The 71,100-nt window shown below is 51.2% G+C and overlaps 2 protein-coding genes and 2 pseudogenes across 4 annotated transcripts; all 4 read left to right on the top strand.

The window, feature by feature from the left end:
- Positions 1 to 12,514: 12,514 nt before the first annotated feature.
- On the top strand, positions 12,515 to 13,447 carry LOC308052543 (olfactory receptor 14A16-like; the record flags this gene model as incomplete). The annotated part of the gene is made up of 1 exon (XM_080364619.1): positions 12,515 to 13,447. One exon carries the CDS (start codon positions 12,515 to 12,517, stop codon positions 13,445 to 13,447), a length of 933 nt encoding a protein of 310 aa, XP_080220745.1.
- Positions 13,448 to 26,576: 13,129 nt separating this feature from the next.
- Positions 26,577 to 27,512, top strand: LOC308052544 (olfactory receptor 14C36-like; annotated as a pseudogene). Its single transcript has one exon. The product of its transcript is annotated as an olfactory receptor 14C36-like (transcript).
- A 13,924-nt stretch (positions 27,513 to 41,436) lies between these two features.
- LOC308052604 (olfactory receptor 14J1-like) lies at positions 41,437 to 42,771 on the top strand (annotated as a pseudogene). The gene has a single exon. The product of its transcript is annotated as an olfactory receptor 14J1-like (transcript).
- Positions 42,772 to 63,680: 20,909 nt separating this feature from the next.
- On the top strand, positions 63,681 to 65,000 carry LOC308052594 (olfactory receptor 14J1-like; the record flags this gene model as incomplete). The annotated part of the gene is made up of 1 exon (XM_080364656.1): positions 63,681 to 65,000. One exon carries the CDS (start codon positions 63,681 to 63,683, stop codon positions 64,620 to 64,622), a length of 942 nt encoding a protein of 313 aa, XP_080220782.1. The 3' UTR covers positions 64,623 to 65,000.
- Between the last annotated feature and the right edge of the window lie 6,100 nt (positions 65,001 to 71,100).

Consider the following 71,100-nt stretch of genomic DNA (forward strand, 5'->3'; position numbering starts at 1 on the left):
CCTTCCAGTTCAATTGTATCTGCCCCATTGTCCCAGCATCGGAGCAACCAGGTTAAAATATTCTCGCCTTCACGACGACTAAAGTCTTTTTGCAGATCTCTCAGCTCACCTGGAGAAAAGGACCGAGTGGTGGTCACTTCATCTCCTCCCTGTCCTGATGGTGCCCCTTGGGTTGATGTTGGCCCTGTGCCATCATCTGCTGCACGGGTAGTCTTTCTAGTGACTTTCTTACAACCAGCAACTGATGCTGATATGGGTTTACCATCATTTGATTCATTTCCAGAGTCTGAATGACTGTCACAGTGATCACTATGGTTACAGCAGCAACAGTGCCCAGTGTGTGAAGAAGGGGGGGCTGCCTTTAAGGCTGCAGAATTAGTGTTATCAGAAGTGACCTTGGCACTCTGCAGAGGAGCTGTACCTTCAGCATGCGAAGGCGCCGTGGCGGGGGCAGCAGCTGCAACGGCAGCTTTCCCTGTTTTGCTCTTTCTCGAGCGGCCAGGAGTGCTTTTTGCTAAAGCTTCCGAAGACGCACCGCAAATCTCAGGACAATAAAGAGACGCAAACCTCCTGTTGAACGCCATTTCTCTTAACAGAAGCACAAACTGACACACATTCAGCAAACCAGATAACACCATCACAGTTCTATCAAAACTCCAAGGATATTCAAAGCTCTCTAAAACATTTGCGAACTGTCCTAGCGAAAAAACTAAAGTATTGTTAGTCAGCCTTTCTAAAGGTTCGCTTGACCAATTAGCAAACACAGAGCTGTACTGCTCTTTAATCTCTCCTGGAGGCTTTTCAAGGTAAAGCAGAAGCGAGTAGAAATTCATTAGCGGCTGCAGTATAATGAAATAAATCAGTGACAAACCACATAGTATCATCATGAGCATTGTCCAGTTCCTTGTTGTTATATAATGAATACTTCGATTTAAAAAGAAAGCCCAACACAGATATGGAATCAGTGAGCACAATGCAGAAAATAACTGATACAACTTAAGCCATAACATCTTTAAATCAGTGTAATTCACTTTGCCTTAATACCACTAAATAATATCCGAAGCAAACAGACGCGCGAATATCACAACTCTATGAGTTGGCACCGTGCCAAGAAAATTGAAAGGTACGTCAGAGCCGTAGAAAAGCCAAAAAATCTCCAAATTTACCCCTTTCTCGAGCCCCACGTTGGGCGCCAATTATCTATCGAGGGTTAAGATTGCGGGGTGACAATAAAACCCTGGCAGATGTATTGTTAACCCCCTCTTCCCCCCCACTCCCCCCTTTTGCCCCTCCCTCTCCCCCCTTCCACTCAGGACAGGTGATCGGGAGAGAAAAAGAAGGACAGAGAGAAGAGAGTTAAAAAAATTAAAGATGTTTTACTAATGCTACTAATAAGAATAGAGAAAATAATACAAAATATACAAAACCAATCTTGAAAGTCTCAGCAACTGCAGAGCCGGCACCCAAAGTCCTGGATTAGACTCCACAGCCAACCAGAGCTGGATTCAGTCTCTCACTAGGCCTCAGTTCACAGGGACGACTAGCAAGGTCCTCTCCTAATGTCGGCCATAGGGAAAAGGGAAAGAAAGGAAAAGAAGGGCCGAGATCCTCGTGATCTCCCATTTTATATGAAGTATTCACGTGAATGGAATGTTATACACAGTTGGTCAGTTGTTCCTCGTCGCCCCTCTCGCGAGATGTCCATCCGTGCTTATCAATAAGTTTGCATTCCATTGCTAGGTTTTACCAAAACATGTGTCTGGTTCTCCAGGAAAATGCAGTTAATATGAAGGCTTTAGCTGACAGGCAAAATTCACTGAAAGAGAAACTTGTTTTTTAACAAAACCAGGACAGTATTTTAAGGACCCAAAGGGGTATAGGTGGGCATTTGGTATAGCAGCTGTGGACACTGAGAAAATTGAACAGCTGTCTAATTTGCCTGGTCTTTCAGATGATCCTTCTGTTGTAGGACTGCTGATGGTTGACGATCAGCACGTGCCAACTGCTAGCACAACAGTGCATCGCCGGCAATATCGCACCAATCGAGACTCTTTGATTCCTATCCAGAAGTTGATCCGTCAATTGGAAAGCCAAGGTGTGATCAGTAAGACTCGCTCACCTTTTAACAGCCCAATCTGGCCAGTGCGTAAGTCTAGTGATGAGTGGAGACTAACTGTGGACTATTGTGGCCTGAATGAAGTTACGCCACCACTGAGTGCTGCTGTGCCTGACATGCTAGAACTGCAATTTGAACTGGAGTCAAAGGCAGCTAAGTGGTATGCTACAATTGACATTGCTAATGCATTTTTCTCTATTCCTGTAGCAGCAGAGTGCAGGCCGCAGTTTGCTTTCACCTGGAGAGGCATCCAGTACACGTGGAATCGCTTGCCCCAGGGGTGGAAACACAGTCCTACCATCTGCCATGGACTGATCCAGACCACGCTGGAGCAAGGTAAAGCTCCAGAACACTTGCAGTATATTGATGACATCATCGTATGGGGCGACACAGCAAAAGAAGTCTTCGAGAAAGGTGAGAGAATAATTCAGATTCTTTTGGATGCTGGGTTTGCCATAAAACGAAGCAAGGTCAAGGGACCTGCACGAGAGATCCAGTTTTTAGGAATAAAATGGCAAGATGGCCGTCGTCAGATCCCAATGGATGTGATCAACAAAATTGCTGCAATGTCTCCACCTACTAATAAAAAGGAGACACAGACTTTCTTGGGCGTTGTAGGTTTTTGGAGAATGCATATTCCTGACTACAGCCAGATTGTGAGCCCTCTCTATCGAGTGACTCGTAAAAAGAACCAGTTTGAGTGGGGCCCTGAACAACGACAAGCTTTTGAACAAATCAAGTGTGAGATAACTCATGCGGTGGCCCTTGGACCAGTTCGGACGGGACTAGATGTTAAAAATGTGCTCTACACCGCAGCCGGAGATAATGGACTTACCTGGAGCCTCTGGCAGAAAGCACCAGGAGAAACCCGAGGTCGACCCTTAGGTTTTTGGAGTCGAGGATACAAAGGATCTGAGGCTAACTATACTCCAACTGAAAAAGAGATACTAGCAGCATATGAAGGAGTTCGAGCTGCTTCAGAAGTGATTGGTACTGAAGCACAGCTCCTCCTAGCACCTCGCCTGCCGGTGCTGAGCTGGATGTTCAAAGGGACGGTTCCCTCTCCACATCATGCAACCGAAGTTATGTGAAGTAAATGGATTGCATTGATCACGCAACGAGCTCGAATTGGAAGTCCCAATCGCCCAGGGATCTTAGAAGTGATTACAGATTGGCCAGAAAGCAAAGACTTTGGGATGTCTCCAGATGAGGAGGAAGTAAAACGTGCAGAAGAAGCACCACCGTATAATACTCTTTCAGAGACTGATAAGCAGTATGCACTGTTCACAGATGGATCCTGTCGTCTTGTAGGAAAACATCGAAGGTGGAAAGCTGCTGTGTGGAGTCCCACACGACAAGTTACAGAAGCCACTGAAGGACAAGGTGAATCTAGTCAATTTGCAGAAGTGAAAGCCATCCAGCTGGCTTTGGACATTGATGAATGAGAAAAGTGGCCAATACTTTATCTCTATACTGACTCATGGATGGTAGCAAATGCCTTGTGGGGGTGGCTACAGCAATGGAAGAAAAGCAACTGGCAGCGCAGAGGTAAACTCATTTGGGCTGCCACACTGTGGCAAGACATTGCTGCTCGGCTAGAGAGCCTGCCTGTGAAAGTTCGTCATGTAGATGCTCATGTGCCTAAAAGTCGAGCCACCGAGGAACATCTAAACAACCAACAAGCGGATCAAGCTGCTAAGATTAAAGTAGCTGAGGTGGACTTGGACTGGCAACATAAAGGTGAACTTTTCCTAGCTCGGTGGGCCCATGATGCTTCAGGGCATCAAGGTAGAGATGCAACATATAAATGGGCTCGTGATCGAGGGGTGGATTTAACTATGGACACTATTTCACAGGTTATTCATGAATGTGAAACTTGCGCCGAAATCAAATAAGCGAAACGGTTAAAGCCTGTATGGTATGGGGGGCGATGGTTAAAGTATAAGTATGGAGAAGCTTGGCAGATTGATTATATTACACTTCCACAAACACGTCAAGGTAAGCGTTATGTACTTACAATGGTGGAAGCAACCACTGGATGGTTGGAAGCATATGCTGTACCTCATGCTACAGCCCGAAATACTATCTTGGGCCTTGAAAAGCAAGTCCTTTGGCGACATGGTACGCCAGAAAGAATTGAATCAGACAATGGTACTCATTTCAAACACAGATAGACAATTGGGCCAAAGAACATGGTATTGAGTGGGTATATCATATTCCATATCATGCACCAGCCTCTGGGAAAATTGAAAGGTACAATGGTTTGCTAAAAACTACACTAAAGGCACTTGGTGGTGGAACCTTTAAAAACTGGGATTCACATTTAGCAAAAGCCACTTGGTTGGTCAACACCAGGGGATCAACAAATCGAGCCGGGCCTGCCCAATCAGAAATTCTACGGACTGTAGAAGGAGATAAAGTCCCTGTAGTACACATAAAAAACATGTTAGGAAAGGCAGTCTGGGTTACTCCTGCCTCAGGCAAAGGCAAGCCCATTCGTGGGATTGTTTTTGCCCAGGGACCTGGCAGCACCTGGTGGGTGATGCTTAAGGATGGAGAAGTTCGGTGTGTACCTCAAGGGGACTTGAGTTTAGGTGAAAATATTCAATACTGAACTGCATGAATTGTCGTACTAACAGTATTAAATAAGTGTCTTTCAGGTCAAGACAGTGATGATGAAACCAGAGCTAGCCTTCTTCGAGTGGCGCCTGACAACTTCTTTGAAGTTGATGTCTTTAACCCACAAACAGTGGTCATGAAATGCACTTGTACCATTTTTCCTGCCCTGGGAGACTGTTGTGACAAAATGAACTTAATGAACTTTTCAAAGGATGGTCCACTGATTAAAATTAATTACTCCTGGGTATATATGTACATATGTGTGTATATATATAGTAGTAGTGATTAATTAGATTGTATTGATAGATTGTATTGATAAGGTTTAAGTATTCAGTGAATGGCATATTATAAGGGGTGGAATGTCCTGGTTTTGTTAAAAACAAGTTTCTCTTTCAGTGAATTTTGCCTGTCAGCTAAAGCCTTCATAGTAACTGCATTTTCCTGGAGAACCAGACACATGTTTTGGTAAAACCTAGCAATGGAATGCAAACTTATTGATAAGCACGGATGGACATCTCGCGAGAAGGGCGACGAGAAACAACTGACCAACTGTGTATAACATTCCATTCACGTGAATACTTCATATAAAATGGGAGATCACGAGGATCTCGGCCCTTTTCCTTTCTCTTCTGCTTATGGCCGACATCAGGAGAGGACCTTGCTAGTCGTCCCTGCGAACTGAGGCCTAGTGAGAGACTGAATCCAGCTCTGGTTGGCTGTGGAGTCTAATCCAGGACTTTGGGTGCCGGCTCTGCAGTTGCTGGGACTTTCAAGATTGGTTTTGTATATTTTGTATTATTTTCTCTATTCTTATTAGTAGCATTAGTAAAACATCTTTAATTTTTTCCAACTCTCTTCTCTCTGTCCTTCTTTTTTTTTTCCTCCCAATCGCCTCTCCTGAGTGGAAGAGGGGAGAGGGAGGGGCAAAAGGGGGAAGTGGGGGGAGAGGGGGTTAACAATACATCTGCCAGGGTTTTATTGTCACCCCGCAATCTTAACCCTCGACACTGGGGTAAAAGGCTGTTGAGCAGAGACAGTTGCAGAGATTTGGGTCACAGGGGTTTGCAGCAATCCTGTCAAACTCTGAGCAGGATGAGCTTTGGAGCCCAGGAAAAATGGAGATGCTCTGAAGGATGTTTGTGAACAGTGGTGCTGTCACTAGTAATAGTAACAGTGAATTCCTTATTCTCACTGATGATCATGATAAACTAAACCTCTTTAATTTCATTCCTTACAGTCATTCTTGCATTTCAAAACATCTACTACACCTCAGTAGTTGTGTCTTGAAAAAATTTCTTAGAACAATGATTTTCTCTCACTTCTGTTTTGTTTTAATCATTTAAAGAGTAGACCTCTTGGACAGAATTAGCCTCAAATTGTGCTTCTTTCATTATTTTTCTACCTTTTAATTATTTCTGATGTGGTGTGATGTGGAGGTTGCATAGGACAACAGTTTATTTTTGAGACAAAGAAGGCCAAGGAACAGATCCCAGGTCAGTGCAAAGGCCCAAAGGAAGCCAGAATCTGTATGTGTGTGCACTGACACACACTGTCACCTGCATTTCCAGTCTCTGCACTCCCAACAGTGCAGCAGAGTCTGGAGTTCTGAGCTCCCCCATCTGCCCTGTGTGACATGTGTAAAATGGAACTACCCCAGTCCAATGGCTGGTTTTGATTCTCTTCACAGCCTGAAGCACCACATGCGTCAGGAGACAAGCCAGGATATCCAACCAGGACTCACATACCCTTCATGTAGGTTTTAGGTGTTCCCTGGCATCTCAGCAGACATGTCACGCTGATATCTGGGTGCAAGGAACTGGTCAAGTGCCTCGTCTCCATTTCTGTAATGATGGATTTGTGTCTGGCTGATGTGCAGACTCTGTACATGGATGCTGACACCTCTTGAACAACCTGCTCTGAAAGGGTTAACAACATGGGCTGTTCTTTGTGGAGAGGCATTAGGACAAGAAAAAATAAGATTTTGGCTCAGGGTAAAAGAAAAAGGATGGAAAAGATGTGGTCAGGACTGTTTGGGGGCACTTGTAAAGCAGCCCTGAACCTCATGTGAATTACTTCTGTGGTCTGGGAGAACCTGAGAGTTCTCTCTAATTTGAAAAAATGAAGGGGATGAAAGGACAGCATCATTCAGGCTCCAAGGGACCTCAGGAGGCATCCTGACCAACCTCCTGCTCACAGCAGGGTCAGACCAGATTGCTCAGGGCTTTATCCAGACACATGTTGGTCACTTTCTGGGACAGAGTGGGTGCGCACTCCTGGGAAACAGCTTCCAGTGCTGGACTGTCCTCAGGACTGGAACGTTTCTCCCTTTCTACAGCACCTTTCCAAGCCCAACCATCCAGATTGCTTTTACCCATCTACTTGCACACTGACACAGACCATAATATCCTACCTTGGGCACAAGAATATTGTGGGGGATGATGCTGAATGCCTTGCTGACCTCCAGGTAACAGACCACCACTGCTCTGCCCACATCAACCTTGTCCTTTCCTCACAGAAAGCAAAGGGGAATAACCTGCCCTGGGCAAACCCCGTCACCTTCTCTTCCAGACACCCAGCAATGGGGTCCCAGTGGCCATGCTCTGGGGCACAGCCCTTATTTCCCCTGTTCACCCATGGGCCATTTTGAAAAGTGCACACACTGTGTGAGAGCTGCCAGTGGTCAGGGAGTCCCCCCAGTCTCCATGAGCTTTCCAAGATGGTGGAGAGTGGCCTCACTGTGACATGGTCCTGCTGTCCCAGCTCCTGGGATGCTGCCCCTGCTGTCCCATAGACTGGAGAGGATTGTGTTAGTTCCAGTGACCCCTGACTTGATCCCCATCCACTGCTGCTTGTTCTGACTCCAGTCACAGAGGCCTGGGAGACCTTGCTGGACAAGAGGGAGAACAAGAGGACATAGGGATTCTCACCTCTTTCTTTTATTAAGTTCATCAGTGGCCAGACAATGAGTTTGTCTCTCCTTTAACTGTTCCTGCAGTAGTAACAGCTCATTATGGGCCCTTGAATTGCCTTACAGGTCTGGACTGAGGTTTGATCTGGACTGTTGCTGTGCTTGGCGGCTGCTGTCGTTGAGACCAGATGAACTCACTCCTGCCACCCTGCCTGGCAGTTCATTCCATCCGTGTCACAGCTCTGTCTGCAGCACTGACAGCTCCAGCTCTGCCAGTCAGGTCCCATCCCTGCACCCAAGATGTCCCATCTCCAGCCCTCTTGGGCTACCAAGGTCAAGATGTCCCATCCCTGGACCCCGTGAGGCCACCAAGACCCAGGATCTCTCAACTCTGGACCCCTTAAACCACCAAGACCTTAAACATCCCATTCCTGGACACTTCGGGCCACCCAGACTTATAATGCCCCAACTCTGGATCCAAGATGTCCCATTTGCAGCCATCTCAGGCCACCAAGACTTAAATGTCCCAACCCTTGGATCCCTTAGACCACCCCGGCCAAGATGTGCTATCCCTGAACCCCTTAGGCCACCAAGACCTATAATGTCCCATCTCTGGACCCCTAGGGCTACCGCAAGCCAGGCTGCCCCATATCAGACCTCTAATGTCCTATCCGTGGAAACTTTGGGCCACTCAGATCAAGATGTCCCATCTCTGCTCCCAAGATGTCCCATCCCTGGACACTTTGGGCCAACAAGATGTAGGATTTCCCACCTCTGGAAACTTTGGGCCACCAATACCTAAAATATTCTATCCCTGGACCCCTTAGACCACCAAGACTTAAGAGGTCATTAGGGGCAGTCACATGGCTTCACCAAGGGGAAGTCATGCTTGACCAACCTCATTGACTTTTATGAAGACATACATGATGACAAAACAGTGGATGTGGTCTACCTTGACTTCAGTAAAGCCTTTGACACAGTGTCCCACAGCATCCTTGCTGCTAAAATGAGGAACTGTGGACTGGATGAGCGGGTAGTGAGGTGACTGCGAACTGGTGAAGGGAAGAAGCCAGAGGGTGGTGGTCAATGGGGCAGAGTCCAGTTGGAGGCCTGTATCTAGTGCAGTGCCTCAGGGGGCAGTGCTGGGGCCAGTACTATTCAATAAATTCATCAGAGACTTGGATGAGGAAATAGAGTGACTGTCAGCAAGTTTGCTGAACACAACAAGCTGGGAGGAGTGACTGACACTGGAAGCTGTGCTGCCATCAGAGACCTGGACAGGCTGGAGAGCTGGGCGGGGAAAATGTAATGAAATAGAACAAGGGCAAGTGTAGAGTCTTGATCTGGGAAGGAACAACCCCAGGTTCCAGTGTGAGCTGGGGAATGAGCTGTTAGGGAGCAGCGTAGGGGAAAGGTACCTGGGGGTCCTGAGGACAGCAGGGTGATCATGAGCCAGCACTGGGCCCTTGTGGCCAGGAAGGCCAATGGTACCTGGGGTGGGTTAGAAGGGGGTGGTCGGTAGGTCAGAGAGGTTCTCCTGCCCCTCTGCTCTGCACTGGGGAGACCACACATGGAATATTGTGTCCAGTTGTGGCCCCTCAGTTCCAGCAGGACAGGGAACTGCTGGAGAGAGTCCAGCGTAGGGCAACAAAGATGATGGAGTGGAGCATCTCCCGTGTAAGGAAAGGCTGAGGGAGCTGGAGATCTTTATTTTGGAGGAGACTGAGGGTTAACCGCATTAATGTTTATCAATATGTAAATGGTGACTGTCACAAGGATGGAGCCAGGCTCTTCTGACAACCAATGATAGGACAAGGGGTAATAGGTTCAAATTGGAACTCAAGAGGTTCCACTTAAATTTGAGAAGAAACATCTTCTCAGTAAGGGTGCCAGAGCCTGGCCCAGGCTGCCCAGGGAGGTTGTGGAGTCTCCTTCTCTGCAGACATTCCAACCCGCCTGGACACCTTCCTGTGTAACCTCATCTGGGTGTTCCTTCTCTGGCGGGGAATTATAATGGATGAACTTTCGAGGTCCCTTCCAATCCCTGACATTCTCGGATTCTATGATTCTGTTATGGGGCCCTTGAATTGCCTTACAGGTCCAGACTGAGTTCTGATCTGGACTGTTGCTGTGCTTGAAGGCTGCTGTCCTTGCAGACCAGATGAACTCACTCCTGCCACCCTGCCTGGCAGTTCATTCCATCCGTGTCACAGCTCTGTCTGCAGCACTGACAGCTCCAGCTCCCCAGTCAGGTCCCTGGCTGAGGACATGGCCTCACATCTGGGCTGAGCCACTCCAGCTGTGGCACCAGCCCAGCTCTGACTTGCCACAAGAAACCTGGTACCAAGTGTCCAAGAATCCATGTGTGCAAAGGCTTTGCTGCACAGCACAGACATGACATGGCCAGAGACTGATGAATGTCTCTCTAGACCTAGGAGTGTAAAACCAGGACAAAATGCCTAAGTTAATTCACCTGAAGATATTCCTCCCCCGGCTTGGAGGAATTAGATCCTTTGCTGTAACATTCCTGGTGTTCTGTCTAACGATGGGACAAGAAAAGTTGATTCTCATACCGATTTTTTTTTTTTTTTTAATGAAAAATAAAATGCTGGAAAGAAGTGTCTCTAAAGAGGAGAGAGAAAGAATCAACATCACTAATTACTTCAACTTCGAAGTTGTGCCACTGGAGCCCCAGGGACACCTGGAGGAGCCCAGAGGGGACAGAGAAAGGGACATCATGGGCTGCTCCTGTGCTGCTGAGCTGGGCTGGGCTCCTGGGACACAGGGAGCTCATGGCAGCGGCAGCGCTGCAGAGAGACAGCTCTGCCCAGGAGCAGCTCCTCTGCACACGCAGCAGGGCTGAGGGCTCTGCCTGTAGATGCTGACAGGAGAGCAGCCAGGCATAGAGAGATTAAAAGCAATGTGGGGTGGTTGGTTGCTGAGGATTCAATGAGTCTAATCTTCGCAGTGCTAACATGGTAAGTCTCTGGCTGTAGGACAATGCAGCTGCATTTCCTGGAGGAATCTCCTAAAGATGATACATCCCACAATTTACAGGATCTGTCAGGTCTCTCTCACAGTATCTCTGTTGTAGAGGAGAAGAACACGCTCCAGAGCAGGGCTTCCCTGCTGCACTGTCAGAGGGACAGGGAATGACGACAACTTCTGCTGAGGGTGACTGCAGGGGGAGCACCCAGGGGTGCCCAGGGCTGTCCTGCAGAGCAGGGTCCCTGCACCCCAGAAGATGTGGTGGAAGGAGCAAACCCTATCGGGCAGGAAAGGTCCTTCTGCTGTTGAGGGGGTGCAGTGTAGGTCAGGGCTCCTCACAGCTCCTGATCACCCCCAGAATATTTACAACAAGAGTTTTCAAGGAGAAAAACAAGAGGAGTATTTAAAAGATAAGGATCTTCCCTGAGTCTTTGTTTTCAGTCTCCTACTCTTGGGAATGGGTGGGGATAAATGGAAAAGGAGTTCTTATTTTTAAACAAATGTTTGAGAACTGCAACTGTGTGATCAGTAGGTCTTCAAGAGAATCCTGTCATGCCTTCAGCCACTCCTCTGCTTATGCAGGAACAGCATCACCTTTGCTGGACACCTTCCACTTAATCCTACCTGTCCTGTTTTCCAGCCTGCAGATAGGAAGATGCCCCCAGGCAGTGCCCTGTGAGCAGGCAGGACCTGTAGGGCCAGGGGGAGGGCACAGAGGGTGGGATGGTCTGTGAGCACTGACAGGAAACAGACATGGACAGGGAAACACCTCCCAGGGGAGAATCTCCAGGCAGCAGGGAAATTATCAGAAATGAGAGGAAACCAAATCTGGAATTGTTATGGGAGGGAGAGCAGAGAAAAGTCCCTGTGACCCCCTGCAGGTCAGATCCCTCCTGTGAGCAGCCCCCTGGCCTCCTGTCCCACCCAGCAAAGCCTCTGCCCTCAGGGCCGGGGGCTCCAAGGAATGAAGCAGCTCCTGTGCAGCCAGAGCTCCAGTTCCTCTGCAGAGCACAGGGGCTGAGAGCAGCTGCCCGGCACTGTTGGTGTCTGGGAGGTGGCTGCACAGCTGGGGAAGGAGGACGCTGTCTGAGTGCCCGGCTGCCTCTGCCCTGGCCTCTCTCACCCCCACCCTCACCGCATTTTCCTTCTTGCTCCCCTGCTCTGGGTCACTGCTGTTGGCATCTTGTTCTTGCTGTTAGGCTCTCTGGGGATGGCAGTTTCAGCTGCAGAGTCACAGCCTGATCTTGTGGGTCCTTTCCTGCAGGTGTGTCCATGGGCACACGTGTCCCAGCTTTGCTCTGACCTGTGGGCTTGTGGGCAATGCAGTGTGTGGGGCTGGGGAATGAGCTGAGTCTCCCTGAATCAAATCACATTATTAGGACATTTTGCTATGTCTTTGAGGTTTCCTTCCAAGAGGTGAGCTCCCCACCAGGATGCAAACCTGTGCAATAGTACCTTAGTGTTATCTAAGGAACACAGAAACACAGAGATGTTACATAATTGAAAATGCTTTTTGGTTTGTGAAGTTAGCCGTGCCTGTCTTGGGCTACCTGTGGGGTGCCGAGACCTTAGGAAAGGGTGAGTTGTTGAGGCTCCACATGTCAATGTTGAACCCCAGTTCTGTCCCCTGCCCATGCCCCCTGCTGCAGAGCAGGGCTGACTCCTCGGCAGCCAGCGGGCACATTCCCTGCTCCTCACGGCACCTCCAGCCAGCACCACCCAGGGCTCAGACACGGGGCTGGAGGAAGGTCTGGAAAAGGACAAGGGGTTTGGAGCAGGGGAGCGTGTATGAGAAATGGCTTTTATTTTGCTCAGAGAAGTCACTGATAAATTGTCCCTGTCTTTTCCTCCTATGAGAGGTTTCCCATGAGCATCACCAGGAAATGTCCAACAGCAGCTCCATCACCCAGTTCCTCCTCCTGCCGTTCACAGACACACGGGAGCTGCAGCTCTTGCACTTCTGGCTCTTCCTGGGCATCTACCTGGCTGCCCTCCTGGGCAACGGCCTCATCATCACCACCATAGCCTGGGACCAGCACCTGCACACCCCCATGTACTTCTTCGTGCTCAACCTTGCCCTCCTTGACCTGGGCTCCATCTCCACCATTGTCCCCAAGTCCATGGCCAATTCTGTCTGGGACAGCAGGGCCATCTCATACTCAGGATGTGCTACACAGATCTTTTCATTTGCCTTCTTTGTAGCAGCAGAGTATTGTCTCCTCACAGTCATGTCGTATGACCGCTACGTTGCCATCTGCAAACCCCTGCACTACGGGACCCTCCTGGGCAGCAGAGCTTGTGTCCACATGGCAGCAGCTGCCTGTGCGTCAGGGTTTCTCAATGCTCTGCTGCACACGGCCAATACATTTTCACTGCCCCTGTGCAAGGGCAATGCCCTGGGCCAGTTCTTCTGTGAAATCCCCCAGATCCTCAAGCTCTCCTGCTCACACTCTTACCTCAGGGAACATGCGCTTCTTGTGGCTACTGTATTTTTTGACCTCTGTTGTTTTGTGTTCATTGTGGTGTCCTATGTGCAGATCTTGAGGGCCGTGCTGAGGATCCCCTCTGAGCAGGGACGGCAGAAAGCCTTTTCCACCTGCCTCCCTCACCTGGCCGTAGTCTCTTTGTTTGTCAGCACTGCCATGTTTGCCTACCTGAAGCCCCCCTCCATCTCCTCCCCATGGCTGGACCTAGTGGTGTCTGTTCTGCACTCGGTGGTGCCTCCAGCAGTGAACCCCCTCATCTACAGCATGAGGAACCAGGAGCTCAAGGATGCCCTGTGCAAACTCATATCTTATTATTTTGTAAAGCAATAAACCACCCATCTGCTTCTACATAGGCATTTTAATGTAGCTAATTACAGGTCCAGCCTGTCATCTGGATTTTTTGTTGTTATTGGTTGTGTTCTTATTGTGATAATGTTGTCATCCCCTTTCTAAGACACTCTTGGCTTTTCTTTTATAACTGTTGGCTTTGCAAAGGAGGAGCCTTGCTCTCCTTCTCTCTAAACAAAATAAAAGGCTCTTTAGTGACTTGTTTATCACTATATCCTTCCTGCAAGCACATTTTTAGAGCTCCAGGGATGGTTCCCGTGTTCATGGGAGGAGGGTAAAAGAGTCCATCATGGCACCCCTGCCAGGGAGCAGCAGCGCTTGTTCTCCCAGAGCTGTTCTGGTTCCACTCCACACTCTCCTTCCCATCCCTGGTGTTGGTGCAAGGCCTGAGTGCTCTGGCAGCTTGGCCACCGTCCTGCTCTGTGTCAGTGCTGTGACCACAGGCAGGGACAGGCAATGGGCACTGCTGTGACACAGCTGGCCTCACAACAGCCTTTCCAGATAGAAAGATGATCTCCTATGGGCAGAGCTGGAAGGTTCAAGTCTTCATCTTCTTACAAAGTTTTTCTCAATAACGTGTCCAAGAAAGTAACCCTCAGATTAAACACCATTGTAGAACTGAACAGTGTGTGTGTGTAGGGCTGGCACACAGCAGTGTCCTCTCACAGCCAGGCTCCTGCCAGAGACCTGCAGGACCAGCAGAGCAGGGCTGGGCTGTGCCCCTGTGCACTGGACACCCCGTGGAAGGAGCCCCAGGTCAATGACCATGGACTGGCCCCTCACAATGACCATTTCCAGCACTGGCCTTTCCCCCACAGAGGTTGTTCTTCCCTCCACAGAGGGACACTGAATGAGTAGTTCAGCAGTCCATGTTTGCTTTATACAGGTGTTGAGGTTTGGATTGAGGGATGGCAACCGTGGCAGACGTGGGTGTTAGCCCCCTGTCCTCCGCCTTCCTTCTTCAGTCCCTTCTTCGCCCCCCATCCCACTCAGGACAGGTGATTGGGAAATAAAGGAGGGCAGAGAGAAGAGAGTTGGAAAAATTAAAAATGTTTTACTAATGCTACCAATAAAAATAGAGAAAATAATACAAAATATATAAAACCAATCTTGAAAGTCCCAGCAACTGCTCATGCAGATGAGGGGCCGGCACCCGAAGTTCTGGACTGGACTCTGCAGCCAACTAGAGCTGGATTCAGTCTGTCACTGGCCTCAGTTTTGAGGGAATACTGGCAAGGTCCTCTCCTACTGGCGGCCAGAAGGAAAAGGGATGAGATCCTCATGATCTCCCACTTTTATATGAAGTATTCACGTGAATGGGATGCTATCCTCTGTTGGTCAGTTTCTGGTCACCTGTTTTCTCATTGCCCCTCTCGCAAGATGTACATCTGTCCTTATCAGTGACCTCACATTCCATTGCTAGGTTTAGCAAAACATGTGTCTGACTTACCAGAAAAATGCAGCTAATATGAAGCTTTAGCTGACAGGCAAATTCACTAAAAGAGAAACTTGTTTTTAACTGAACCAGGACAACAGATGAGAAGTGAGCATGTGCATCATGTACGTGAGGTGACATGAACACAAGTGAGCACAAACATCATCAGCTATTCCTTGCGGTTCCATGAAGGCCTGAGGCACAGACAAGGTCTTGAGGTCACTTCGTGTTGGGAGGAACATCCCATAGGAAATCACCTTAATGCAGCAGTTGTACTTCCTTGAACTGAGGTCCCTGTGTCCATTCCTCATGACGTGGGACATGGGTGACACACCACAGGGCTGAGGTGTCTCCTGTCCTTTTGGAGTGGCAACAGGAGGCCAGTGTCTCTGTGTAAAAGGGACAGACTCTGTCTCTGAACATCCCTGGGTGCATAAGGAGCCCATGAGGCCAGCTCAGATGTGGACACCTCATAGAACCTGACATTTCTGTGTGTGACTCCGGGAACAAACCCCACTGCCCAATGAGATTCTTCTCGGCTGCCTCAGGATCATTGCATGTGCTCCAGTCTGCTACCTCACCATTGCCTGTTATTCTGGATTGTGACCTCATAAGAACCAGGGTAATCAGAGAGGTTTTGGGGTCTTTGGAAAAAGCAGATATCAAAACCATGTTCAAGAAAGGCCGGAACAAGTATTGGGAGAATTGCACGTTGGTCAACCTGCCTCTGTCCCTGGGAAGGGGATTGGACACATTCTCCTCTAGAGTGGGATTTCAGCTCTTTTGAGGGTGATGAAAAGGTGGGTCGAGGCCACGAACAACCTCCCCTGGTTCACCCGGCCTTGAGCAGGATAGTGAGACAAGATGAGTGAGACAAGGGCTCTCTTCAGGCAAGGTTAAGAAGTGGGATTGGTGTCTACAGTCTGCAGAGAAAGAAGGGAAGGGGTAGGACTGTGTAGAGCACGCTTCAGTCTTGGTCAGGTCCGGGGCGCTAAGGAGGGGAATGAATGGGTGTGGGATTATGAGGTCAGTTGTGTCTCAGAAACCAATAATTGAGTCAGAAATGCATGGCTGTGACAGGTTGTCATGTCCATCCCACTGAGAACATGACAGGACAGCAGCAGGAACATGGTTGTGTCTGTCAGAGAAGCTGAAAGAACAGCAGTCATGGGATTTAGAAGATCATGGTGAGGTTAGTTGCCTTCTGGCAGGTAAAAGACCACAAGAAGCATAATGGATTGGGTTCCCTGCTTGAAGAACAATTTTTGAAATGGTTGAGTTTTCCTTAGTCGCAGAAAAAAACAAAAGAGATAAAAAATAACTCACAACGTGCAACTTGGATGATGGAGACTGGATATCAGGAGTAAGAAATGTCACTGGAAGGGCAGTGCTGTGGGGCAAGAGGTGACCCAGAGGGAGCTGGATCAGCCCATGGTTTGTGTTCCAAAGAGCAGCTGGTGAGGGTGCAGACACAGCAGTGAAGGTGCAGAAATGCTGGGCTGAGAGCAGGTGGGAAGCGAGATGGGTGTCTGCAGCCTGCAGGGAAAGAGGGGCAGGGGCAGCACCGTGTAGAACAGCCTGTGGTGGAGATGGTAAAGGGCGCTGTAAGGCTGGAAGGGACCCACAGAACCCACGTCTGTGTCCCCTTGGCCAGGGCAGTTGTCTCTGCCACTGACCCCAGGAGCAGACATGTTGTCCTCATGGCAGTGGGGCCTCGCTGCCTCCTTGCAGCCCCATGGGGAAGCTGGAAGTTGTTGTCCCAGTGTTGTCCTTCCCTGGGCCTTGCACACCCACATCCCACGGTCCCAGGAAGAGCCCTGAGCCGTGTGTGAGGGACAGGATCCCCCTTCCCATTGCCTGGAGCTCATGGCTTCTTCTTTCTGCTTCAGAAAGCAAACCAAGGGGTTTCTGAGCATCAGAGCTGAAGAAAAGACTCAAAGGAGACCTCATGGTGGCTACAGCTTCCTCACAAGGGGAGAAGGAAGGGAAGGTACTGATCTGTTCTCTGTGGTGATCAACGACAATACCCAAGGGAATGGAAGAAGGGTGTGCCAGGGGAGGTTTAGGTTGGACATTCAGAAAAGGTTCTTCCCCTAGAGGTGCTGGACACTGAACAGGCTCCCCAGAGAGGTGTCACGGCCCCAACCTGACAGTGTTCAAGAAGAGACTGGACAACGTCCTCAGACACACGGAGTGACCTGTGGGGTGTCCTGTGCAGGGACAGGACTTGGACTCCTTGTGGGTACTTCCAACTCAGGACGTTCTATGATTCTATGAAACACTAGGTCATAAGTCCATGTTTTCATTGTGCAGATGAGTTGTAAACATACATATCATGTGCATGTCCATTGTGTGCATGTGGTGAGATGAACCCAAGTGAGCACAAATGCCATTCAGCTTTTCTTTGGGGTGCCATAAAGGTCAGTGGGACAGAGATGGTGTTCAGGGGTCTCTTCCAACCTGCGTTATTGTAGGATTCCATGAATCTTTTCCTTGGAGATATAAAATGCCCCAGAGTAAATACAGCAGCTCCTCTGAGGAACGTTTCTCCACTCAAACCTTGATAGGAAATCTATCAGATACATTTGATGAAAGCAGCTCAGTTTGATCTGCTCACACACTGGACCACAAGGAGGGTGATTGTGGGTACGATGTCGTGTGGTCACTTGTGTCTCAGGAACTCATAGTCCAGTAGGAACCAATGGGTATGGAGGGCACTGTGAGGTCACTTCTGCCTCTGCAGGGGATTGGCCAACAGCAGGAACATGGCTGGCAAAGGACTGTGAGGTCACACACACAGACGAGCAATGGGGCCCAATCAGCATGGCTTGGTGAAAGGCAGGTCCTGCTTGACCAGCCTGATCTCCTTCTGTGACAAGGTGACCGCTGAGCAGATGAGGGAAAGTCTGTCGTGGGGAGTGAATGCGCCACACGGGCTGTGGGTGTTGTGTCCTTAGACTGCAGTGAAGCCTTTGACACCGTGTCCCACAGCATCTCCTGGAGAAGCTGCAGCTCGTGTCCTGGATGGTGTATGTGCGATGGAGGGCTGGACCAAAGGAATTGTGGTGAACAGAGCCAAATCCAGTTGGTGTCTGGTCACAAGTGGTGTCCCCAGGGCTCAGTATTTGACTCAGTTCTATTTAAGCTTTATCAGTGATGTGGATGGGGGGATCGAATGCACCCTCATTAAGTTTGCAGATGACACCAAGTTGGGTGGGAATGTTAATCTGCTGGAGGGTGGGAAGGTCATGCAGAGGGATTTGGACCCGCTGGATCATTGGGCTGAGGCCATTTGTATGAGGTTTGACCAGACCAAGTGCCGGGTCCTGCTCTTGGTTCACAACAACCCCAGGCTCAGGGAAGAGTGGCTGGAAAATTGCCTGGTGGAAAGAGATCAGGGGGTGTTGATCGACAGCAGCTGAACATGAGCCTGTGTGTGCCCAGGTGGCCAAAAGGGCCACCAGCATCCTGGCTTGTATCAGGAATGGTGTGGCCAGCAGGAGTAGCGTGATTCTGCCACTGTTCTCAGCGCTGATGAGGTCGCACCTTGAATCCTGTGTTGAGGTTTGGGCCCTTCATCATAAGAAGGACATGGAGGCACTAGAGAGAGTGCAGAGGAGGTGACGAATCTGCTCAGTGCCTGGAGCACAAGTGTGATGAGGAGCGGCTGAGGGAACTGGTGGGTTCAGCTGGAGAACAAGAGGCTGAGGGGAGACCTTCTCACTGTCCACAACTCCCTGAAAGGAGGTTGAACATGGAAGAGAAGAAATGGCCTCAAATTGTGCCAGGGGAGGTTCAGATTGGATATTAGGAAAAAATTCTTCCTGGAAAGGGTTGTCAGGCATTGGAACAGGCAGCTCAGGGCAGTGGTGGAGTCACCATTCCTGCAGGGGATGTTTAAGATGTTTAGACGAGGTGCTTAGGGACATGGTTTAGTTCTAGATTTAGGTTGTGGTTGGACTCAATGGTCCTGAGGGTCTCTTCCAACTGAAATAATTCTATGATTCTCTATTATCAACTGGAATATTCTTCAATCACATCATCCAAGTGCTCTTCACATATCTGCCTCTTCACCTACAGTCCTGAAACTTCTCTAATTAGATGCACAAGTGTTGAATACTAATTGTAAATGATGAAAGCACCATCGTTCTAACAGTCTGATCTGATACCTGCCCGTCCCAGGAAAACACCTCAGGTACACAGGGGTGCTTACAGTGAGATCATGGAGTACAGCCCAAAAACCTGAAAATTCCCCTCAAAACTTAAAAAAACAAACCAACAACTACAGAAAGAACAAAACACCACCCACTCTTTTTTTCATCAGATGAAATAATTCAAAATTTCCAATAAAATGTCTGCGGAATTTCTATGCTGCCAAAATATGAATTTTCAGCATGTGTATGGACTGTGGGAGATGAACCGTTGGCCTTTCCCTGTGCTGGCAGTGCCAGAACTCTGTCTATCACTACGTGTATTCGATCCCCTGGACATGCAGGAGTTTCCAGCTGTCCTTACCCAGCTCACCGTGTCTGAACTCATCTCTTCAGAAGCCTGTCTGCACATTTGCACTTTCCATCACTCCCCAGAGGTTCTTCACCTCTCACTCTTGGCTCATTCAGAGCCTCTCAGCTCTCACTCTGCTTTGAGCTTCAGGCAGGTCAAGTCTTCCAGCAGTTGCTCTCGTACTCCCTACAGGCAACTCCTCAATTATGGCAATGGACCTCACTGGAAACTACTTAATTTAACCACAGAACTGAGAAACATCATTACGTTCTATTGTGTTTTCCTTTTTATTTCTCCTTTTTTGTTTCCTCTAATTAAAAGTTTCCTGGTGCCTGTTTACATCCAGTTCTCTAAGGAAACATGAAGCAATTCCTGCAAAGAAGCTGTGACAATCAGTGCGAACTTCAGTGCAGAATCTGATGTAAAGAAATGTGCTGGAAATCCCAGGGGCCAATGAGCAGAACAGGGAGTTTGGGGAGCTGGTTATAGATTTCCTGCTAACAATCTGAGCAGAGAAACATTCTTCACAGAACTGCTCTGTTTATTTGACACCTTTTAGGTCTCCTCCTCTGCCTGTATTTTTATTTTCTTGTTCCTCCACCTCTTCCTTCTTCCAAAATGTTTCCAAGGGAAAGATTCCTGGAATCACAGAGCAACTCAGGTTTGAACATCATCTTGTCTCACTGTCCTGCTCAGGGCAGGGTGACCCAGGTGAGGTTGTCCAAGGTCTCTGCCCAGCTTTGCACCATCCACTGAGGAGCTGAAGGTTCACTGTGTCACATCATACAAGGGGAGAATAGAGACGTTCAACAGTGTTGGCCCAAGTGCTGGTCCCTGAGGGATCCCACTGTTAAATGGCTCTGTGAGCACTTTGTATCATTGGTGACATTTGGGCTCTATGGGGGACTATAGATACTATATAAAATGCTATATAAAAAGATGTGCTCACGCTTTTGTGACACTCGTGCATTGAAAAGTTAAGATGTCATGAGTTTGCCTGTTGAAGAGTTGGGGTGTTCAGGTGGAGAAGAGAGGCTCCTGGGAGACCTTAGTGCAGCCTTTCTGGACCGAAAAGGGGCCGATAAGAACAATGGGGATAGACTTTTGAGCAGGGGCTGTTGCGACAGGACAAAGGGTGATGGTTTAAACTAGAAGAGGGGAGAGTCAGGGAATGAAATGAGGAAGAGATTGTTTACACTGAGGGTGGTAAAATAGTGGGACAGTCTTCCCAGAGAGGTGGTGGATGAACCATCCTGGAGACACCCCAGGCCAGGCTGGACGGGGCTCTGAGCAACCTGAGCTGGTGACGATGTGCCTGATCACCGAGGGGAGTTGGACCAGACGGGCTGTGAATATCACTTCAACCCAAACTACTTTGTGATTCCAGGATTCAGTGCCAGGAAAGAGTGGATGCATCGATGCTGAGAACCAGAAAAGGTCTTGTCTGGCTTGTGCGAGCCAGGCCGGCAGCTTCACCCAGCAGCTCTCCCCACCAGAGTGGAGAGCTGACCCACTTGTGTATAGCCCACCCTGCCCCTGCCCCACAGTGCCCAGAGGATGCTGCTCAGGGCCCCTGCATGGACATTGGTGGGGGGTATTGGGAGCACTGGGAGGGTTACTGGGAGCACTGGGGGTTTAATGGGACTTCTTGGAGGTTTAGTGGGAACAATGGGGGTTGCTGGGATCACTGGAGAGGATAGTGGGGGTTACTACGTACACTAGAAAGGTTAGTGGGGGAGTACTGGGAATACTGGGAGGGTTACTGGGAGCATGTGGGGTTGCCTGAGTGTTACTGGGAGTACTAGGTGGTTACTGGGAGCACTGGGAGGGCTACTGGGAACACTGGGGGTTTACTGGGAGTCCTTGCAGGATTACTGGGAACAATGGGGGTTGCTGTGAGCACTGGAGGGGTTAGTGGGGGCCATGGGTGCTCTGGGGACATGTCTGGGAACACTGGGGGTTGCTGGGGAGTTACTGGGAGCACTAGGTGGTTACTGGGAACACTGGGAAGGTTACTGGGAACAGTAGGTTTATTAGTGGGAGTTTCTGGGAACACTGGGAGGGTTACTGGGAGCACTGGGGGTTTACTGGGAGTTCTTGCAGGATTACTGGGAACACTGGGGGTTGCTGGGGCTTTACTGGGAGAGTTATTGGGAGTGTAACTGGAAACATTAGAAGGATTAGTGCGGGGTTATTGGGATCATTGTGGGGTTACTGGGAACATTCCAGTTGGTGGGGGTTTACTGGGAGCACTAGGTGGTTGCTGGGAGCACTGGGAGGGTTATTGGGAGCACTGAGGGTTTATTGGGAATCTTTGGAGGATTACTGGGAACAATGGGGGTTGCTGGGAGCACTGGAGGGGTTAGTGGGGGGTTACTGGGAGCACTGGGAGGGGTTACTGGAAACCGTGGGGGTTGCTGAGGGCTCACATGAAAGCACTAGGTGGTTACTGGGATCACTGGGAGGGCTAGCGGGGGATTACTGGGGGCAATGAGGGGGTTGCTGGGGATCACTGTGAGCACTGGGGGGGTTGCTGGGAGCACTGAGAGGTTTACTGAGAGCACTGGGAGGTTCACTGGGAGGATTACTGGAAACAGTAGGACGATTAGTGGGGGGTTAATGGGAAAACAACATGGTTACTGGGAGCACTGTGGGGGCTGCTGGGAGTACAAGGACAGTTAGTGGGAGCACTGGGGGTTAACTGGGAGTTCTTGGAGGATTACTGGGAACAATGGGGGCTACTGGGGGCACTGGAAAGGTTAGTTGTGGGTTACTGTGAGCACTGGAGGGGTTAATGGGAGGGTTACTGGGATCACTGGAGGAGTTAGTAGGAGGGTTACTGGGAGCACTGGAGGCATCAGTGGGAGGGTTACTGGGAGCACTGGAGGGGTTAGTGGGGGTTACTGGGAGCACTGGAGGGGTTGCTGGGAGCACTGGAGGGGTTACTGGGAGCACTGGAGGCATCAGTGGGAGGGTTACTGGGAGCCCTGGAGGGGTTAGTGGGGGTTACTGGGAGCTCTGGAGAGGTTGCTGGGAGCACTGGAGGGGTTACTGGGAGCACTGGAGGCATCAGTGGGAGGGATACTGGGAGCACTGGAGGGGTTAGTAGGTGGGTTACTGGGAGCACTGGAGGGGTTGCTGGGAGCACTGGAGGGGTCAGTGGGACGGTTACTGGAAGCACTGGAGGGGTTAGTGGGAGCACTGGACGGGTTAGTGGGAGGGTTACTGGGAGCACTGGAGGGGTTTGTGGGGGTTACTGGGAGCACTGGAGGGTTACTGGGAGCACTGGAGGGGTTAGTGGGAGGGATACTGGGAGCACTGGAGGGGTTAGTAGGTGGGTTACTGGGAGCACTGGAGGGGTTGCTGGGAACACTGGAGGGGTCAGTGGGACGGTTACTGGGAGCACTGGAGGGGTTACAGGGAGCACTGGAGGGGTTAGTGGGAGCTTTACTGGGAGCACTGGAGGGGTCAGTGCAGGGTTACTGGGAGCACTGGGAGCATTAGGGTGGTACTGCTGTGGGTGTCCATCACAACCCACCAGCTCAGGGTGAGGACGTTGTCCAGGCCTCTCCAGCAGCTGAGAGCGGCCTCAGTCACAGGCCCTGGTCGTCGTGGGGGTTTGAACTCCCCTGATGTTTCTGGAAGGACGACTCAGCCAGACACAGCCCAGGAAGTTCAGCAAGTGCATCCATGGGAACTTCCTGATGAAAGGGTGGATGAGCCGACCAGGAGAGGAGCCGCTGGACCTCATCCTCACTGACAAGGAGGGGCTGGTTGAGGCGGTAAAGGTTGAGGGCTGCCTTGGCTGCAGCGACCATGAGATGGTGGAGTTCAGGATCTTGTGTGGCAGGAGCAGGACAGCAAGCAGAATTGCACCCCTGGATTTCAGCAGGGCCAACTTGGGCCTGTTCAGGCAAATGCTGGGGGAAATCCCGTGGGCAAGGCTGCTTGAAGGTAAATCCATAAATCCATGGGTCCGGATGGGATGCACCCGCGGGTGCTGAGGGAGCTGGCTGAGGTCATGGCTGGGCCGCTCTCCATCATCTTTGCTAAGTTGTGCCAAATGGGAGAGGTGCCAGAGGATTAGAGAGAAGCAAATGTCACTGCAGTTTTCAGAAAGGGCAAGAAGGAGGACCCGGGGAACTCTAGACCGGTCAGCATCACCTCCATCCCTGGGAAACTGATGGAACGACTTCTCCTTGGTGCCGTCTCAAGGCATATCAGGGATAAGAGGGTCATTAGGGGTGGTCAACAGGGCTTCACCAAGGGGAAGTCGTGCTTGACCAACCTCGTTGACTGTTACGAAGACATAACGAGGTGGATACATGATGACAAAACAGTGGATGTGGTCTATCTTGACTTCAGTAAAGCCTTTGACACAGTGTCCCACAGCATCCTCACAGCTGAACTGAGGGAGTGCGGTCTGGATGAGCGGGTAGTGAGGTGACTGTGAACTGGCTCAAGGGAAGAAGCCAGAGAATCGTGGTCAGTGGGGCAGAGTCCAGTTGAGGCCTGGATCTAGTGCAGTGCCTCAGGGGCAGTGCTGGGGCCAGTACTATTCAATAAATTCATCAGTGACTTGGATGAGGAAACAGAGTGACTGTCAGCAAGTTTGCTGGTGACACCAAGCTGGGAGGAGTGGGTGACACTGGAAGCTGTGCTGCCTTCAGAGACCTGGACAGGCTGGAGAGCTAGGCGAGAAAGTGTAATTAAATATAAAAAGGGCAAGTGTAGAGTCTTGAATCTGAGTAGGAACAATCGCAGGTTCCAGTGTAAGTTGGGGAATGACTTGTTGGAGAGCAGTGTAGGGGAAAGGGACCTGGGGGTCCTGGGTACAGCAGGATGACCATGAGCCAGCACTGGGCCCTTGCGGCCAGGAAGCCAATGGTACCTGGGGTGGCTTAGAAGGGGGTGGTCAGTAGGTCAGAGAGGTTCTCCTGCCCCTCTGCTCTGCCCTGGGGAGACCACACCTGGAATATTCTCATACCAATTTATTGTTTACTAGCAAGAATACAATGGTGGCAAGGAGTACCTCGGCAGAGCAGACACAACTAACATTACTGATTGCTTGAGGTTGTCTCAAAGGATGTGCCCCTGGAGCCCCAGGGACACCTGGAGGAGCCCAGAGGGGACAGAGCAAGGGACATCATGGGCTGCTCCTGTGCTGCTGAGCTGGGCTGCTGGGACACAGGGAGCTCATGGCAGCGGCAGCACTGCAGAGAGACAGCTCTGCCCAGGAGCAGCTCCTCTGCACACGCAGCAGGGCTGAGGGCTCTGCCTGCAGCACCGAGGGCACAGGAGCCAGGCACAGAGTGGGAAATGCAGTCTGGGCTGGGAGGATGCTGAGAGTTCACTGGAAATGAAATCCTCTCAGATATGAAGCCTGTGGCTGCAGGGCATTGCATCTGCAAATCATGGTAGGATCTCAGAAAGCTGTCACGTTGCAGAGCCTGCGAGAGATGTAAGTACAGCTCTCAGAGGTTCTCTGATCAGAGGGGAGGATGTGCTGCAGAGCAGAGATTGCCTTCTGCACTGAGGGGAGAAGCTGTGGGGGGAAGGAGCGACCCCCGGCAGGGCAGGGTCCTTCTGCTGCTGGGTTCTCTGTGGGTCGGGGCTGCTCACAGCTCCAGCTCATTCCAGAATATTGACAAGAGGAGGTTTCAAGGAGAAGAAGAAGACAATGAGTACTACAAAGATAAGGAACCTCTCTGAGTCTGTGTTTTCAGTCTCCTACTCTGGGGAATGGGTGGTTATTAAGGCTGTTCTTAATTGCTAATTAAAGAAATACTTGAAACACATGAACTGCAGTAGGTCTTCAAGAGAATCCCAGCATGACTTCAGACTCTCCTCTGCCTATGCAGAACCAGCATCACCTTTGCTGGACACCTTACACTTAATCTGACCTGTCCTGTTTTCCAGCCTGCAGACAGGAAGATGCCCCCAGGCAGTGCCTGTAAACAGGTAGGATCTGTAGGGCCAGGGGGAGGGCACAGAGGGTGGGATGGTCTGTGAGCACTGACAGGGAACAGACATGGACAGGGAAACACCTCCCAGGGGAGAATCTCCAGGCAGCAGGGAAATTATCAGAAATGAGAGGAAACTGAACCCGAAATGTTTATGGGAGGGAGAAGAGAGAAAAGTCCTTGTGACCCCCTGCAGGTCAGATCCCTCCTGTGAGCAGCCCCCTGGCCTCCTGTCCCACCCAGCAAAGCCTCTGCCCTCAGGGCCAGGGGCTCCAAGGCATGAAGCAGCTCCTGTGCAGCCAGAGTTCCAGTTCCTCTGCAGAGCACAGGGGCTGAGAGCAGCTGCCCGGCACTGTTGGTGTCTGGAAGGTGGCTGCACAGCTGGGGAAGGGGGACGCTGTCTGAGTGCCCGGCTGCCTCTGCCCTGGCCTCTCTCACCCCCACCCTCACCGCATTTTCCTTCTTGCTCCCCTGCTCTGGGTCACTGCTGTTGGGATCTTGTTCTTGCTGTTAGGCTCTCTGGGGATGGCAGTTTCAGCTGCAGAGTCACAGCCTGATCTTGTGGGTCCTTTCCTGCAGGTGTGTCCATGGGCACACGTGTCCCAGCTTTGCTCTGACCTGTGGGCTGTGGGCAATGCAGTGTGTGGGGCTGCGGAATGAGCTGAGTCTCCCTCAATCAAATGCCATCATTACGACACTGGATATCTCCTGACGGTTTCCTTCCAAGTTCTGAACTACCCTCCAGGATGCAAACCTGTCCTACAGCATCTGTGCATTATCTGAAAGACCCATGGAGAACCACAGAGATGTTGTAACAGATAAAATGCTGTTGGGTTTGTGAAAGAAGACGTGTGTGTCCTGGGCTAAACGTGGGGTGTTGAAACCTTAGGGAAGGCTGAGACATTTCCTGGGTCCATCTGACACAGCTAAATGCCAGTTCCGTCCCCTGTCTCCCGTTCCCATGCCCCCTGCTGCAGAGCAGGGCTGACTCCTCGGCAGCCAGTGGGCACAGGCCCTGCTCCTCACGGCACCTCCAGCCAGCACCACCCAGGGCTCAGACATCGAGCTGGAGGAAGGTCTGGAAAAGGACAAGGGGTGTGGAGCAGGGGAGGGTGTGTGAGAAATGGCTTTGATTTTCCTCAGAGAAATCTCCCCTATCTAGTCACTGTCTCTTCTTCTTTGGTCAGTGCTCTGTGTCCAGAGGCTGCAGATGTCGAACAGCAGCTCCATCACCCAGTTCCTCCTCCTGCCATTCACAGACACACGGGAGCTGCAGCTCTTGCACTTCTGGCTCTTCCTGGGCATCTACCTGGCTGCCCTCCTGGGCAGCGGCCTCATCATCACCACCATAGCCTGAGACCAGCACCTCCACACCCCCATGTACTTCTTCCTGCTCAACCTCGCCCTCCTCGACCTGGGCTCCATCTCCACCACTCTCCCCAAGTCTATGGCCAATTCTCTGTGGGACAGCAGGACCATCTCTTACATAGGATGTGCTGCACAGGTCTTCCATGTATGTTTCTTCTTTGGTGCAGAGTATTCTCTTCTCACCATCATGTCGTACGACCGCTACGTTGCCATCTGCAAACCCCTGCACTACGGGACCCTCCTGGGCAGCAGAGCTTGTGTCCACATGGCAGCAGCTGCCTGTGCGTCAGGGTTTCTCAATGCTCTGCTGCACACGGTCAATACCTTTTCACTGCCCCTGTGCAAGGGCAATGCCCTGGGCCAGTTCTTCTGTGAAATCCCCCAGATCCTCAAGCTCTCCTGCTCACACTCCTACCTCAGGAAACTTGGGCTCATCATGTTTAGTGCTTCTTTTTTTGAGGGATGTTTTGTGTTCATTGTGGTGTCCTATGTGCAGATCTTGAGGGCCGTGCTGAGGATCCCCTCTGAGCAGGGACGGCACAAAGCCTTTTCCACCTGCCTCCCTCACATGGCCGTGGTCTCCCTGTTCCTCAGCACTGGCATGTTTGCCTACCTGAAGCCCCCCTCCATCTCCTCCCCATCCCTGGACCTGGTAGTGTCTGTTCTGTACTCGGTGGTGCCTCCAGCAGTGAACCCTCTCATCTACAGCATGAGGAACCAGGAGCTGAAAGTGGCGCTGAAGAAGCTGTTTCAGTCATTTTTCTTTCAGCAACAATAAGTTACTCATGTCTCTTCAGAAGTGATTTCCAGTTCATCTCAGAAACCTCCTGTGCATTGAGCATTTCATCTGTGATAACCATATTTGTCAAGGAATTTCTTCACCCACGACACTTCTCCAGAGCAGTGACTCAGAGGCCTGTCTACCTGTTTCTGGGGCTCTGGTACAGCTGGTGTCCTGTGTCACATCTCTATAATACAGGTGTGGACCCATTTTGAAATCACTGTATTTCTGAAATTGCAGCCATCTTTTTGAAACACCCCACTAAAAGGGATTCCCTCAGTCTCAGTATTTGGGGCTTGGGCTCTTCTTCCAAGGCTGTGGTCAGCCTGAATAAATTTCCACCACAAGGCCATGCTGCTGTACTTGTGTTTTTCATGGCTCAGGGGAGGACATGGGGCACCATGTTACATCATGGTGCTGGTCTGAGTGTCCATCTGTGGGTGCCCAGTGTTCCTGGAGATGGTGAAGGACCTTCCCTGATCTGCCTTGGACTGTCTCGCTGTGGTTTCCAGGCACCACAGCCTGCTCCCTGTGCTCTGTGCTTCAACAGGAGAATGAATGACCCACAGAACCCTGTTTCTGCATTCCCCAGCTCAGGGCAGGCTGCTCTGTCACTGCGGTAGCAGGAGCAGCATGAAGAGCTCCTGGCCAGGAGTCATGTGCTGGTGAGAGGGGCTGGCACAGGAGGAAACAAGAGCAGGGGACAAAGCGGGGCTGGCCTTGCTTCCATCATGCCATAGCTGGCCCCAGCCCTTAGGCTGATAGGCTGATCCCCCTCTCTGTCCCAATCCATCTATCTCTCCACCCATCCATCCATCCATCCATCCCAGTACTCCATCTGGGTGAGCTGCCCCATCACGTTTCTCATCCCAAAGAGATCATAGAATAATTTAAGTTGGGAGAGACTCTCAAGATCATTGAGTCCAGTTATTAACCTAACTCTGGCACTAAACCATGTCCCTAAGAACCTCATCTATATGTCTTTTAAACACCTTCAGGGATGGTCACTCAACCACTCCTTGGGCAGGCTGTTCCAATGCCTCACAAACTCTTCCATGAAGAAACTTTTCCTAATATCCAAACTGAATATTCCCAGGTGCAACTTCAGGCCGTTTCCTCTCCTTCTACCACTTGCTACATTGGAGAACAAGCCAACACCCTCCATGTTCCAACCTCCTTTCAGATAGCTGTAGACAGCAATAAGGTCTCCCCTCCCCCTTCTTTTCTCCAGGCTAAACAGTTACCTCCACTGCTCCCCGTCTGACTTGTTCTCCAGACCTCTCACCAGCTTTGTTGCCCTTCTCTGAACTCACTCCAGCACCCCAAGGTCTTTCTTGTAGTGAGGGGCCCAAAACTGAACACAGGTTTTGAGGTGCATCCTCACCAGTGCCAAGAACAGAGGGATGATCACTTGCCTGGTCCTGCTGGCCACACTATTCCTGATGCATGCTGGGATGCTGGTGGCCTTCTTGGCCACCCGGGCACATGCTGGCTCATGTTCAGTCACTGTCCATCAATACCCCCAGGGCCTTTTCCATTGGGCAGATTTCCAGCCGCTCTTCCCTGAGCCCGTAGTGCTGCCTGGGGTTGTTGTGACCCAAGTGCAGGACCCAGCACTGGGCATGAAATTGAACAAGTCCAAGAGTTGGATTGTTCACCTGGGATAGAGTAGCACTGAGTGCAAGTGTAGATTGGGAGAGAGTGGCTGGAGAGCAGCCCTGCAGAGAGGGATCTGGCGTGATGGTTGGACACAGGGTCAATAGGAGGCAACACTGTCCCCCAGCAGTCAAGACAGTAAATGGCATCCTGGGGTTCATCAAACACAGCATGGCCATGTGGTCAAAAGAGGTGACTATGCTGCTGTATTCAGCATTAGTGCGGCCTCACCTTGAGTTCTGTGTGCAGTTCTGGGCCCCACATATTTTTACAACAAGGAAGTAAAGGTCCTTGAATGCATCTAGACCATCCCCAAGCCAATTGGAGGCCCTTAGGAAGAGTTCCTCTCTCCAAATATTCAGCCCAGCTTGTTGCTGCATGAACAACCAGGAGAAACTGCCCCTGGACCCTCATTCCAGACCCCATCTCCTCCACCCCATACAGGCCGTGCTCTCCCCCTTGGCACTGAGGTGGTTCCAGGGACCCAAGAGACACCTGTAGGAGGAGATGTTGGGTGGGGATGTGGTGTCCTTCAGTGCTCCTCATGGTGCCTCCTGCTGGGCTTTGTGCCACTGGTCACAACCCTCTGAGCCTGGATGTTCAGCCAGTTCTCAGTGGTGCTGAGCAGGAACATGCCCACGAGCACATTGGGCTGCACTGGGGGAAGCGTGGCCACCCAGACAAGGGCAGTTATTGCCCATCGTGACTCAGCACTGGTGCAGTCACATCTGGAGCCGTGTGTCCCAGTGTGAGGTTCCCCATTCTGGAGGAACGGGAGAAGCTGTCGTGTGGCCAGAGAAAGTCTGGGTCACGTGTGGAGATGTTGAGAGACCCAAACTTCTTTAGCCTGGTGAAGTGGAGGCTGAGGAAACGTGCTGGTTTTGCTGAAATTGGGTTGATTTACTTCATGCATTTTAAATCTCTCTCCTTCACAGCCAGTACAGGCTTTTGCTTAAGTTTACTATGAGAATAATGAGGTAACGCTGTTCCTTCCCTGAGATAGAGTTCATTTTGTCTTTTAGCAGCTTTACAGTGTTTGCCATTTGCTTTGAAAGGAATGTCAGAACTCACTGAGATCTTGGCTGTTGTCAAAGAAACCAAGGACTTCTTTGGCCATCCAGCTGTGGATGCAGATTGGCAGGAGGGGAAACAGACAGGACAGCACCTGGATTGACATGCAGGCTGATCAATGACATATTCCCTATGATTAGCGCCATGCTCAGTCTAAAGCTGGAGCCGGCTTTTGGGCTTGTTACATCTGTTACTTTGGGTTTTGCAGCTGGTTTGGTCAGTTCCATTCAGAAGTTTCATTCTGTCAGGAGTTTGATGCCAGTTCGGCCGTTTGCCGTTCTGCCATTTTGCCGTTGGCCTTTGGGAATTTCTACCTGTTGCCCTTTTGCTCTCTCTGGCTGGGATGGGCTGTTCAGGACCAAGGTGCTCCCTTCTGCAGGACTGGCTGCTCCGTGTGACTGGAGTTACATGGGGGATTGCACTGAGTATATTTTCTTAATTTACTTTATCCATTTCTATTTAATTTACTTTGACTGTTGTCAATAAAACCAAGGACTTCTCTGGAGTTCAGCTGCAGGTGCAAATTGGTAGGAGGGGCCACAGACAGAACAGCACCTTGATTGACATGCAAGTCAATCAACAAGCTATTCTCTGCCATTAGTGTCATGCTCGGTATAAAACTGGAGGTGCCTTTTCCAGCCCTTAATTTCGGTTTTCCGGCTACATTGCTTAGCTCTCTTTGGGAGTTCCATTCTATTGGGAGTCCAGTTTTAGTTCAGTTTTACGATGTTTTGTGGTTTTTCAGTTGGCCCTTGGGCCTCTCTGTCTTTTGCACTTGTACTGTCTCTTGCCTGGATCAGCTGTTCAGGACCAGGGTGCTCTCTTCCTTTGGGCTGCCTGTTCAGCACAAATGGAGTTCTGTGGGGGATTGCACTGAGTGTCATATATTTTACTTTATGTATATCTTAGTACGAGTATATTATTAGTAGTAGTGTATTATTTTTATTGTCTTATTAATTTTTGTCTAAACCCACAAGTTTCTCCCTTCCCATTCATTTCTCTCCCTTATCCCACCTGGGGACTGGGAGCAGGATGTGAGCAGCTATCAAAGACTTAGTTGGTGGCTGTGGTAAAACCATGACAAGAAAGGGCAGTAGTAGCTTCAGAAATCTTGAAAATCACTTTCCAAGATGGTGTCAATATTTAATTTTTTTTTGTTGTTGTTGGGAAACAGCATGAGAAAAGAAAACCATCAGAAACTGCAGCTCTGGAAGTCCAGAGTAGAGCTCAGGATCAAGAAATGCCATTCTGAGTGCAGTGCTGTGTTCATTCAGAAGGACTCTGGATCAGTCATGATTTGGTGTTTCCAGGAACAGCTGGTGAGGATGGAGAGACAGCAGCACAGGTGGGGACACGCTGGGCTGAGAACAAGGTGAGGAAGCACATGGGGTGTCTGCAGCCTGTGGGGAAACAGCCACAGGCCTGGGACAGTGCAGGATGGACCATGGTGGACATGGCCAAGGGCGCTGGCAAGGCTGGATGTTCCTGAAAGAGCCAAGGTATTTTTCCCCTTGGCTATGGCTGATGTCCCTGCCAGCGAGGCCTAAGAGGAGACACATGGTTGTCATGGCCATGGCACCCCATTGCCTCCTTGCACCCCCAGGGAGTGTCACACCATTGTCCTGCACTGGGCATCGCACTCCCCACAGCCCCAGGAAGAGCCCTGAGCCACACGTGAGGGACAGGATCTCCCTTCCAGGGACAGGGGCTCAAGGCTTGGCCATTGTCCTTCATCAGACAAACCAAGGGCTTTCTCAGCATCAGAGCTGCTGCACTTTTCCTTTGCCTGATGCAATCACTGCCTCCAATTATCTGCTCTAATGAGTCCCTGGGAGGCTCTGTCAGTAACAGCCCTCAGTGGGGCCCATTAATGCTTCAAGGTACTTTGGAGTTTGCTTCTGGCTTGGACTTCTTGAGCAGATTCTTCAGTCTGTGCTTGGTATCTGAGGTTCATGGACTCAGCACCAAATACACCACGGGGCTCATTAAAACACAGAAAGGCCTAATGAGCGATGTTTCTTTCTGTAATTTCCTTCACATCTTCAAGACTTGTAGAACTAACTGGAAAGGTTTCAATGGGACACTTGCTGATGAAGGTTTCAAAGAAGATTTCATATAGGAGGGTTTCTTCTTTCAATGAAATTTTCTGTCATTTTTCAGTGTATGGAAGCAGTGACAGCAGCATTCTACACTGGACATTGATCCTGAGGGTCTCCTGAAGACATCTGGACAGGCAGGAGAACAGTCCCTTGAGGCTGGACACTGTATGGACAAGCTGGCTCCTCACCCCCACCCCCAGCCTGCCGGTTCCGTCATTGGCCACCAGAGATTGCATCACTTTTCCTCCATCAGACTTCTCCACTGAGCTCTGCAGGAGATGCTGCAGCTCCTGTGCACCAGCTCCACCTGCTCTCCTGTGCAAACACTGCACAGTTCAATCAACAGCAAAACACTGTCCTCAGCTGTGTGTGTAAGTGGATCTGATGAGGTCCAGCATCCACAAGGGACACCCACACAAGAACTGCTTTAGACAGAGAGACAGGAGAGGATAGAAATAAACACAATGAGTGTGTTGACTGCCATGTCAATTAGAGCTCTGAAGAACGGGGCAAGTTTGTAACTCCCTGAAGCTCAAAGCAGAAACCAGACAGTTGAGAGGCCACTGAATGACCAAAGAGCAAGTGGACGAGAAACCCAAGAGCACTGGGAAGGGCAAACGTCCAGACAGGGCTGGAAAGTTGTCCTTGGACAGGGACATTGAATCAGGAGAGGTGGGAACTCCTGAATGGCGAGAGAGATGAAATCATAGAATGTTGGTAGTAGAAGTACAGGACAAGACCAATATTTCTTCTCGTACCCTTAGTACATCAGTCATCAGCTGTCTCATCATAAACAGCCATGGCCATTTTAGGGCCCAGTGTACCTGAGGTGCTGGCCTGGGATTGGCATCTGTCACACAGGACTTGGGGAGACCAGAGCACCATGCAGTGCAGGTGGAGCCTGGGCAGGGGTTCCCGGGGCATCTACACTGGCACCAGGTGTTTGTGTCCCTGGAGCTGAAGACATTTGTGTGCTAAATCCATCCCCAGTTCTGGAAAACTCTTTCATTAACTGCCACCATATGGCCCTACAAACATTAAGCCAAGATCATGTTGTGTCTTGCACAGCGCCCCATGCCCTCTGAACCTGCCCTGCCCAGGACTCCTCACACGTTGCCCAGAGCGAGTCACACTGAGGTGTTGGCTGGTTCCCTTGCTGAGATGGTGGTTTAGATGGTCACCTACAGCACAGGTGGGTCCTGCCCCATCATCGCCTGCTCTGCTCCAGTCTGAAACAGAGCTCAACATGACAATGGGATCATGAGGGAACTGAGGTTGAAGGGACCTCAGGAGAAAGAAAGAAAGAAAAAGAGAAAGGAAGAGAGAAAGAAGGAGAAAGAAAGGAAGAAAGGAAGGAAGGAAGGAAGGAAGGAAGAAAGAAAGAAAGAAAGAAAGAAAGAAAAAGAAAGAAAGTTGACACCATCCTCTGCTTTGGATCTTGGTCTTCAGTTCTTATTTTAATATCCATTGACATCAACTGACATCTGATGGGCCTGCAGGCATGAAGCCAAGATCATATTGTGTCTTGCACAGCGCCCCATGCCCTCTGAACCTTCTCTGCCCAGGACTCCTCACACGTTGCCCAGAGCGAGTCACACTGAGGTGTTGGCTGGTTCCCTGGCTGAGATGGTGGTTTAGATGGTCACCTACAGCACAGGTGGGTCCTGCCCCATCATCGCCTGCTCTGCTCCAGTCTGAAACAGAGCCCAACATGACAATGGGATCATGAGGGAACTGAGGTTGAAGGGACCTCAGGAGTCTGCAGTCCAACTCGTCAACAACTGGGTCACACCAAGGTGTTCAAGCCTTGATTCAATCAGAGCTTTAGCAGGACCAGAGAAGTGATCATCCCTTTGTACTGGGCACTGGTGAGGCTGCACCTTGAATCCTGGGGTCAGTTTGAGGCCCCTCATGGCAAGGAAGACATTGAGGTGCAGGAGAGAGTTCAGAGGAGGGTGACAAGGCTGGTGAAGGGTCTGGAGCACCAGTCTCACGAGGAGCAGTTGAGGGAGCTTGGGCTGTTCAGCCTTGAGAACAGGAGGCTGAGGAGAGACCTTATTACTCTCTACAGCTGCCGGAAAGGAGGTTTTATCATGGAGGGTGTTGGTCTCTTCTCCCAAGTAGCAAGTGATAGGACAAGAGGAAATGGCCTCAAGTTGCACACGGGGAGGTTTAGATTGGATATATAGGAAAAAATTCTTCAGGGAAAGGGTTTTGAAGCAATGGAGCAGACTGCCCAGTGAGGTTGTGGAGTCCCCATCACTGAAAGTGTTTAAAACACAGATAGATGGGGCTCTTAGGGACATGGTTTAGTGACAGATTTAGATTATGGTTGGACTCGATGATCTTAAGGGTCTCTTCCAACCACAATTATTCTATGATTCCATGATACATCATTTTGTATATTTTCTTTCTCAGAGGACCATGCAGCCTCCCTGAGAGCCAGGACTTTCTGAGGTGTTTGGGCGACGTCTCACGGTCACACCAACCAATTCCACCAGCCCCTGTCTGTCCCTTCCCAGACCAAACCTCTTCTCCATATCCCAACCTTCTAGGCGAGTTTTGGGGACACAGCAAAAGCTGTGCTGGTATTCTGGGCTTGTTCAGAGAGAGCAGCTTGCCAACATGTTGATGGGCTCTCTGTGCACCTCAAAGCTTTCCTGACCATTTTTCTCAATGCTCCACATGTACCCAACATTTCTGGTCCTTGAGCTGTACATGAGGGGATTGGACAGGGATGTGGGGATGGAGTAGAAAAAAGGCTTTGTCAGACTGTCTTGGGAGGGCTGTTCTGGGCATCCCACAGTCCAGGATGAGGGTCCTGTAGAAACCAGTAGCACAAGTGAGGTGAGAGGTCCAGGAGGAGAAGGCCTTGTGCCTGTCTACACTGAGGCAGAGCAGTGATGCATTCATGGGATGCCCATGTGAACAGGAAGGGGACAAATGGCTCTAAAATGCCTTCCAGCCAGTTCTTTACCCATCGCACATACACCATCCAGGCCATGAGCTGCCGCTTCTCCAGGAGATGCTGTGGGACACGGTGTCAAAGGCTTCAGTGCAGTCTAAGGACACAACACCCACAGCCCGTGTGGCGGATTCACTCCCCACGACAGACTTTTCCTCATCTGCTCAGCGGTCACCTTGTCACAGAAGGAGATCAGGCTGGTCAAGCAGGACCTGCCTTTCATCAAGCCATGCTGATTGGGCCCCATTGCTCGTCTGTGTGTGTGACCTCACAGTCCTTTGCCAGCCGTGTTCCTGCTGTTGGCCAATCCCCTGCAGAGGCAGAAGTGACCTCACAGTGCCGTCCACACCCATTGGTTCCTACTGGACAATGAGTTCCTGAGACACAGTGACCACAAGACATCGTACCCACCATCACCCTCCTTGTGGTCCAGTGTGTGAGCAGATCAAACTGAGCTGCTCTCATCAAATTTATCTGATAGATTTCCTATCACGGGTTTGAGTGGAGAAACGTTCCTCAGAGAAGCTGCTGTATTTACTCTGGGGCATTTTATATCTCCAAGGAAAAGATTAATGGAATCCTACAATAACGCAGATTGGAAGAGACCCCTGAACACCATCTCTGTCCCACTGACCTTTATGGCACCCAAGGAAGAGCTGATGGCATTTGTGCTCCCTTGGGTTCATCTCACCACATGCACACACTGGACATGCACATGATGTGTGTGTTTACATCTCATCTGTACAATGAAAACATGGACTTTTGACCTAGTGTTTCATAGAATCATGGAATGTCCTGAGTTGGAAGGACCCACAAGGATCATGGAGTCCAACTGCTGTCCCTGCAAAGGGCACCCCACAGGTCACCCCGTGTGTGTGAGGACGTTGTCCAGTCTCTTCTTGAACACTGTCAGGTTGGGGCCGTGACACCTCCCTGGGGAGCCTGTTCAGTGTCCAGCACCTCTGGAGAAGAACCTTTTCCTCATGTCCAACCTGACCCTCCCCTTGCACACCCTTCTTCCATTCCCTTGGGTTCTGTCATTGGTCACCAGAGAGAAGAGATCAGTACCTTCCCCTCGCTCTCCTCTTGTGAGGAAGCTGTAGCCACCATGAGGTCTCCTTTGAGTCTTTTCTTCAGCTGTGGTGCTCAGAAACCCCTTGGTTTGCTTTCTGAAGCAGAAAGGAGAAGCCATGACCTCCAGGCAATGGGAAGGGGGATCCTATCCCTCACATACGGCTCAGGACTCTTTCTGGGACCGTGGGATGTGGGTGTGCAAGGCCCAGGGAAGGACAACACTGGGACAACAACCTCCAGCTTCCCCATGGGGCTGCAAGGAGTCACCGAGGCCCCAGTGCCATGAGGACAACATGTCTTCTCCAGGGCCTCAGTGGCAAAGAAAACTGCCATGGCCAAGGGGACACAGACCTGGGTTCTGTGGGTCCCTTCCAGCCTTACAGCGCCCTTTGCCATCTCCACCACAGGCTGTTCCACACGGTGCTGCCCCTGCCCCTTTTTCTCTGCAGGCTGCAGACACCCATCTCGCTTCCCACCTGCTCTCACCCCAGCATCTCTGCACCTTCACTGCTGTGTCTGCACCCTCACTGGCTGCTCTTTGGAACACAAACCATCAGCTGATCAACCTCCCTCTGGGTCACCTCTTACACCACAGCACTGCCCTTCCAGTGACATTTCTTCCTCCTCATATCCAGTCCTCACCTTCCAAGTAGACTTGTTTTTTCTCTTTCTTGCTTCTTCCCACTATCAAGAAAAGCTCGACCATCTCATAAACTGCCCTTCATGCAGGGAACCCAACCCGTTAGGCTTCTTGTGGTCTTTTACCTGACCAGAGAGAAGTCACCTCACCGTGATCTTCTAAATCCCATGAGTGCTGCTGTTCTTTCAGCTTCTCTGACAGACACGACCATGTTCTTGCTGCTGTCCTGTCATGTTCTCAGGTGGGATGGACATGACAACCCGTCTCTCTTCCTGGGTAAGGCCTGTGGGCCCTTGGGCAGAGGTTCTTTCCCAGCCATGTCCCTGCTGCTGGGCTGTCACCTCCAGACACAGAACTGATCCCACTGTCCCCTTCACAGCCACTCACTTCTGATTGAATTATGAGTGAATTATTGCTGGCTGGCTGAAGTCTGTGCGTGGATGCTGAAACCTCTTCAGTAACCTGTTCTGAAAGAATCAACAAGGTGGGCATGAATAGAGCAAAAAAAGAAGACCCTGAGTGGGGGCAAATGAAAAGGGATGCAAAAGATGTTGTCAGGGCTCTTTGGGGGCACTTGTAAAGCAGCCCTGCACTTCATGTTAATCATTTCTGTGATCAGAGAGAACCTGAGAGATTTGTCTAATTTTAGAACATGAAGGGGAAGGAAGGACAACGTCATTCAGGCTCAAAGGGACCTCAGGAGGTGTGTTGACCAACCTCCTGCTCACAGCAGGGTCAGACCAGATTGCTCAGGGCTTTATCCAAACACGTCTTGGTCACTTTCTGGGACAGAGTGAGTGCGCACTCCTGGGAAACAGCTTCCAGTGCTGGACTGTCCTCAGGACTGGAAAGCTTCTCCCTTTCTACAGCACCTTTCCAAGCCCAACCATCCATATTGTTTTTACCCATCTACTTACACACTGACAAAGAATATTGTGGAGGATGATGCTGAATGCCTTGCTGACTTCCAGGTAACGGGCCATTGTTTTCCTCACCACATCCACAACCCTGTCCTTTCCTCACAGAAAGCAAAGAGGATAGACAGGCACAACCTGCCCTGGGCAAACCCTGTCACCTTCTCTTCCAGACACCCAGAAATGGGCTCCCAGTGGCCATGCTCTGGGGCACAGCCCTTAGTTCCCCTGCTCACCCATGGGCCATTTTGAAAAGTGCACACACTGTGTGAGAGCTGCCAGTGGTCAGGGAGTCCCCCCAGTCTCCATGAGCTTTCCAAGATGGTGGAGAGTGGCCTCACTGTGACATGGTCCTGCTGTCCCAGCTCCTGGGATGCTGTCCCTGCTGTCCCATAGACTGGAGAGGATTGTGTTAGTTCCAGTGACCCCGACTTGATCCCCATGCATTGCTGGTTGTTCTGCAGATTCCTGTCTCAAGTCACAGATGCCTGGTACACATGGCTGGTGAAGATGGAGGACAAGAGGACACAGGGATTCTCACCTCTTTCTCTTATTAAATTCATCAGTAGCTACAAAGTGTCTTTATTTGTCTTTTAAGTGTTCCTGCAGTAGTAACAGCTCATTATGGGCCCTTGAATGGCCTTCCAGGTCTAGACTGAGTTCTGATCTGGACTGTTGCTGTGCTTGGAGGCTGCTGTCCTTGCAGACCAGATGAACTCACTCCTGCCACCCTGCCTGGCAGTTCATTCCATCCGTGTCACAGCTCTGTCTGCAGCACTGACAGCTCCAGCTCCCCAGTCAGGTCCCTGGCTGAGGACATGGCCTCACATCTGGGCTGAGCCACTCCAGCTGTGGCACCAGCCCAGCTCTGTCCTGCACAAGAAACCTGGTACCAAGTGTCCAAGAGCCCATGTGAGCACAGACATGATATGGCCATAGACGGATGAATGTCTCCCTAGACCTAGGAGTATAAAACCAGAATAAAATGCCTGAACTCATTCAACTTAAGATATTCCTCCCTCGGTTTAGAGTTATTAGATCCTTTGCTGTAATCTTCCTGATGTCCTGTCTAATGAAGGGACAAGAAAAGTTGGTTCTCATACTAATTCATTGTTTAATACAAAGAACACAATGATGTGCCTCTTCAGGGGAGAGAGAATCAACATCACTGATTACTTCAGCTTCAAAGTTGTGCCCCTGGAGCCCCAGAGACACCTGGAGCATCCCAGAGGGGACAGAGCAAGGGACATCATGGGCTGCTCCTGTGCTGCTGAGCTGGGCTGGGCTCCTGGGACACAGGGAGCTCATGGCAGCGGCAGCGCTGCAGAGAGACAGCTCTGCCCAGGAGCAGCTCCTCTGCACACGCAGCAGGGCTGAGGGCTCTGCCTGCAGCACCGAGGGCACAGGAGCCAGGCACAGAGAGGGAAACGCAGTCTGGGCTGGGAGGATGCTGAGAGTTCACTGGAAATGAAATCCTCTCAGATATGAAGCCTGTGGCTGCAGGGCATTGCATCTGCAAATCATGGTAGGATCTCAGAAAGCTGACACATTGTAGAGCCTGCGAGAGATGTAAGTACAGCTCTCAGAGGTTCTCTGATCAGAGGGGAGGATGTGCTGCAGAGTAGGGGTTGCCTTCTGCACTGTCAGAGTGACAAGACGTGAATGCTGCGTTCTCCCCAGGGTGGCTGTGGGGTGTAAATGTCAATGTGCAGGCAGGGGTGCCCAGGGCTGTCCTGCAGAGCAGGGTCCCTGCACCCCAGGGCTGTGCCGGGCAGGGACTCTGCCACCTGCGAGGGTCAGCGCTCAGCCTGCCCGGGAGAGCCCAGCAACACTGAGGGGAGAAGCTGTGGTGGAAGGACCAAACCCTATTGGGCAGGAAAGGTGCTTATGCTGTGGAGAGGGTGCTGTGTGGGTCAGGGCTGCTCACACATCCAGATCACTCCGAGCATTTTTCCAAGGGGATGCCTCAAGGACAAGATCAATGCAAGGATTACCAGACAGATGAGGAGCTTTTCTGAGCCTGTCTTTTCAGTTTCCTCTCCCAAGGGCTGGGGGGTGCAGGAAAGGATAATATGAAAATGAGCTCTTATACTGAAACAAGTCACTGAGACAACTGAACTGCATCTCTGAGTGATTAGCACATCTGCCAGAAGGCTCATGACATCCCTTCCCCACCCCTCTGCCTGTGCACAGCACCTGCATCACCTTGGCTGGACCCGTCAGCCTTAGTCTGACCTGTCCTGTTTTCCAGCCTGCAGACAGGAAGATGCCCCCAGGCAGTGCCTGTGAACAGGTAGGATCTGTAGGGCCAGGGGGAGGGCACAAAGGGTGGGATGGTCTGTGAGCACTGACAGGGAACAGACATGGACAGGGAAACACCTCCCAGGGGAGAATCTCCAGGCAGCAGGGAAATGATCAGAAATGAGAGGAAACCGATCCTGGAATTGTTATGGGAGGAAGAGCAGAGAAAAGTCCCTGTGACCCCCTGCAGGTCAGATCCCTCCTGTGAGCAGCCCCCTGGCCTCCTGTCCCACCCAGCAAAGCCTCTGCCCTCCGGGCTGGGGGCTCCAAGGCATGAAGCAGCTCCTGTGCAGCCAGAGCTCCAGTTCCTCTGCAGAGCACAGGGGCTGAGAGCAGCTGCCCGGCACTGTTGGTGTCTGGGAGGTGGCTGCACAGCTGGGGAAGGGGGACGCTGTCTGAGTGCCCGGCTGCCTCTGCCCTGGCCTCTCTCACCCCCACCCTCACCGCATTTTCCTTCCTGCTCCCCTGCTCTGGGTCACTGCTGTTGGGATCTTGTTCTTGCTGTCAGGCTCTCTGGGGATGGCAGTTTCAGCTGCAGAGGCACAGCCTGATCTTGTGGGTCCTTTCCTGCAGGTGTGTCCATGGGCACCTGTGTCTCAGCTTTGCTCTGACCTGTGGGCTGTGGGCAATGCAGTGTGTGGGGCTGGGGAATGAGCTGAGTCTCCCTGAATCAAATCACATTATTAGGACATTTTGCTATGTCTTTGAGGTTTCCTTCCAAGAGTTGAGCTCCCCACCAGGATGCAAACCTGTGCAATGGTACCTTAGTGTTATCTAAGGAACACAGAAACACAGAGATGTTACATCATTGAAAATGCTGTTTGGTTTGTGAAGTTAGCCGTGCCTGTCTTGGGCTACTTGTGGAGTGTTGAGACCTTAGCAAAGGGTGAGTTATCGAGGCTCCACATGTCAGTATTGAACCCCAGTTCTGTCCCCTACCCCCCGTTCCCATGCCCCCTGCTACAGAGCAGGGCTGACTCCTCAGCAGCCAGCGGGCACAGTCTCTGCTCCTCAAGGCACCTCCAGCCAGCACCACCCAGAGCTCAGACACTGAGCTGGAGGAAGGTCTGGAAAAGGACAAGGGGGTGTGGAGCAGGGGAGGGTGTGTGAGAAATGGCTTTAATTTTGCTCAGATAAGTCACTGATAACTTGTCACTGTCTTTTCTTCCTATGACAGGTTTCCCATGACCATCAGCAGCAAATGTCCAACAGCAGCTCCATCACCCAGTTCCTCCTCCTGCCGTTCACAGACACACGGGAGCTGCAGCTCTAGCACTTCTGGCTCTTCCTGGGCATCTACCTGGCTGCCCTCCTGGGCAGCGGCCTCATCATCACCACCATAGCCTGGGACCATCACCTCCACACCCCCATGTACTTCTTCCTGCTCAACCTCGCCCTCCTTGACCTGGACTGCATCTCCACCACTCTCCCCAAATCCATGACAAACTCTCTGTGAGGTACCAGGGTCATTTCCTATGCAGGATGTGCTGCCCAGGTCTTCTTTGTATTTTTCTTATTTGGTGCAGAATTTTACCTTCTCATCATCATGTCGTACGACCGCTATGTTGCCATCTGCAAACCCCTGCACTACGGGACCCTCCTGGGCAGCAGAGCTTGTGTCCACATGGCAGCAGCTGCCTGGGCCACTGGGTTTCTCAATGCTCTGCTGCACACGGCCAATACATTTTCACTGCCCCTGTGCAAGGGCAATGCCCTGGGCCAGTTCTTCTGTGAAATCCCCCAGATCCTCAAGCTCTCCTGCTCACACTCCTACCTCAGGGAACTTGGGCTTCTTGTGGTCGGTGTCTGTTTAACATTTGCGTGTTTTGTGTTCATTGTGGTGTCCTGTGTGCAGATCTTGAGGGCTGTGCTGAGTATCCCCTCTGAGCAGGGACGGCACAAAGCATTTTCCACCTGCCTCCCTCACCTGGCCGTGGTCTCCCTGTTCCTCAGCACTGCCATGTTTGCCTACCTGAAGCCCCCCTCCATCTCCTCCCCATCCCTGGACCTGGTGGTGTCTGTTCTTTACTTGGTGGTGCCTCCAGCAGTGAACCCCCTCATCTACAGCATGAGGAACAGGGAACTCAAAGAGTCTATAAGGAAAGTGATGACTGTTTACTTTTCAAAAGCTATAATGAAGTGACCTCCTGCTTCTGCATGTCATTTGTAATATAACGCATTACTAGTTCAACATGAGTTCTGTAAGTTTTTTATTTTTTTTTCTTTGGTTTTAGGTGTTCTTTGATGTATTAATGCTACCCAGAAGCAAAATTATTTTTCATCTTATATCTATGTCCATATCTACGTGTCTGGTGTGATCCGTTGTCTTTTTCTAAATAAGGAGCTGTACTCTCTGTGTGTATAAATGAAATAAAGGGCCCCGCACTGCCTTGTTTGCCCAGAATCCCCTCTCTGGGATCTCTGGGGCTGCAGGAGCCATGTCTGTGTGCTGAGGGGGAGTGAGCAGGAGCCACCCTGAGCTGGGTCTTCCTCCCACCCTGACCAGCATGAGCCTGAAGACTCACCCCATGGCCCTGGGCACCACAGCTCACTTGCTCTGCAGAGCATCACCGCCAGGTCGCAGCTGTATGGAGCGTGGGAAGGGGTGCAGGAACAGCTGGCGAGGTCAGCACAGATCAGCTCTCTTGGGAAAGGGCTCTGTGGGGAGACGGGATGTTCCAGGAGAAGAGTGGGGCACTATATGTGTGCAGGAAAGACATGGAAAGAAAAACCCTTTGCTGCAGGTGGCAGCTTGGGGCAGGTGGCCCTGGCACTATGGCCGCAGGACCTTCCTGAGGATCCCCTAGGCCAAATCCTCATGCTGTCCTGGGGAGCCAGTCTGGACCTGGGTCTGCAAGCTGCCTGTGCTGGAGACCCACTCAGCATGCCGGCTGGATTGACATTCTCACTGTCCTTCATTCTCACTGGTCCCCACTGCTGTGGGACCAGTTCCAGTTCCAGTGTGGCTGCTCTGCGGGCTTAGCTGGGGAGAGGGCAGGGGGTGGCACAATTCAGGAGGGGGTGGGAGGGCTGAACTGGCAAATGCCCCAGAGAAGAAAATACCAGTGAAGGGCTGACGTGTGTGAGTGTGCAGGGCTGGCACACAGCAGGGTCCTCTCCCAGCCAGGCCTCCTAGGAGAGCCCTGAAGCACCAGCAGAGCAGGGGCTGGTGTGTGCCCATGTTCATGGGACAACCTGGGGAAACTGGCCCAGCACAGTCACCACAGACCAGCCCCTCAAAACCACCTTTTCCAGCACTGGCCCTTCCCCCCAGCTGAGAGAGGTTGTTCATCCCTCAACACAAGGACACTGAATGGGTAACTCAGAAGCCAATGTTTCCACTGTATGGATGAGATATGAGCATGCATATCATGGACATAAGATGAACCCGACTCAGCACAAACACCATCAGCTCTTCTTGCATGTTCCATGAAGCCCTGAATACAGAACTAGGATGGCCTAGAGACCCTTGAACTGAAATTCCCATGTCCATTCCTCATGACGTGGGACATGAGGATGGCCATGCCTAAGGATCTGGACATGCTGGACCATGGGGCTGAGGCCTATTGTCTGAGGCTTAACAAAGCCAAGTGCTGGGTCCTACACTTGGTTCACAACAACCCCAGGCAGGGCTAGAGGCTCAGGGAGGAGTGGCTGTAAAGCTGCCTGGTGGAAAGGGATGTGCGGGTGTTGATCGATAGCTGGCTGAATATGAGCCAGAATGTTTCCCGGTGGCCCACAAGACCACCAGCATCCTGGCTTGTATCAGGAATAGTGTGGCCAGCAGGACTAGAGGAGCAATTGTGCCACTGTACTCGGCACTGGTGAGGCCACATCTTGAATCCTGTGTTCAGTTTTGGCCCCTCATCTCAAGAAGGACATTGAGGTACTAGTGTCACAAAAGCATGAGCACATCTTTTTATATAGCATTTTATGTAGCATCTATAGTCCCCCGTAGAGCCCAAATGTCACCAGTGGTACAAAGTGCCCACAGAGCCAGTTACCAGTGGGATCCGTCAGGGACCAGCACTTGGGCCAACACTGTTGAACGTCTCTATTCTCCCCCTGTATGATGTGACACAGTGAACCTTCAGCTCCTTAGTGGATGGTGCAAAGCTGGGAAGTGGCCTTGGACAACCTCATCTGGGTCACCCTGCCCTGAGCAGGACAGTGAGACAAGATGATGTTCACACCAGAGTTGCTCTGTGGTTCCAGGAATCTTTCCCTTGGAAACGTTTTGGAAGAAGGAAGAGGTGGAAGAACAAGAAAATAAAAATACAGGCAGAGGAGGAGACCTAAAAGGTGTCAAATAAACAGAGCAGTTCTGTGAAGAATGTTTCTCTGCTCAGACTGTTAGCAGGAAATCTATAACCAGCTCCCCAAACTCCCTGTTCTGCTCATTGGCCCCTGGGATTTCCAGCACATTTCTTTCCATCAGATTCTGCACTGAAGTTCGCACTGATTGTTACAGCTTCTTTGCAGGAATTGCTTCATGTTTCCTTAGAGAACAGGATGTAAACAGGCACCAGGGAATTTTTAATTAGAGGAAACAAAAAAGGAAAAAAAGAAAGAAAACACAATAGAACTTAATGATGTTTCTCAGTTCTGTGGTTAAATTAAGTAGTTTCCAGCGAGGTCCATTGCCATAATTGAAGAGTTGCCTGTAGGGAGTACGAGAGCAACTGCTGAAAGACTTGACCTGCCTGAAGCTCAAAGCAGAGTGAGAACTGAGAGGCTCTGAATGAGCCAAGAGTGAGAGGTGAAGAACCTCTGGGGAGTGATGGAAAGTGCAAATGTCCAGACAGGCTTCTGAAGAGATGAGTTCAGACACGGTGAGCTGGGTAAGGACAGCTGGAAACTCCTGCATGTCCAGGGGATTAAATACACGTAGTGATAGACAGAGTTCTGGCACTGCAAGCACAGGGAAAGGCCAACGTTTCATCTCCCACAGTCCATACACATGCTGAAAATTCATATTTTGGAAGGATAGAAATTCCACAGACATTTTATTGGAAATATTGAATTATTTCATCTGATATAGAGTGTGGGGATTTTTGTTCTTTTTGTTGTTGTTTTTGTTGGGTTGTTTTCCAGTTTTCACGGGAGTTCTCAGGTTTTTGGGCTGAGCTTCATAGTCTCACTATAAGCACCCAGTGCAAACCTCGAGAGGCCCCGTGTACCTGAGGTGTTTGCCTGAGACTGGCAGGTATCAGACCAGACTGATAGAGCCATGTTGCTTCTATCATTTACATCTAGTATTCAAGACTTTTGTGCTTAATTAGAAAACTTTCAGGACTGTAGGTAAAGAGGCAAGTACGTGAAGAGCACTTAGAAGAAGTGATTGGAGAATTATGCAGTTGATATCACAGAATCGTAGAATCATTTCAGGTGAAAGAGACGCTCAGGATCATTGAGTTGAACCATAATCTGACTCGAGCACTAAACCATCTTCCTTAAGAACCTTGTCTAAACTCCTTTTAAACCCCTGCAGGGATGGTGACTCCACCATTGCCCTGGGCAGCCTGTTCCAATGCCTGACAGCCCTTTCCAGGAAGAATTTTTTCCTAATATCCAATCTAAACCTCCCCTGGCACAACTCGAAGCCATTTCCTCTTGTCCTATCACTTGCTACTCATGAGAAGAGACCAACACCCTCCATGTTCAACCTCCTCTCAGCCTCCTCTCAGTCTCTCCTCAGCCTCCTCTTCTCCAGACTGAACCCACCAGTTCCCTCAACCACTCCTGATCACACTTGTGCTCCAGCCCCTCAGCAGCTTCGTCACCTTCTCTGCACTCTCTCTGGTGCCTCAATGTCCTTATGATAAGGACCAGATTCAAGGTGCAGCCACACCAGTTCCAAGTACAGTGGCACAATCACTTCTCTAGTCCCGCTGGCCACACTATTCCTGATACAAGTCAGGATACTATTGGTGGTCTTTTTGGCCACCTGGGCACACGCTGGCTCCTGTTCAGCTGCTGTCACTAACACACCCATATCCTTCTCCACCAGAAAATTTTCCAGCCACTCTTCCCTGAGCCTGTAGCGCTGCCTGGGGCTGTTGTGACACAAGTGCAGGACCTGGCACTTGCTCTGGTTAAATCTCAGACAATTGGCCTCTAGCATAATGATCCAGTTGGTCCAGATCCCTCTGCACAGCCGTCCCACCCTCCAGCAGATCAACACTCTCACCCAACGTGGTGTCATCGGCACACTTAATAAGGGTGCCCTCGATCACCTCATTAATAGAGATTAAACAGAACTGGCCCTGATACTGAGTCCTGGGGACACCACTCATGACCGGCCACCAATTGGATTTGGCTCCGTTCACCATAACTCTTTGGGCCCATCCATCCAGCCAGTTGTTGATCCATCACAGATACACCATCCAGGCCATGAGCTGCAGCTTCTCCAGGAGATGCTGTGGGACACGGTGTCAAAGGCTTCAGTGCAGTCTAAGGACACAACACCCACAGCCTTTCCCTCATCTACTAAGGGGGTCACCTTGTCATAGAAAGAGATCAGACTGGTTAAAAAACACCTGTATTTCATAAACTCATGTTAACTGAGCCCGATCACATGGTTCTCTTGTAAGTGCAATGGGATGTTCCTCAAGGTATCTGCTCCATGACCTTGCCCAGCACAGAACTTAGACTGACAGTAGTTCCCCAGATACTCATTTCGGCCATTCCTGTAGATGGACATCACATTTGCCAGCTGCAGAAAAGATGTAACAACCAGACGCAAACTTCAGTGGAGAATCTGATGTAAAGAAAAGTGATGTAACTCCCAGGGGGAGTTTGCTTGGTTTGCTTTCTGAAGCAGGTAGGAGGAGCCATGACCTGCAGACAATGGGAAGGGGGATCCTGTCCCTCACACACGGCTCAGGGCTCTTCCTGGGACCGTGGGATGTGGGTGTGCAAGGCCCAGGGAAGGACAACACTGGGACAACAACTTCCAGCTTCCCCATGGGGCTGCAAGGAGGCAGCGAGGCCCCAGTGCCATGAGGACAACATGTCTGCTCCTGGGCCTCAGTAGCAGAGACAACTGCCCTGGCCAAGGGGACACAGACGTGGGTTCTGTGGGTCCCTTCCAGCCTTACAGCGCCCTTTGCCATCTCCACCACAGGCTGTTCTACATGGTGCTGCCCCTGCCCCTCTTTCCCTGCAGGCTGCAGACACCCATCTCGCTTCCCCACCTGCTCTCAGCCCAGCATTTCTGCACCTTCACTGCTGTGTCTGCACCCTCACCGGCTGCTCTTTGGATCACAAACCATGGGCTGATCCAGCTCCCTCTGGGTCACCTCTTGCCCCACAGCACTGCCCTTCCATGACATTTCTTACTCCTGATATCCATTTTCAACTTCCCAATCTGCACTTGGTGGCTTTGTTTTTTTTTTTTTCTCTGCTGCTTTTTCCCACTACTTTGGAAGCTTTACCACCTCAGAAACTGCCAATCAAGCAGAGATCCAACCTGTTATTCTTCATGTGGTCTTGCACTTCACCAGAGAGAAGTAACCTCACCACGATCTCCTAAATCCCATGAGTGCTGCTGGCCTTTCAGCTTCTCTGGTACACACGACCATGTCCCTGCTGCTGTCCCATCATGTTCTCAGGTGGGATGGATGTGACAACCTGTCTCCAAGATCTGTTCCTGGGTAGGATCTGTCAGACTTAGGCTGAGGTTCTTTCCCAGCCATGTCCCTGCTGCTGGGCTGTCACCTCCAGACACAGAACTGGCCTCACTGTCCCCTTCACAGCCACAGGATTCTGACTGGATTATGAGTGTCTGAGACACAACTGTATTCATAATACCATAACTATCCATCACCTTTTTTATGGCCCAGGACCCAATCAGATAAAAGTATACTTGTTTAATCAAATTTATCAAATATATTCCCTACTAGAGATTTGAGTTGAAAAACACTCTTCAGAGGAACTGCTGTATTTTTGTTGACAACAGTTAGAACTTTTCTGTCTTTTATTTGTTTTATTCTTCCTCTGCCTATTCTGCCTTCAAAATCCTCTCCAAGGGAAAGATTCATTGAATCACAGAATAACTTGAGGTTTGAAGAGAGGCCTTGTCTCACTTGTCTCACTGTCCTGCTCCAGGCAGGGTGAACCAGGCGAGGTTGTTCAAGGGTTCCTCACAACTATGCATCATCCACAGAGAAGCTGAAAGTGCACTCGTCACATCATACAGAGGGAGAATACAGACGTTTAACAGTGTTGGTCCAAGTGCTGGTCACTGAGGGTTGCTACTAGTAACTGGCTGCACGGAGGGCTCTGTACCACTGATGACATCTGGCTTGATTGTCCAGCCAGCTTCCCACCCAGCTTCCAATTCTCCAGCCCAGAGATCACTGATCTGGCTACTAGGACACCAAGGAACACCATGTCTGTGACCCTGCAAAATTCCAGGTTGACCAGCTGTTATTTCTCCTTCATGCTTTTCATGCAGATGGGTTCGATATCTGCCTTTTCCAAAGACCTCGGAAACCCTCTTACCACTATGTCTAACTTTTGAGAGCACAACCCAGAATCACAGGTGAGGGTGACAGAACAGACTGGAGCACTTGCAATGAGCCTGTCCCAGCAGCTGAGATGAATCTCACTGATCCAGTGGGGTTTGTTAATGGAGTCACACACAGAAATGTCAGGTCCTGTGAGGCATCCATATTTGAGTTGGTCTCAGGACTCCTTGTTCACCCAGGGATGCTCAGAGACAGAGTCTGTCCCTATTACACACAGAGGTAAGAGTCACAGTGTCCCTCTGGCCTCCCGTTGCCACTCCCAAAGGACGGGAGGCACCTCAGCCCTGTGGTGTGTCACCTGCTCTGCACTCATCTGACATGTCCCACATCACAAGGAATGGACACAGGGAGCTCAGTTCAAGGAAGCACAACCCAGTGCAGCATTCAGGTGATTTCCCATAGGTTGTTCGTCCCAATATGAAGTGACCTCAGGACCTCGCCTGTGCCACAGGCCTTAATGGAATGGAAAGGAATAGTTGATGGTGTTTGTGCTCACTCAGGTTCATGTCACCTCATGTACATGATGTGCTTGCTCACATCTCATCTGTACAAAGCAAACGTACTGCTGAACTATTCATTGATGAAGACTTGAACCTTCCAGCTCTGCTCATAGGAGATCACCTCTCTATCTGGAAAGGCTGTTCTGGGGCCAGCTCTGTCACAGCAGTGCCCATTGCCTGTCCCTGCCTGCGCCCACAGCACTGACACACAGCAGGACGGTGACCAAGCTGCCAGAGCACTCAGGCCTTGCACCAACACCAGGGATGAGAAGGAGAGTGTGGAGGTGAACCAGAACAGCTCTGGAAGAACAAGCGCTGCTGCTCCCTGGCAGGGCTGCCATGCCAGAGCTGTTTTCCCCTCCACCCACGCACAGTAACTGTCCCTGCAACTCCAAAAAGCCTTTGCAGGAAGGACGTAGTGAAAAACAAGTCACTAAAGAGCCCTTTATTCTTTTCAGAGACAAGGAGAGCACTGCTGCTCATTTAAGCATCCAACAGTTATAAAAGAAAAGCCAGCAGTGAATTAGAAAGGGGTTGACAACATTATTACAATAAGAAAACAACCAACAACACCAGAAAATCCAGTTGACAGGCTGGGCTTGTAATCAGCTACATTAAAATTCCTGTATAGAAGAAGATGGCCAGTTTATTGCTTCTGAAAACAGAGGGATATGAGTTTGCACAGGGCATCCTTGAGCTCCTGGTTCCTCATGCTGTAGATGAGGGGGTTCACTGCTGGAGGAACCACCGAGTACAGAACAGAGACCACCAGGTCCAGGGATAGGGAAAACATGGAGGGGGGCTTCAGGTCGGCAAACATGCCAGTGCTGAGGAACAGGGAGACCACGGCCAGGTGAGGGAGGCAGGTGGAAAAGGCTTTGTGCCGTCCCTGCTCAGAGGGGATCCTCAGCACGGCCCTCAAGATCTGCACATAGGACATGATAATAAACACAAAAAACACAAATGCTACTAATACACCAGCCACAAGCAACCTAAGTTCCCTGAGGTAGGAGTGTGAGCAGGAGAGCTTGAGGATCTGGGGGATTTCACAGAAGAACTGGCCCAGGGCATTGCCCTTGCACAGGGGCAGTGAAAATGTATTGGCTGTGTGCAGCAGAGCAGTGAGAAACCCAGCGGCCCAGGCAGCTGCTGCCATGTGGACACAAGCTCTGCTGCCCAGGAGGGTTCCATAGTGCAGGGGTTTGCAGATGGCAACATAGCAGTCGTAGGACATGACAGTGAGAAGCCACAACTCTGCTGAAATGAAAAAGAAAAACATAAAGACTTGTGCAGCGCATCCCAAAAAGGAGATGGTCCTGCTGTCCCAGACAGAATTGGCCATGGACTTGGGGACAATGGTGGAGATGGAGCCCAGGTCGAGGAGGGCGAGGTTGAGCAGGAAGAAGTACATGGGGGTGTGCAGGTGCTGGTCCCAGGCTATGGTGATGATGATGAGGCCGTTGCCCAGGAGGGCAGCCAGGTAGATGCCCAGGAAGAGCCAGAAGTGCAAGAGCTGCAGCTTCCATGTGTCTGTGAATGGCAGGAGGAGGAACTGGGTGATGGAGCTGCTGTTGGGCATTTGCTGCCTGTGGGCATGAGGACCTGTGCAAGGAGAAAAAGGCAGTGATGGTTTAGATGAGACTTCTCTGGGAGACACCCAAGCCATTTCCCATAGACCCTCACACAAAGAGACACTTTTCTTTTTCCAGGAGAACGTCCTGGCTGGAGCCGTCGTCGGTGCTTGATGAGTGTGCAATGAAGAGCAGGGTCTCTGCCCAGGGGCTCCTGAGGACTCAGCCTCATCCTGTGTGATCGGGTGGGCAGGGGCCAGTCCTGGGGTTCAGCTTTGTCAGCTGGAACCGCTACTGGTGCAGAAGGGACTGTCAGCATCTGTACCCCTAGGCCTGAGAAACTGCGTTTGAGAGGTTTGGTGTTTCTACAGCTCCTTCTCCCCTCCCACCCTGGGCAGTGTTGTTGGGTGTCAGAAACTCTCAGCATTTCTGCTGCACTCAGGGAGAACAGAGCGAGTCCTGTGAGACCAGAGGGTGCCTGTGGGTCAGTGCAGAGTGAGGGCAGCTGCTCTGTCCCTCTGTCCTGCTCCAGCTGCCCTGGGATGGCACCTTTCTGAGATGGACGCTGATCACACTCCCATGTTTACCCTGAAGAGCCACCAGGCACTGCTGAGAGCAGAGGGATCCACCTCAGACCATGACAGGTCTCACCCTTCCCTAAGGTCTCAGCACCCAACGTTTAGCCCAGGACACATACAGCTCATTCCCCAGCCCCACAGACTGCATTGCCCACAGCCCACAGGTCAGAGCAAAGCTGGGACACATGTGCCCATGGACACACCTGCAGGAAAGGACCCACAAGATCAGGCTGTGCCTCTGCAGCTGAAACTGCCATCCCCAGAGAGCCTGACAGCAAGAACAAGATCCCAACAGCAGTGACCCAGAGCAGGGGAGCAAGAAGGAAAATGCAGTGAGGGTGGGGGTGAGAGAGGCCAGGGCAGAGGCAGCCGGGCACTCAGACAGCGTCCCCCTTCCCCAGCTGTGCAGCCACCTCCCAGACACCAACAGTGCCGGGCAGCTGCTCTCAGCCCCTGTGCTCTGCAGAGAAACTGGAGCTCTGGCTGCACAGGAGCTGCTTCATGCCTTGGAGCCCCCGGCCCTGAGGGCAGAGGCTTTGCTGGGTGGGACAGGAGGCCAGGGGGCTACTCACAGGAGGGATCTGACCTGCAGGGGATCACAAGGACTTTTCCCTGTTCTCCCTCCCATAACAATTCCGGGTTCGTTTTCCTCTCATTTCTGATCATTTCCCTGCTGCCTGGAGATTCTCCCCTGGGAGGTGTTTCCCTGTCCATGGCTGTTCCCTGTCAGTGCTCACAGACCATCCCACCCTCTGTGCCCTCCCCCTGGCCCTACAGATCCTACCTGTTCACAGGCACTGCCTGGGGGCATCTTCCTGTCTGCAGGCTGGAAAACAGGACAGGTCAGATTAAGTGTAAGGTGTCCGCCGAAGTTTGATGCTGGTTCTACATAGGCAGAGGGGTGGGCAAGGCATGCCAGGATTCTCTTAAAGACCTACTGCAGTTCATGTGTCTCAAGTATTTTTTTAAAATTAAGAACAGCCTTAATCACCACCCATTCCCCAGAATAGGAGACTGAAAACAGAGACTCAGAGAGGTTCCTTATCTTTGTAGTACTCTGTCTTCTTCTCCTTGAAACCTCCTCTTGTCAATATTCTGGAATGAGCTGGAGCTGTGAGCAGCCCCGACCCACAGAGAACCCAGCAGCAGAAGGACCCTGCCCTGCTGGGGGTCAATCCTTCCTCCCACAGCTTCTCCCCTCAGTGTTGCTGGGCTCTCCCGGGCAGGCTGAGCGCTGACCCTCGCAGGCGGCAGAGTCCCTGCCCGGCACAGCCCTGGGATGCAGGGACCCTGCTCTGCAGGACAGCCCTGGGCACCCCTGCCTGCACATTGACATTTACACCCCACAGCCACCCTGGGGAGAACGCAGCATTCACGGCTTGTCACTCTGACAGTGCAGAAGGCAATCCCTGCTCTGCAGCACATCCTCCCCTCTGATCAGAGAACCTCTGAGAGCTGTACTTACATCTCTCGCAGACTCTGCAGTGTGACAGCTTTCTGAGATCCTACCAAGATTTGCAGATGCAATGCCCTGCAGCCACAGGCTTCATATCTGAGAGGATTTCATTTCCAGTGACCTCTCAGCATCCTCCCAGCCCAGACTGCATTTCCCTCTCTGTGCCTGGCTCCTGTGCCCTCGGTGCTGCAGGCAGAGCCCTCAGCCCTGCTGCGTGTGCAGAGGAGCTGCTCCTGGGCAGAGCTGTCTCTCTGCAGCGCTGCCGCTGCCATGAGCTCCCTGTGTCCCAGGAGCCCAGCCCAGCTCAGCAGCACAGGAGCAGCCCAGGGCGCTTTAATGACCCGTCTGGTGAGTTTTGTGCTGAGTCCATGAACCTCAGACTCTGAGGGGAAGCTGAAGAATCTTTTCAAGAAGTCAACATCAGATGCAAACTCCAAAGTTTCTTGTACTGTTAATGGGTCCCACTGAGGGATCCTACTGAGAAAGAACATCCAAGTTTGGTTAGAGAAAAAAACTGGAGGCAGAGATGAAAGGTCAGGAAAAGCGAAGAAAAGGTGGCTGTGACGCTGAGTAAACCTGTTTGTGTTTCATTAACCAAAGGGTCAAGCCCTGATCCCACTTTGGAATTCAGATCCTGTCCCTCCCACATTGCCCAGGGCCCTTCCTGGGACAGTGTGATGTGGGGCTGTGCAAGGCCAAGGGCAGGACTATGGTCCCACCCCTCCCAGGTTCCTGGCTGGGGACAAGGAGGCCATGAGGCCCCTGTGCTGCAAGGACAAGGTGTCTCCTCACAGGCATCAGAGGTGCAGACAACAGCCATAGCCAAGGGGAGAAGGAGCTCATGTCTGGTGGGGCTTTCAGCCTCTTTACATCCCATGATCATCTCCACGACAGCCTGTCCTGTGCTGTGGCATCCCCTGCACCTCTGTCCCTGCAGGCTGCAGACATCCCCCCTGCTGCCCCACCTTGCTCCTGTCTGAGCATCTTCCTTCCTTTGCTGAGATCTCTCCATCCTCCCCAGCTGCTCCTTGAAGCACAAAGCCTTGGGCTGATGCAGACTTCCTCTGCTGACCTGCTCCACCACATCACTGCCCTTCCATCACATTCCTTTCTGCTCATGTCCAGCCTGGACCTCCCCAGCTGCACTTTGGGCCATTGTTTCTTGCTGAAGCTCTTTCCCACTATGAAGAAACCTCCACCTCTGAAACTGCCGTTCCAGCACTCTCAGGCTACTCCTGCACTGCTGCAGCCTCCCCAGCGCTGCTGGGCCAAAGCAGCCCATGTCCCTCAGCACCCCACACCATGTGCACAAGGTGCTGAACCTGCCTTGGCACAGCCCTGCACTCTGCAGTTCCTCCCTGATGCTCCAAACTGGGAAGCCCCACACTGGCAGACACCCGTGTGTGTGGGTCACACCAGTGCTGAACCGAATGGGATGAGAACTGCAGGTATCTGGGTCCCCACACTGCTCCTCATGCAGCCTCATGTGCAGCTGCCTTGTTCATGGTGAGCGTGCACCACGGGCTGGTGTGGGGACCTTGTAGTGCCCAGGCCCTTCTCCTCAGGGTCACTGCTCAGTGTGTCAGGTCCTGTTCTCTCCTGATAGATGGGATTGCTCTCCCGCCCTGATACATAACTGGTCACTTCCCTTTTTAAATCTTTAGAGCTTTCTGATGGGCGAACACCAGATTCTCTCAAGGTCTGCACTCTCCCTTGACTGAAGCTCCATGTGTTCAGCTCTTCATGTTTGCATGCGTATGGTTTATCCTGATAAGGGTTTCTCTCCCAAAATAACAGGATGAGGAGTTGAAGGGCACTACAAATACCATCTCATGGAAAAACTGTGGGGCCTTCAGCGTCTACTGCTCATAATGTCAGAGGTCTGGACTTTGAGGGAACGCTTCCCTTCATATGTTAGAGCAGCAGGAATGTGTGGAGCTCTGCCTGGGGACAGACAATGTCGGCTGATTGCTGAGGAGTCAGCATGAGAGGGCAGAACAACATGGGCAGTGTTGTGGTGACTGGACATCAGGTACAGACTGATGAGGAAGAAGAATTACATGAGGCCCCCTTCAGAGAGTTGAAAGAAGCCTCATGTTTCCAGGGCCGTGTCCTCGTGGCAGACCTGAGATATCAGAATATCTGCAAGGTACCAGCCATCCAGGAGGGTTTGGAGCCCATTGACAACATCTTCCTGAGACGGGTGACTGAGGAGTCAGTGGGGTGAGGTGTCCTGTGGGACTTCACACTTACAAACCAGAAAGAGTTGGTCAGGATGGAACAGTCAGGGATGGGAAAGTGGAGCTGAGGCTCCTGGGAGATGAGAACAAGGCCAAGAGCAGGATTTCAGGAGAGCAGGATTTGGCCTGCTGAGGGACCTGCTTGGGTCCTGTGGGATATGACCTTGGTGTCTGTAGTGCTTTTCTCTCCCATTTCCTCCCTCCTCTCTCTCGTCTGCTGTTGTGCAGCATTTTTTACCCTTTCTCAAATACAATATCCCAGAGGTGCTGCCAGCATCACTGAGCGGCTCAGATTGGGCAAGGAGTCGGTCCATCTTGGAGCAGCTGAAATCGTCTCTGTCTGACGTTGGTCAAACTCCTGTTGTCTTCTTAGAGAGGTGACAACTGTAGCACAGATACACTCACCACCAGTTTCAAGACTTTGCCATGTAAACCAAGTACAAGGTGACAACATGTTTGATGTTACAGAATAATTCATCATGGAGAAGAAATGGAAAAGATCTTCTGTCAGCAATCTGAGGAATTCTGCAGTCATTGAGCAGGTTCCTATGGGAAACTGTAATTGTCCTGACATTCATTGACCAGTCAAAGCTGTAGCTGCCAACATTCTAGAAGATCTTGGGACAACTTCTTAATGTGGCTGCCTAGTGGGCCAACAAGAGTGATGCTCACCTGAATCTGGAACTGGGAAAGAAGGCAGAGCTGGTGAGGGATGTGAACATCAATGTCCACCTTGGCCGACACGAGCAGGACACAGTGGGGTCCCAGGCACCAGAGGGGAGGGAGGAAGGCCAGCAGCAGAGTACAGGCTGGTAGGCTCCAGAGGAGAAGACTTGGACATACTGGGGGATGGTGGGCAAAGTGGTGACATAGAAGTAGGTGTGAAGGGTGAAGGAGCTCAGGAAATCTGATAATCCTTACAGGACATCTAGCTCCAAGCACAAGAATGATCTCCCCAAGGACACATGAAAAGAAGCATTTATCTCGTGAGGCTGCTCCTCTGAACTGATGGACCTTCAGGGTAAAAAAGCAGCACACAGGAGGTGGAAGCAGGGGAAGCTGCAAAGGAGGAATTTAGAAACCTTGTCCATGGATGTGGGGATGATGACAAAGCTGCCCTGGACTTGATACCTGCAGAGGAGGCTGAGGGCAGCAAGATGAGCTACACATTTCTACCTTACAGTAAAATAGTAGACATGGTGAACACGGGCCTGCTGCTGAAATTTGTAAGAGTAGAATCAGACAGGGCTGAGATTCTTCATGGCTTCTTTGCCTCCATCTTCACCAGCAAGGTCTCCTGGGACTTGGTTCCTGAAGGCAGGAGTCTGGAGAACACCCAGCAGTGGACGGGGCTCAAGTCAGGGGTGACCTGAGCAAACTCAGACACGGTTACAGAAAAGGAGATGGGTTACTTGACCAGCTCCCTGCACACAAGTATCGCTGTGCTGTGGCACCTGAGATTGCCAGGAACACCCACCTCTTAGTCCGGAGGAGTGTGACTCCTCTTGAGCTGTCCTGGCCTGTCTCCTCACTCACGTGGTGATTTAGGCACCCACTTTTCTGACATATTCAGTCTTTACCAGAAGACGCTCCATATCAATATGAACTGGAGTCTGCTGAGACTACCTGTTCTGGAAAGGGAGGGAAGGGCGAGCAGGGAAGGGAATAGAAGAAATTTGGCTTTATTACTATTTATTACAGAAATGGTCTCTGTTTGGCTATTCCTGAAATCTCTCTAATCATCCACATCAGACTTGAAGCCTTTAGGATAATGATGCACAGATCCTTGGCTTTTAAGAGCATTTCCGATGTTAATGAGCCCTCTGGTGCCATGATCCTGAACTGCAGATACTGAAAGAACGAACAAATCTCTAATGAAGTGAAAGGCAGAAGCAAACCCCAAGTTTCTGAGGGTGCTTGGGACCCCACGAAGGGCCATCACTGACACAGCTGTGAAGGAAACAACCAGTGCAGGTCCCTGTCCCTGGAGGCTGGTGAAGGAAAGACTTGGAGACACTGGTTCCAGGTGGTGAGGGCCATGTGGAGGTGGCTCTGATGCCATGTCAGCCCTTGATGCTTGTTCATCACCAGAATGGCTCAGCCCTGACCCCTGCGAACTGGTAGATTTTTCTCCAATGTTTTTCAAGGCTTTTCCTGTGGTCAGTGTGAGTGTTTCGTGTTTTGGTTGTGGGTTTTATGTCAAGTGCTATTGCATTAACTGCAAGACTCTGGTTTTCTGTGGAGTTGGAAATGCCTGTGAGTTCCTCACAACTCATCCAGCTTCTTTCATTCACCTGGCAATGGTCACCAATCACCTCAGTATCCCAGTCCCAAACTTGCTTGAATCCCCTATTTGGATCCACACCCCATCACTGCAGGAGGTTCATGGATCCACCAGGTTCATGGATGATTCCTGAGGACCATCCAAGTGTGGGCAGTGTAGGAGAGGAGCAGAGCAGGGTCAGCTCATGGGCCATGACTGAGCACAGCCACCCCAGCAGCAGCCGTTCCCCATCTCCCAGGCACAGCCATGCTCACAGCATGGAAATGGCACTGCCATACATGATTAACCCAAGAGAGGCTTTTCTTCCTTCCATATTCCCAGGAAAATCTTCCTCCTGTTCCTCCTCCACCTGCAGACATCAACTGCTTTCCATTGCTGGGCTCAGACATGGCTGGAAGGGTTCACTGAAGCCATCAGCCATCTCATTGCTTCTCCCTGGCATGCCCTGACCCTCTCCCACACCTACAATGGCCAATCACGGCTGCTCAGGCCTCCCGCTCTTCAGAAGAGGCCTCGAGCTTCTTGGTTCTTCCTGGTGCTTATTATGAACTTCCTCGTTCTCTCCAGAGTTCATGGTGAGCTTTCTTGTCCATAACAGCCCCTTTATGACCATGTCTCACTAAATGGTTGTGTTTGTATGATCATTTGTGCAAAAAGGGCAGTCACAGGACAACACCAGATATGTCAAAACTGATGTCGAGTGAAATGCCGTAAAGACCCAATGAGTTCCCCCTGTGTCTGTGTCTCTCCTGGAAGGAGTCTGTCCCGAGAAGGGGATCCAGCTCCTGCCACTCTCTGCAGAGGCACATGAGCAGTGTCCATCACCTGGGGACACAAAGGGTGACGTTTGCCAGACCACCCGTCATCTGAACCACTTAGATGTGTGCTTGTGGATGAGGTATGGAGCCTTATAGTGCAAATACCTATTTAATTGTCATTGCCAGAGGGGCTACTAGAGATACAGAGTACTATTTTACAGATATTTTAATATAAGCATATAAAACTGACATTCCTAGACAAATTACACAAACATTTGAAGGACTTTTCATGCCTTTTACCATGATTATCCTCAGAAGGCCACCAGCTTTGCATCTCAGGAAATGGGATCCAGAATCCAAGGGCAGGATGGTTTGGGCTCTGTGCTGGGATCTGGAAACTGAAACGTGCTCCCATCTCCCAGCCCCCTGCCCTCCTCAGTGAGGTTGTGAGACTTTCTGCCAGCGAGGGCTGACCTCACAGCCATGACCAGTATCTTATGTCCAACTGCAGCCAATGGTGTCCTGCCAGCTCAGGATTGGAGCTTCCATTGCTGGAGGTGTATAAAAGATATGCAGATGTGGCGCATAGGGATATGGTTTATTGTCGGAGTTCTTATGTGGAGTTCTTATGTTGGAGTTCCATGTTCTTATGTGTCTTTTCCAAACTAAATTATTCTATAACACTGTGATTCTATCATTGGAGTTTAAATAATTTCAATTCTCACTAACTGTAGCTTCTGTCCAGGGTGGCTCTGGTGTAGCACAACTGTCCTGGCTCTCCAGGCAGGTTGGGTGTTGGTTTGGTGCCTGCACTGGAAGTTTTTCCCTTCCTTGGGTAAAAGACTTGGTTCACAGATGTTTGAAGCAGTCTTGTCAAACACTGAGCAGTCTGAGCTTTGGAGCCAAGGGATGACAGCAACGTTCTCAAGGATGTTTTTGAATAGTGGTTCTGTCTCTAATAACAGTAACAGAACACTCCATATTCTTGGTTATGGTGAGGAACTAAAGCTCCCAGCAGTCATTCTCACTTCTCAAAATACATATTGTGTTTCAGTAGTTGGCCTCTTGTATGAAGTACTTAGAACAGTGCTTTCTCTCACTTCTACCTTTTTTATTATTGAAAGAATACCCCTGTTGGTCAGAATTTCTCTCAGTTCATCCCTCTTCCATACATTTTCTCCTTTCTTTTAGTGGTATGAGGGGCAGGTGGCATAGGGGAGTTGTTTCCTTTGTAGCCATAGAAAGCCAAGGAACAGATCCCAGCTTAGTGAAAAGGCACAAAGGAAGCCAGAATCTTTATGTGGTGTACACTGACACAACATCATTCCCTATATTTCTAATCTCTGAAGTCCCAACTGTGCAGCAGAGATTGGAGTTATAAGCCAAGTTCTCTGCCCTGTTTGGCACCATGTAAAACGGAACTAGCCCAGTCAACAAGTTGGTTTGGATTCTCTTCACAGCCTGGAGCACCACATGGGTCAGGAGATGAACCAGGAAACTCAGTGAGGACTAAAACTTCTCGGTTCTTAAAGTTCAGGTGTTCCCTGGCATCTCAGCAGACAAGTTGTCCCAATTGCTTGCTGCAAGGAGCTGGTCAAGAGCCTCGTCTCCATTTCTATAATGATGGATTTGTGTCTGGCTGATGTGCACAATCTGTACATGGATGCTGACACCTGTTGAGCAACCTGCTCTGAAAGGGTTAACAACATGGGCTGTTCTTTCTGGAAGGGCATTAGGACAGCAAAAAAGAAGATCTTGGCTCAGGGCAAAAGAGAAAGGATGGAAAAGTTGTGGTCAGGGCTGTTTGGGGGCACTTGTAAAGCAGCCCTGAACCTCATGTGAATCATTCCTGTGGTCAGGGAGAACCTGAGAGCTCTCCCTAATTTGAAAATCACAGAATCACAGAATCGACTGGGTTGGAAAAGACCTCATAGATGATCAAGTCCAACCCTTGGTCCAGCTCCAGTCTGTTTACTAGATCATGGCACTAAGCGCCATGGCCAATCTCAGTTTAAAAACCTCCAGGGATGGTGAGTCCAGCACCTCCCTGGGCAGCCATTCCAATGCCTGACCACTCTCTGCAAACATGCCTAAATTTCCCCTGGCAGAGTTGAAGCCCATGCCCCCTTGTCCTATTGCTGACTGCCTGGGAGAAGAGACCAATCCCCACCTGGCTAGAACTGCCCTTCAGGTAGTTCTAGAGAGTGCTGAGCTCAGCTCTGAGCCTCCTCTTCTCTAGACTAAACAAGCCCAGCTCCCTCAGCCTCTCCCCATAGGGCTTGTGTTCAAGTCCCTTCCCCAGTCTTGTTGCTCTTCTCTGGACCCGCTCCAGCACTTCAATGTATTTCCTGACCTGAGTGGCCCAGAACTGAACACAATACTCCAGGTGTGGCCTCTCCAATGCAGAGCACAGGGGAAGGATCACTGCCCTTGTCCTGCTGACCACGCTGCTTTTGATACAGTCTCCTCAATCTCCTTGAGCTTTCCAAGATGGTGGAAACTGGCCTCATTGTGACATTGTCCTGCTGTCCCAGCTTCTGGGATGCTGCCCCTCCTGTTCCATAGACTGGAAAGGATTGTGTTAGTTCCAGTGACCCTGACTTGATCCACATCCACTGCTGGTTGTCCTCCAGATTCTCGTCACATGTAACAGAGACCTAGGAAACATTTCTGGTGAAGGCAGAGGAAAAGAAGAATGGAAATTCTCAATGCGTTCTCTTATTAAATTTATCCGTAGTCATACGGTGTCTTTATTTCTCCTTCAACTGTTCCTGCAGTAGTAACAGCTCATTATGGGGCGTTGAATTGCCTTCCAGGTCTGGACTCAGTTCTGATCTGGACTGCTGCTGTGCTTGGAGGCTGCTGTCCTTGCAGACCACATGAACTCACTCCTGCCACCCTGCCTGGCAGTTCATTCCATCCGTGTCACAGCTCTGTCTGCAGCACTGACAGCTCCAGCTCCCCAGTCAGGTCCCTGGCTGAGGACATGGCTTCACATCTGGGCTGAACCACCCCAGCTGTGGCACCAGCCCAGCTCTGACCTGCACAAGAAACCTGGTTCCAAGTGTCCAAGAGCCCATGTGTGCAAAGGCTTTGAATCAGAGCAAAGACATGACATGGCCAAAGACTGATGAATGTCTCTCTAGACCTAGGAGTGTAAAACCAGAACAAAATGCCTAAATACCTTTAACTGAAGATATTCCTTCTGCAGTTTTCAGAAATTAGATACTTTGCTGTAATATTCCTGGTGTTCTGTCTAATGGAAGAAAAAGAAAAGATTATTTTCATACCAATTCATTTTTTAATATGAAAAATACAATGCTGGAAAGAAATGTCTCTGAAGAGGAGAGAGAATCAACATCACTGATTACTTCAACTTCAAAGTTGTGCCACTGGGGCCCCAGAGACACCTGCAGGAGCCCAGAGGGGACAGAGTAAGGGACATCATGGGCTGCTCCTGTGCTGCTGAGCTGGGCTGGGCTCCTGGGACACAGGGAGCTCATGGCAGCGGCAGCGCTGCAGAGAGACAGCTCTGCCCAGGAGCAGCTCCTCTGCACACGCAGCAGGGCTGAGGGCTCTGCCTGCAGCACCGAGGGCACAGGAGCCAGGCACAGAGAGGGAAACGCAGTCTGGGCTGGGAGGATGCTGAGAGGTCACTGGAAATGAAATCCTCTCAGATATGAAGCCTGTGGCTGCAGGGCATTGCATCTGCAAATCTTGGTAGGATCTCAGAAAGCTGTCACACTGCAGAACCTGCGAGAGATGTAAGTACAGCTCTCAGAGGTTCTCTGATCAGACGGGAGGATGTGCTGCAGAGCAGGGATTGCCTTCTGCACTGCCAGAGGGACAAGATGAATGCTGCGTTCTCCCCAGGGTGGCTGTGGGGTGTAAATGTCAATGTGCAGGCAGGGGTGCCCAGGGCTGTCCTGCAGAGCAGCGTCCCTGCACCCCAGGGCTGTGCCGGGCAGGGACTCTGCTGCCTGCCAGGGTCAGCGATCAGCCTGCCCAGGAGATCTCAGCAACACTGAGGGGAGAAGCTGTGGGGGCAAGGAGCGAGCCCCGGCAGGGCAAGGTCCTTCTGCTGCTGGGTTCTCCGTGGGTCGGGGCTAATCACAGCTCCAGCTCATTCCAGAATATTGACAAGAGGAGGTTTCAAGGAGAAGAAGACAAAGAGTCCTACAAAGATAAGGAACCTCCCTGAGTCTGTGTTTTCAGTCTCCTACTCTGGGGAATGGGTGGTGATTAAGGCTGTTCTTAATTTTAAACAAATACTTGAAACACATGAACTGCAGTAGGTCTTTAAGAGAATCCTGGCATGCCTTGCCTCTCCTCTGCCAATGCAGAATCAGCATCACCTTTGCTAGACACCTTATACTTAGTCTGATCTGTCCTGTTTTCCAGCCTGCAGACAGGAAGATGCCCCCAGGCAGTGCCCTGTGAACAGGCAGGATCTGTAGGGCCAGGGGGAGGGCACAGAGGGTGGGATGGTCTGTGAGCACTGACAGGGAACAGACATGGACAGGGAAACACCTCCCAGGGGAGAATCTCCAGGCAGCAGGGATATAATCTGGGAAGGAGAGGAAATCTAAACCAGATATATTGTGGGAGGGAGAACACAGACAATTCAATATGATCCCCTGCAGGTCAGATCCCTCCTGTGAGCAGCCCCCTGGCCTCCTGTCCCACCCAGCAAAGCCTCTGCCCTCAGGGCCGGGGGCTCCAAGGCATGAAGCAGCTCCTGTGCAGCCAGAGCTGCAGTTCCTCTGCAGAGCACAGGGGCTGAGAGCAGCTGCCCGGCACTGTTGGTGTCTGGGAGGTGGCTGCACAGCTGGGGAAGGGGGATGCTGTCTGAGTGCCCGGCTGCCTCTGCCCTGGCCTCTCTCACCCCCACCCTCACCGCATTTTCCTTCTTGCTCCCCTGCTCTGGGTCACTGCTGTTGGGATCTTGTTCTTGCTGTCAGGCTCTCTGGGGATGGCAGTTTCAGCTGCAGAGTCACAGCCTGATCTTGGGGGTCCTTTCCTGCAGGTGTGTCCATGGGCACAGGTGTCCCAGCTTTGCTCTGATCTGTGGCCTGTGGGCAATGCAGTCTCTGGGGCTGAGGGTTTCTGACATCCAACAACACTCCACAGTGAATATGGGGGGATATGTAAAAAAAACCTGGAACCCCTAAACTGCCGTCACCATCTCTGTTCCCTATCACTGGGAAAGCAAGTGCTGACAGCCCTTCTGTGTTAGCAGAACCAGGATAGTCCCCACCGTTCCCCTGGCCACACTTCTGTAGAGCTGGGCTGACTTATCGACAGCCCATGGGCAGAGGCCCTGCTCTTAGTTGCACATTTTCCAGCCCCAAGCAAGGCTACAGCAACAGTGCTGAAAAAGGTACTCCAAGAAAAACACAAGAGTGTCTGTGTGTGACAGGGGAGGGTCTATGGGAGTTGGTTTGATTTTTGTCAGAGAACTCTGCCCTGGATTCTCACTGTCTTTTTTTTCTTTCTCATGACAGCGCCCCGTGCTCAGGAAAAGCAAATGTCCAACAGCAGCTCCATCACCCAGTTCCTCCTCCTGCCATTCACAGACACTCGGGAGCTGCAGCTCTTGCACTTCTGGCTCTTCCTGGGCATCTACTTGGCTGCCCTCCTGGGCAACGGCCTCATCATCATCACCATAGCCTGGGACCAGCACCTGCACATCCCCATGTACTTCTTCCTGCTCAACCTCGCCCTCCTTGACCTGGGCTCCATCTCCACCATTGTCCCCAAGTCCATGGCCAATTCTCTGTGGGACACTGAGGTCATTTCCTACACAGGATGTGCTACACAACTCTTTCTGTTTGCCTTTTTAGCTTCAGCAGAGTTTTATCTTCTCACCATCATGTCCTACGACCGCTACGTTGCCATCTGCAAACCCCTGCACTACGGGACCCTCCTGGGCAGCAGAGCTTGTGTCCACATGGCAGCAGCTGCCTGGGCCGCTGGGTTTCTCTATTCTCTGCTGCACACGGTCAATACATTTTCACTGCCCCTGTGCAAGGGCAATGCCCTGGGCCAGTTCTTCTGTGAAATCCCCCAGATCCTCAAGCTCTCCTGCTCACACTCCTACCTCAGGGAACTTGGGCTTATTGTAGTCAGTGCCTGTTTAACTTTTGGCTGTTTTGTATTCATTGTGCTATCCTATGTGCAGATCTTGAGGGCCGTGCTGAGGATCCCCTCTGAGCAGGGACGGCACAAAGCCTTTTCCACCTGCTTCCCTCACCTCGCCGTGGTCTCCCTGTTCGTCAGCACCGGCATTTTTGCCCACCTGAAGCCCCCCTCCACCTCCTCTCCTTCCCTGCACCTGGTGGTGTCTATTCTGTACTCGGTGGTGCCTCCAGCAGTGAACCCCCTCATCTACAGCATGAGGAACCAGGAGCTCAAAGAGTCTATAAGGAAAGTGATGACTGTTTACTTTTCAAAAGCTGTAATGAAGTGACCTCCTGCTTCTGCATGTCACCTATAAAATAACGCATTACTAGTTCAACATGAGTTCTGTAAGTTTTTTTTTTTTTTTTTCTTTCGTTTTAGGTGTTCTTTGTTGTATTAATTCTACCGACAAGGAAAATTATTTTTCATCTGATATCTATGTCTGTAACTACGTGTCTGGTGTCACCCGTTGTCTTTTTCTAAATAAAGAGCTGTACTCTCTGTGTGTATTAATGAAATAAAGGACCCCGCACTGACTTGTTTGCCCAGAATCCTCTGTCTGGGATCTCTGGGGCTGCAGGAGCCATGTCTGTGTGCTGAGGGGGAGTGAGCAGGACCCACTCTGAGCTGAGTCTTCCTCCCACCCTGACCAGCGTGAATCTGCGGACTCACCCCATGGCCCTGGGCACCACAGCCCACTTGCTCTGCAGAGCAGCACCGCCAGGTCGCAGCTGTATGGAGCATGGGAAGGGGTGCAGGAACAGCTGGCCAGGTCAGCACAGATCAGCTCTCTTGGGAAAGGGCTCTGTGGGGAGATGGAACAAGCGTGGGGCACTGTATGTGTGCAGGAAAGACATGGAAAGAGAAACCCTTTGCTGCAGGTGGCAGCTTGGGGCAGGTGGCCCTGGCACTGTAGCCGCAGGACCTTCCTGAGGATCCCCTAGGCCAAATGTCTCATGCTGTCCTGGGCAGCCAGTCTGGACCTGGGTCTGCAAGCTGCCTGTGCTGGAGACCCACTCAGCTTGCTGGCTGGATGAACATTCTCACTGTCCTTCATTCTCACTGGTCCCCACTGCTGTGGGACCAGTTCCAGTTCCAGTGTGGCTGCTCTGCCGGGCTCAGCTGGGGAGAGGGCAGGGGGTGGCAAAATTCAGGAGGGGGTGGGAGGGCTGAACTGGCAAATGCCCCAGAGAAGAAAATACCAGTGAAGGGCTGAAGTGTGTGAGTGTGCAGGGCTGGCACACAGCAGGGTCCTCTCCCAGCCAGGCCTCCTGGGAGAGCCCTGAAGCATCAGCAGAGCAGGGGCTGGTGTGTGCCCATGTTCATGGGACAACCTGGGGAAAGTGGCCCAGCACAGTCACCACAGACCAGCCCCTCAAAACCACCATTTCCTGCACTGGCCCTTCACCCCAGCTGAGAGAGGTTGTTCATCCCTCAACACAAGGACACTGAATGATAAGTCAGAAGGCAATGTTCCCACTGTATGGATAGGTTACAGGTATGGACATCATTGACATGAAGTGAGATGAATCTGACTCAGTACAAACAACATCATCATTTCTTGCATGTTCCATGAAGCCCTGAATACAGCGAAGTGCTGGGTCCTACACTTGGGTCACAACAACCCCAGGCAGCGCTAGAGGCTCAGGGAGGAGTGGCTGTAAAGCTGCCTGGTGGAAAGGGATGTGCGGGTGTTGATCGATAGCTGGCTGAATATGAGCCAGAATGTTTCCAGGTGGCCAAAAAGGCCACCAGCATCCTGGCTTGTATCAGGAATAGTGTGGCCAGCAGGACTAGAGAATGGATTTTGCCAATGCTCTCAGCACTGGTGAGGCCGCACCTTGAATCCTGTGTTCAGTTTTGGGCCCCTCATCTCAAGAAGGACATTGAGGTACTTGAGAGAGTGCAGAGCAGACGACAAAACTGCTGAGGGGCTGGAGCACAAGTGTGATGAGGAGCGGTTGAGGGAGCTGGGGCTGTTCAGCCTGGAGAACAGGAGATTTTCCTTCTCACTGTCTACAACTGCCTGATAGGAGGTTGCAATATGGCGAGTCTTGGTCTCTTCTCCCAAGTAACAAGTGATAGGACAGGAGGAATTGGCCTCAATTTGCACCAGGGAAGGTTTAGATCAGATATTAGGAAAAAAGTATTTCCTGGAAAGCGTTGTCAGGCATTGGAACAGGCTGCCCAGGGCAGTGGGGGAGTCACCACCCTTCGAGGGGTTTAAAGGTGTTTAGACGAGGTTCTCAGGGACATGGTTTAGTGTGAGAGTTGGGCTGTGGTTGGACTCAATGATCCCAAGGCTCTCTTCCAATCAGAGTATTCTATGATTCTATAATTCTGCCTCAGATGAGAGTCCACAAAGCCAACTCAGTTATGGACAGCTGGCACAACCCTGACATTTGTGTGTGTGACTCTGGGAACAAACCCCACTAACCCAGTGAGATTCACCTCAGTTGCCCTGTGATTCTGGGTTGTGTTTTCAAAATGACAGTGTAATCGAGGAGGTCCTGGCATCCGTCAGACCCATCTTCAAGACAGGCATGAAGGAGAATGGGGAGAATTACAGGCTGCTCCGCGTGTCTCTGTCCCTGGGAAGATGATGGGACAAGTCCTCCTGCAGTCATCTGCAGGCACTTGAAGGACAAGAAAGAGACTTGTGAACCAAAATGGGCGGGGGAAAGACAGGCATGTTGTGTGTATGAAATTGTGCCAGGCCTTGGACATAGTCTCTTGTGGTGTCCTTATAGCCCGATTGATGCTGTTTGGGCTGAAGAAGTGGATGCTTGGTGCGAAATTCACTGAAACATCAAGCCCAAATATCATCTGCGATGCAGTGTGCTCTGTGCAGTTAGTGTGTCATCCCCCAGTGACCAGCATTTGGGCCAAAACTGCTGAAGGTCTTTATTCTCCCTTCTGTGCTGTGACGGAGATGATGCAAAGCTGAGCGAAGACCTTGAAGAACCTCAGCTGGTGACCCTGCTTTGGGAAGGGGTCTCTCTGGTCAGGTAAAAGACCACAAGAAGCCTAACGGGTTGGGTTCCCTGCATGAAGGGCAGTTTATGAGATTTTCTTGATAGTGGGAAGAAGCAGGAAAGAGAAAAAATAAGTCTACTTGGAAGGTGAGGAATGGATATGAGGAGGAAGAAATGTCACTGGAAGGGCAGTGCTGTGGGGCAAGAGGTGACCCAGAGGGAGCTGGATCAGCCCATGGTTTGTGTGCCAAAGAGCCAGTGAGGGTGCAGACACAGCAGTGAAGGTGCAGAAATGCTGGGGTGAGAGCAGGTGGGAAGCGAGATGGGTGTCTGCAGCCTGCAGGGAAAGAGGGGCAGGGGCAGCACCGTGTGGAACAGCCTGTGGTGGAGATGGCAAAGGGTGCTGTAAGGCTGGAAGGGACCCACAGAACCCAGGTCTGTGTCCCCTTGGCCAGGGCAGTTGTCTCGGCAACTGAGGCCCAGGAGCAGACATGTTGTCCTCATGGCACTGGGGCCTCGGTGCCTCCTTGCAGCCCCATGGGGAAGCCGGAGGTTGTTGTACAAGTGTTGTTCTTCCCTGGGCCTTGCACACCCACATCTCACGGTCCCAGGAAGAGCCCTGAGCCGTGTATGAGGGACAGGATCCCCCTTCCCATTGCCTGGAGCTCATGGCTCCTCCTTTCTGCTTCAGAAAGCAAACAAAGGGGTTTCTGAGCATCAGAGCTGAAGAAAAGACTCAAAGGAGACATCATGGTGGCTACAGCTTCCTCACAAGGGGAGAAGGAGGGGAAGGTACTGATCTTTTCTCTCTGGTGACCAGTGACAGAACATGAGGGAATGGCAGGAAGATGTGCCAGCGGAAGGGTCAGGTTGGACATGAGGAGAAGGTTCTTCCCCCAGAGGTGCTGGACACTGAACAGGCTCCCCAGGGAGGTGTCACGGCCCCAACCTGACAGTGTTCAAGAAGAGACTGGACAACGTCCTCACACACACGGGGTGACCTGTGGGGTGTCCTGTGCAGGGACAGGAGCTCGACTTCATGATCCTGTGGGTCCTTCCAACTCAGGACATTCTATGATTCTATGAAACACTCGGTCAAAAGTCCATGTTTTCATTGTGCAGATGAGATGTAAATACACACATCATGTGCATGTCCACTGTGTGCGTGTGGTGAGATGAACCCAAGGGAACACAAATGCCATCAGACATTCCTTGGTGTGCCATAAAAGTCAGTGGGACAGAGATGGTGTTCAGGGGTCTCTTCCATCCTGTGTTATTGTAGGATTCCATGAACCTTTTCCTCGGAGAGCTCTTTCATGTCAGAATAGACAGAGGAAGGAGAAAAAAACAGAGGCAGAAGCAGAGATATAAAATGCCCCAGAGTAAATACAGCAGCTCCTCTGAGGAACGTTTCTCCACTCAAACCCTTGATAGCAAATCTATCAGATACATTTGATGAAAGCAGCTTAGTTTGATCTGCTCACACACTGGACCACAAGGAGAGTGATGGTGGGTACGATGTCGTGTGGTCGCTTGTGTCTCAGGAACTCATTGTCCAGTAGGAACCAATGGCTGTGGGGGGCACTGTGAGGTCACTTCTGCCTCTGCAGGTGATTGGCCAACAGCAGGAACACATCTGGGAAAGGACTGTGAGTTCACACACACCAGACGAGCAATGGGGCCCAATCAGTATGGCTTGATGAAAGGCAGGTCCTGCTTGACCAGCCTGATCTCCTTCTGTGACAAGGTGACCGCTGAGCAGATGAGGGAAAGTCTGTCGTGGGGAGTGAATGCGCCACACGGGCTGTGGGTGTTGTGTCCTTAGACTGCAGTGAAGCCTTTGACACCGTGTCCCACAGCATCTCCTGGAGAAGCTGCAGCTCCTGGCCTGGATGGTGTATGCGCGATGCGTAAAGAACTGGCTGGAAGGCATTTTAGAGCCATTTGTCCCCTTCCTGTTCACATGGGCGTCCCATGAATGCATCACTGCTCTCTGTCCCAGTGTAGACAGGCACAGGGCCTTCTCCTCCTGGACCTCTCTCCACTGCCACTGTTTTCTCCAGCACCCTCATCCTGGACTGTGGGATGCCCAGAACAGCCCTCCCAAGACAGTTTGACAAAGCCTTTTTTCTACACTATCCCCACATCCCTGCTCAATCCCCTCATGTACAGTTCAAGGACCAGAAAGGTTGGGTGCAAGTGGAGCATTGAGAAAAACAGTCAGGAAGGCTTTGAGGTGCACAGAGAGCCCATCACCATGGTGACAAGCTGCTCTCTCTGAACAGGCCCAGAAGACCAGCACAGCATTTGATGTGTCCCAGAAACTCACCTGGAAGGTTGGGATATGGAGAAAAGGTTTGGTCTGGGAAGGGACAGACAGGGGCTGGTGGAACTGGCTGGTGTGACCGTGAGACGTCTCTCCAACACCTCAGAAAAGTCCTGGCTCTCAGGGAGGCTGCATGGTCCTCTGGGAAAGAAAAGAGCAAACATGACTTATCATGGAATCATAGAATAATTGTGGCTGGAAGAGACCCTTAAGATCATCGAATCCAAACATAACCTAAATTTGGCACTAAAGCATGTCCCTAAGAACCCCATCTATCTGTGTTTTAAACACCTTCAGTGATGGGGACTCCACAACCTCACTGGGCAGTCTGCTCTGTTGCTTCAAATCCCTCCCCAGGGAGGTGTCACGGCCCCAACCTGACAGTGTTCAAGAAGAAACTGGACAACATCCTCAGACACACGGGGTGACCTGTGGGGTGTCCTGTGTGGGGACAGGAGTTTGATTTGATGATCCTTGTGGGTCGTTCCAACTCAGGACATTCTATGATTCTATGAAACACTCGGTCAAAAGTCCCTGTTTTCATTGTACAGATGAGATGTAAACACATGGCTCAGGGCTCTTCCTGGGACCGTGGGATGTGGGTGTGCAAGGCCCAGGGAAGGACAACACTGGGACAACAACTTTGCCCTTTGCCATCTCCACCACAGGATGTTCTACACGGTGCTGCCCCTGCCCCTCTTTCCCTGTAGGCTGCAGACACCCATCTCGCTTCCCCACCTGCTCTCACCCCAGCATTTCTGCACCTTCACTGCTGTGTCTGCACCCTCACCGGCTGCTCTTTGGCACACAAACCATGGGCTGATCCAGCTCCCTCTGGGTCACCTCTTGCCCCACAGCACTGCTTTTCCAGGCAAATTTCTTCCTCCTGATATCCAGTCTCCATCTTCCAAGTCACTTTGTGACATTTTATCCTCTTTCTTGCTTTTTTTCTGCTACTCAACCATCTCAGAAATTGCTTTTCAAGCAGAGAACCCGACCCATTAGGCTTCTTGTGGTCTTTCACCTGACCAGAGAGAAGTCACCTCACCATGATCTTCTAAATCCCATGAGTGCTGCTGGCCTTCCAGCTTCTCTGACACGACCATGTTCCTGCTGCTGTGCCATCATGTTCTTATGTGGAATGGACATGACAACCCATCTCCAAAGTCTCTTCCTAGGTAGGGCCTGTGGGCCCTTGGGCAGAGATTCTTTCCCAGCTATGTCCCTGCTGCTGGGCTGTCACCCCCAGTGACACAACTGGCCTCACTGTCCCTTCACAGCCACATGATTCCGCCTGGATTATGCGTGTCTGAGACATAACTGACCTCACAATACCACACCCATCCATCCCCCTCCTTAGCACCCAGGATCTGACCAAGACTGAACCGTGTTCTACATAGTCCTACACCTGCCCCTCTTTCCCACAGGCTGTAGAAACCCATCTCGCTTCCCCACCTTGTTCATAT

This window comes from Nesoenas mayeri (genome assembly GCF_963082525.1).
Source record: "Nesoenas mayeri genome assembly, contig: SCAFFOLD_35, whole genome shotgun sequence".
NCBI lineage: Eukaryota > Metazoa > Chordata > Aves > Columbiformes > Columbidae > Nesoenas > Nesoenas mayeri.